We start from the raw sequence: 72,089 nt of genomic DNA, 5'->3' as shown, positions 1-72,089 counted from the left end.
TAGATTCAAGGAATGCAAGAAGATCTTACATCAATGGAAGGTTGCTTTTGGACTGATGTTCCTGGCCAAATTAAGAATTGATGCTAAGGATGGCCTTAAATTATTTACATGTCCCCAGCAAGCGATGTCCTTCATAAAGTTAATGGACTGACTAAGTTAATTTGTGGTACTCACGTTGCAGCCAAGTGGACCGACTCTTCACTCGACTGTCCTAGGAAACTAAGTGCCTTTTTGTTTCCTTCTTGTGCTGGTTCTGCTTAGTGGCTGGAGTTTGTTGAGTCTGCATGTTCTTTGTGCTTATGCTTTTTGTTGGTTGGAGTTTGAGTTGTGGTCTATTACTTGCAGGACATTGGAGTGATTGGGTCATTTGTTGCACACATCTAGCAGTCGAATGGGTCGGCTCACTGAACATTCGTTTGACTGCCTGAGGAATCTTAACAGACTTTTTTGCATTTTTTTGTGCCGATTCCGCTAGCGGCTGGAGTTTTTTTTGTGGAGGAACACACCTTCGGAACAGTTATGTGGATTAATCTACATGTCTTTGTGTTTATTCCGCCTATTGGCTGGAGTTTGTTTTATAGGTTATCTTCTGTTGTGTAATTCTGTCTCACAAAATTTATATTGGAACACTGGAAATCTGACTGCAATGTTGTCACGGGGGCTCTCGTAGGTGTACATGGACTGTTTGAGTTTAGAGGGATGGACGCCAGTTGGCGCTGTCATGCGCTGGGTTCTTTTTTCTGTTTGTTTGGTTCAGGGGAAGTTTGGGGTTTCATTGTTGCACTAATGTTGGAATGTGGTCTTTAAAATTGTATTTTTGACACACAATCTAATTTTTCTAATATGTAAAAATGTAAAATGTTAATATGAGTGGATTGCCTCTCTCTCCATGTGGAATGTTAATGGGTGAGGACACCCCATAAAAAGAAGGAAGTTTATTTCTCTTCTTAAACTTAAGAAATATGATGTAGTGGTTATTCAAGAAATGCATCTTTCCCTGCAGTAATCTGAAAAACTTGTGAAGATATGGCGTGGACATGTTTTCTTTCGTGCTGGCTCAAGTAAGAGCAGTGGAATCATTACACTGATAAGTAAGCATCTTCAATTCAAATGTCTGAAATAGATTAATCATAAATAAGAAGAATCATTACTGTTTTAGCAGAAATGTAGGGACAAATGTTGGTTTTGGCTAATATTTACACACCTAACACTGATGAGCAGGTCTTTTTATAGATCTTGAAGGGATGTTGGAAGCCACTGGCTTGTATTACAGAATACAAGCTTTAAAATGTAATTTGTAACGTATTCCATTAGATTACTGAAATTCAGTAATGTATTGTAAATGCTTTGGATTACTTCTTCAGCACTTTTTTCACTTGTTTTTATTTTAAAAACTCTGCCAGTACATTAAGAAAAAAATACACGTTAAAAATACTTTATCTGAAAAACCTTATGAAGAAAAATCTTATGTCTCTAAAACAAGATTTATGAAATTTAAATTTTTACAGGAAACCAATACAAAAATTATTATCAAGAATATTATTTTTGCCCTAATATCAAAGGTCTTACTAGAAAAAAACAAATTTATGATCTACATGAATTTTCATGTGTCTGTTAACATTTGCATGTAAAATGCCTAGAAATAGCATTTTAGCTTAGCACAAAGCTAACAATTTACACAAGGTTTATTTCTATTTCTTCTGCTCCAAACTTACTTTAAACTTCTCCGTCTGCTCATATGAATGTAACACATCATAAGAAAGTGTTTCACCGCTGTTCAAATGCACTTTGGATCAGATATATGTATAAATATTTTCCATCTGAAAGGACTAAATATTAAATGAAAGGAATCGGTTACCTAACATAACCTCGGTTCTCTCTAGATGAGGGAACGAGTATTGCGTAAGCTAGCTTACGCTACGGGAAAGATTAATCTTTTCTGAGATATTGAAGCCAAAAAATTATCCTTAATTTTGTATCATTTGTCAACGCAGTGCAGCAACTGCAGACCTTGAGCGGGCTAGCTAGCGAGCTCATTGGTTGCTCTGCGGCAACTGCTGCAGCCTATAGACGAACTTGGGCGAACTCGCGTCCAATGAGAGGCGTCTGCGCGCTTACTGCATCAAAGCCCACCAAAATGGGCGTGGCTAGAGTGCATATAAGCGTAGTTCGTAGGCTGGAACCCTGGTTTTCATTGAATGAAGCGAAAGTCGCTCGTGGCGCGAGCACGGCCGGCTACGCAATACTCGTTCCCTCATCTAGAGAGAACCGAGGTTACGTTAGGTAACCGATTCGTTCTCTTACGAGAGGTTCTCTCGTATTGCATTAGCTAGCTTACGCTACAGGAACCCATTGTCAACGCCGTGCGTGCCAAGCATCCACTGCATGAGCCCCGGGGGTGGGGGGACCCGGGGGAGCCCTTGTGAGTGGGGAAATAATATTTGGCCGGCAAGAGTGCGGGCCAGTGTGTGTGTAATACATAAGCACATAGTGGGAAGGGAACGACAGAGCCGCGGTGCCGGTCTGTGTGGAATGAGTCCCATCAGTGCAGCTCACCAGGGGAGCTGTAGCGTATTAAACTGCTAGTAGTTTTGCCTGCAGGGCGGGCACTTCCAGATTGTAAAATCTGACAAAGGTGGAGGGGGAAGCCCAGCCCGCTGCCACACATATGTTGTGAATGGAAATCCCGCTGGACCATGCCCACGATGAGGCCATGCCTCTAGTGGAGTGAGCCCTAATGCCCAACGGGCATGGCAGGTCTTTTGACACGTATGCGGCAGCAATAGCGTCCACTATCCATCTAGACAGTGTCTGTTTCGAGGCGGCGAGACCTTTGGTGCGCCCTCCGAACGAAACGAAAAGCTGCTCAGAGCGTCTGAAAGAGGCGGAGCGCGCAGTATACAATCTCAGTGCTCTGACTGGGCAAAGGAGATTGGCGTCGCGTTCGCTATCGGATGCTGGCAGCGCCGATAGGGAAATGACCTGTGCTCTGAAAGGAGTACCGATCACCTTGGGAACATAGCCGTGTCTAGGCTTTAAAAATGACCTTGGAGTCACTTGGTCCAAACTCAAGACACGCAGCGCTGACAGACAGCGCGTGAAGGTCTCCCACACGTTTGACTGATGACAGGGCAGTCAGAAAAACGGTTTTGAGTGAAAGGTATTTCAAATCCACGGATTGAAGCGGTTCGAAAGGGGGGGCTTTCATAGTTTCGAGAACTATAGACAGATCCCAGATAGGAACCGATGGGGGGGCGCGGGGGGTTCATCCTTCTAGCTCCCTTGAGGAAGCGGATGACCAGCTCATTTTTTCCCAGTGACTGGCCGTGCAGGGGTTCAGCGAACACCGCAACGGCCGCCACATACACTTTGAGCGTGGATGGGGATCTGCCCTTATCCAGCAGCTCTTGTAAAAACACGAGCAGCGACGACACCCCACATGTCCGTGAGTCCAGGTCTCTGTCGGTGCACTATTTTGACGCATAGAGTCTTCTCGTGGAAGGGGCTCTAGCGTGTATGATGGTGTTTATTACCCCTTCTGGCAGAGCGACGGGTAGTCGTTGATCACCCACGCGTGCAGCGCCCAGCGCTCTGGGTGGGGATGCCAGATCGTGCCGCGAGCTTGAGAGAGGAGCTCTGCTCTCACTGGGATGGGCCACGGCGCTGTCAGTGACAGCTGCGTAAGCTCCGGGAACCATGTCTGATTCTCCCAACGCGGGGCTATGAGGAGCACCGAGTGACGCGTTTCCCTGATCCTCTGCATTACCTGTGGCAATAGCGAGACGGGAGGGAAGGCGTAAAGCGGGCGGTTGGGCCAGTCCTGGGCCAGCGCGTCCTCGCTTTTCGAGAAAAATATTGGGCAGTGAGAGTTCTCTTCTGACGCAAGAGGTCTATCTCTGCTCTGCCGAATATGCGCCATAACTTCTGGACTGTTTGAGCATGCAGGGACCATTCCCCTGGAGGAATATTGTCTCTAGACAGTCTGTCTGGGCCGTCGTTCAGGTGGCCTGGCACGTGCGTCGCCCTCAGCGAGCGCAGGTGGCACTGGGACCAACTCAGTATGCGTTTCGTCAGATGGAAGAGGTTCCTGGATCTGACACCGCCCTGACGGTTTAGGTAGGATACCACAGATCTGTTGTCCGAACGGACCAGGACGTGGTGACCCTGAATGACCGTACTCGACCGCTATCATTTCCAGACAATTTATGTGAAGGAGCTTTTCCTGAACTGACCATAGGCCAAAAACCGGAGAGCCCTCGCAGACCGCGCCCCAACCCGTGTTGGACGCGTCTGTCGAGATGACTTTTCGGCGAGATACAGCTCCCATCGTCACTCCCCGCTGATACCATTCGGCCACTGTCCAGGGCTGCAGAGCTGAAATACAGGTCAGAGTCACCTTGATCGGCTGGCGGCCTGTGGCCCAAGCCCGGCGAGATGCGCGGGTGTTTAGCCAATGCTGAAGCGGGCGCATGCGCAGTAAACCCAGCTGAAGTACTGCTGCGGAGTACTGAAATTTTTTCAGAGGCGTGAGGCTGTTCATCTGAAAGGACGCGGCTAGTCGCTGAACACGGCGCGCGCGCTGTGTAGATAAGCGAGCCGTCATTGCCACGGAGTCTAGTTCTATTCCAAGGAAGGAAATTGCCTGACTGGGCTGTAGTGAGCTCTTGGTCCAATTGACTGCAAGACCCAAACTGTTCAGATGGCTGAGGAGAACTGTTCTGTGAGACAGAAGCTCCGTATGTGACTGTGCCATAATCAGCCAGTCATCCAAATAGTTCAGAATTCGCAAGCCCTGACTCCGCTGGGGTGCGAGCGCTGCATCCATGCACTTCGTGAAAGTACGGGGTGCTAAAGACAGGCCGAACGGAAGGACGGTGTATTGATAAACCTGGCCGTCGAAGGCGAATCTCAAGAATGGCCTGTGACGGGGATTTATCTGAATCTGAAAGTAGGCATCTTTCAGATCGAGAGAGATAAACCAGTCCCCCTGGCGCGTATGCGCGAGGAGTTTCCTGATTGTAAGCATTTTGAACGGTCTTTTTGCAAGCACCTTGTTCAAACCCCTGAGATCTAATATTGGTCTGAGGCCGCCGTCTTTCTTGGGAACAAGAAAATAACGGCTGTAAAACCCCGACTCGCTCAGCGAAGGCGGCACTTTCTCTATGGCCCTTTTGCACAGAAGGTTTGCTATTTCTGAACGAAGCATGCAGGCTGCTTCCGTGTTCACAATAGTTTCGAGCTGCGCTCTGTAGCGGGGAGGGCGGCAATCGAACTGTAGCAAATAGCCTTGTTTTATTGTGCTTAACACACATTTGGATATCCCTGGGATAGCTTCCCACGCTTTGAAGCGTAACGCTAGAGGGTGAATGGCCAAATCGCCCTGATTGCCGCACACAGCGCGCTGAACAGAATGTGTGAGCGCGCTTACTGTGCTTATGCATGACTGCTCGCAGACAGCAGGGACAGGCTGTTCTGTGAGTGACTTCCCTATTGAGGTGAATGGGGAAAGAGTCACATCTGTTAAGTGATGCGCGAGCATAGTCACGGGCACGGGACTTACATACAGAGAAGTGTTTGCTGGCCGTGTGACAGAGCGGGCAGAGAATGGGCGCGCGCATGTATTCGTGAGCGCGTTTATTGACTCTAACACTCGAGCGGGTTGTGTCCGCTTTATGTGAGTGGGCTCTGATCGGGACACAGGAAATGTAATGCTTGTGTGTAGAGGTGAACACTGGATTGTGGGCACATTTTCTACACATAAGGCTGGTCGTGTGACAGAGCGGCCAGAGAAGGGGCGCGCGCACGGATTCGTGGGCGTTTATTGACTCTAACACTCGAGCGGGCTGTGTCCGCTTTATGTGAGTCGGCTCTGATAGGAACACGGGAAGTGTAATGCTTGTGTGTAGGGGTGAACACTGGATTGTGGGCACATTTTCTACACATAAGGCATGTTTGCTCTTTACAAGATTTCTTTGGGTCGCCGTGAAAACGGCGTTTGAGTGCAGGCAAGCGGGCAGTATCACCGGCTTGTTGGCTGCTGAATCCACCACTGTAGTAACCTGAGAGAGGGGTACTGACAGGGGGCGAAGCTTTGATGGTGGTCCGGCCGCGGTGGGACTGAGCCGTCGTTTTTTCAACAAGGCTAGGAGGACTTCGGTTGCTCAGGTTTCAGCGCAACCTTAGACCGAGGCCCGCGGGGGGGCGGCGGTCTGCGGCGGCTGTCTGAGCGCGATCGAGGGCGGCCGCCCTGTCGACGCTGAGAAGTCTGACTTTGTTGAGCTGGGGGCTGTGAAGAGGCTCGTGCAGGAGGCTGGTCACGTGGGCGGCCTGCAGAGGAGCTAGCGCGACGCGGCAGGAAGAGTTTCATGGCTTGGGTGGCTTTCTGGACTTCTGAAAAGTGGTCAACAATGCCACTCACCGCGGAGCCGAAGAGACCGGTTGGAGAGAGCGGTGTGTTGAGGAACGTGGAGCGCTCTGCTTCTCCCATGTCGGCTAGCGTTAGCCACAGATGTCTCTCGGTCACAGTCAGCGAGGCCATGCACTTCCCTAGAGCTTGGGCTGCAGCTTTGGTGGCGCGAAGGGCGAGGTCCGTCACGCTTCTTAGATCTGTAACAGCCTCTGGGTGCCTGCCTTTCTCATCCCACTCCCGAAGAAGGTCCGCTTGGAGGATCTGTAAGACGGCCATGGAGTGCAGAGCAGATGCGGCTTGGCCGGCGGCGGAATAGGCGCAGCCAACATAGGCAGAAGTTGCTCTGCAGGCCTTAGACGGGAGCACTGGCTTAGACCGCCATCTCGCGGAGGGCAGGCAAAGGTGTGCTGCTACCGAATCCTCGACCGGGGGGATGGAGGAGTAGCCCTTGAGTGTGGAGTTCCGGCAGGAAGGGAGCGGCCCGGGCCGCGGGTGTTGCGCGGCGACGGCTCTGAAGAAAGCAGCCGTCGAGTCTGTTGGGAGCCTGCTCAGGGGGCGGTGACCACTCGAGCCCGAGGCGGTCGACGGCCTGTGTGAGGAGGCGTGTTAGTTCCCCTTCGACTCCGGCGCGGGTCCTGCTGGATTCCTGGGCCGAGGAGGAGGCGTGGGAGCCTGACCACTCCTCGCTGTCCGAAGCCATGATGGAACAGCCCTTATCCTCCGAGATGGCAGCAGTGCGGCCGCTGGGCGGCAACTGCGTGTCCCGGGGGGGCGGGGAGGGTGAGAGCGATGCTCGAGGGAGAGGCTCCGGCGAGGCAGTCGCTTCTATCACCGGTTCTGGCAGCCTTTGGGAGCGGCGCTTTTTCCTGCGCGGCGGAACGGAAGGCGGCGCGGCGGCTTCGGTTCTGAGCTCTTCGAGTCGAGCCCGCAGGGTCCACATCGGAAGCTCCTCGCAGAGGTCGCATCCGCCTTCAGCGAGGGCGAGCTCTGCATGCCCCAGTCCCAGGCAGAGTGCGCAGATGATGTGGCGGTCTCCGGCGCTGAGAGGGGCGCGGCATGAAGTGCAAGTGGTGCGAGGCTTCTTAAAAAAGACGCTCGTTACTCTTTTGTGAAGTTCGTTAAGAACTAGCTTGCTTTAAAAAAGGATACGTCGCCGAATGGCGTAGCTCGCAGGATGGCTGAAGGTGGCGGAGACGGCTGGCTTCTTCGAGCGCTGTCCAAGCTTGCTAGATGCCCCTCGAACGGCGACGCGGCTTCCAGTTCAGAGATGCGAAGAGCTTCGCTGAAGAGATGAAAATCAGGGTTCCAGCCTACGAACTACGCTTATATGCACTCTAGCCACGCCCATTTTGGCGGGCTTTGATGCAGTAAGCATGCGGACGCCTCTCATTGGACGTGAGTTCGCCCAAGTTCGTCTATAGGCTGCAGCAGTTGCCGCAGAGCAGCCAATGAGCTCACTAGCTAGCCCGCTCAAGGTCTGCAGTTGCTGCACTGCGTTGACAAATGATACAAAATTAAGGATAGTTTTTTGGCTTCAATATCTCAGAAAAGATTAATCTTTCCCGTAGCGTAAGCTAGCTTACGCAATATGAGAGAACCTCTTGTAAGAGAACTAATTATTCTAAGTATTCTCTTCAGTAATAATTTTTCGAATGTAACTGTATTCTAATTACCAATGTTTTAAATTGTAACAGTAGTGGAATACAGTTACTTATATTTAGTATTTTAAAAATGTAATCCCGTTTCATGTATTTCGTTACTCACCAATTCTGACTACATATACCAAGATAATTGTTCCTTGTGCTTAAATGGTGCTTGTTTAACATGAGACAATGCCAACATCCCCAGATGAAGGATGTCCGAAATCTGTTCATGCTACTCGCATTTATACCTAAAGAATATTCAGATTTACTGACCAAGAATTAAGTACTTCTTCAAATACAGTACATACTGTGACAGTATGTGGTTTTGGACACAGATGGTTTCACCACTGGACTCATGTGGATTACCTTTATGTTGCCTTTACATGCTTGTTGGACCTTCAAAATTCTGGCAACCATTCACTTTTGGATGAACTATCCCTTTCATATCTTACAGAATATTGTAATCTCTTTAAAGGATATAGATGTATTAAGATTAAGATATATTGGTAACACTTAACAATAACGTTCCATTCGTTAACGTTAGTTAATGCATAAGGTATCATGCACAAACAACTAACAATATTTTTTTTTCATCATTTATTAATTTTTGTTAATGTTAGTTAACGTCCTGAGATTTGAATGTGGATCAATGGAGGATTCAGTTTTCTGAGCCATCAAGCACCCACTAGAGGAAGACAATTTTGTGTCCCAAAGGAATCTATTTTCAATTTTGGTTATTTCTCACAAACAGTTATTGTATGAAAAACATGGAGAATAGCACGAGTCACTGAAGAAGAAAAAAACGTATATCTTTTATAAGAAGACTATATTTTCATGCCCAGGGGCACTAAGAAGTCTTAATACAAATCATTATGGCATTGATTGAAACGTTCAAAAACAGTAGCACACCACACGAAACTGCTCCTCCCAGTGATTCCTCTGGCTCTCGGCGACCGGCAACGACTCTTCTGTCCAAGGGCAGAGGGCCATGACTGCTCCTCTGGTGGATGGCAGCGGCGAGGACTCCGCGACAGCACATCCCTCCTCCCCCTCCGGGTTTCGGCCCCACTGTAACAGTTCAAGGATGGACGAGGAGGAGGCGGGAACTGGCTGAAGAGCAAACATAAAGGGTTAATGTCAAACACTTTAATTTGTGCAAAATTGAACTTATGATGTTATGCCATTCTACATAAATAATAGATAACTATGTTTTCTTTTATCCTGGCAAGTTTTGTGCCAGCTCAGCTCTTTGTTTCTGTTTTAAGGGGACTGTCATTGTTGGTGCCTTTTTGCAAGAATGATACTGAAGTTAAGTCATCTGACGATTGCTTGTAATATTGTCTTTTGGTCATTAAAGTAGTGATTATGTTTCCCTTTTAGTAGATGATATTTTAGATAGCAATGTACCATTTATGCTGCGATGGCTAATTGTAGTATTATGAGTAATCAAGTGTATACATTATCTTTTATTATTCATTCATGCCTTTTTTGCTGCTTGTGTTCTAGAATGCCATCAGATCCACAAATCTAATGTTAAATCTACAGTGATTAATATGTGTACAGGCATTGGTAAGTTAATTAATGCAAAGAGAGATGTCCCATGGTGCTTTGACTGATGCCCCATTGTGATAATCCTCCTACGATCCAGAAACGTATCCTTAGTACCCTAAAACATATTAGTGTTTTATTTGTATTTAGTATGTTAACACTCCACATTAATGTTCACTTTATTGACTATTTATAAAATGGTTCATTAATGACTGATAATAACTCATTTACAATAAGTGCATTATACATTTATTAATATGCATTTATAACAACATGAATAAAAAGGCTTGCCATATAGTAAGCATGTTATAAATGTTTAATAAAGATGCTTATTCATTCTTATTTTAATCAAAGCCATAAAATGCCATATTTTATGATTTTTCATGATGCAGACTAGACTATTATGAGATAAATAGGTGTTGTGTGTATATTACTGTAATGTCACTTTTGCTTGACACATCCTTATACGGTCATCTGCAAAGCTTAATTCTAGATTTTCAGATTAATCCAGAATTTATAGTATTGCATAATATCATTTAATAATTATATATCATCAAAAATGTTCCTCCTTTGATTGCCATAATGTATTTAGCTACTTTTGGGGTTAGAACTGAATGGGATTTAACTTGTGCGGTTATACCATACTACATAAATGATAGATAACTATGTTTTCTTTTATCCTGAAAAGATAGAAATTACCTTAAAACAAGATTCTACACACATATCACATATTTGACTCTGTTGAGCAACTTCAGAGAGCCTATTGCTTTTTAGACACCACTTTCACTAATTAATCATTTTACATACATTTACCATCTTTTAGAACATATCAAAAAATATTTTATTATTGTGTTTAGTATATCAACCTATGCTTATGACTATATAATCAACACATTCTCACACCCCAACTCGTCACATACGGACGCTCGGGCAGGACCCCTTGGCGTCACTTATTGACGCGATGGGTGTACCTTTGGCGTCATTTTACGACGCGTCCGGTTTTGAAACATAAAAAAACAGTTGGAGGGCCATTGTAGCCTATTCCTTTTTATTTTTATTGATTGCAGTCTCGACTCTCGACCCATTCGCGGCATGAGCTTACCCAAGACGTGAAATTTCAACGCTACACGCTCCGGTTCAGAGATACATAGAAGTCTATCGGACTACCCTGCGCGTTGAAAAATGACGCCAAAGGTATACCCGGCGCGTCAATAAGCGACGAAACTGCCCGAGCGGTTGGGGTGAGAATGTGTTGATATAATAGAGCAAATACTGTTTGCAGACATCCCAAGTCTCCCGGAAGTTCCGGGAGTCTCCCGCGTATTGATAGCGGCTCCCTGATGCCCGCAAATTAGTTAAAATCTCCCGGAATCAAGAGCGAGCGAGCAAGAGCGATTACACTGTGCTCCAAACCGTGTAGCGCTCACGGCAGAGAGGGAGAGAGCGAGAGACCTTGCGTGTGTGTGTGCATCAAGAAGTGCGTGTAAGACAGAGAGCATCCTGATTGGCCTGTTTCGGTAAGTCAACCAATCAATTGTCAGTGTGGGCGGGCTTTTATCTCTTCTCCCGAACCTAATTAATCAGTTCAGTGTATCTAGACACAGGAACGCCATGGCAGAGGGAGAGTGCCCCAAAAAGCGAAAATATAAGACACATTTTACGCCAGACTACACGAAAGTGTACCCCTGTCTAATAAGAGTGAAACATAATGACAGTCTTGCACGCTGTACAGTTTGTAACAGTGACTTCAGCATTGCCCATGGCGGATTAAATGATTGTAAAAGACATGTTGACAATGACATGTTTCATTTCATGTGCATATTATTCAGGCCGGCTAGTTACCTAGGCTACATGAAAACAATAAACTCCTTAGACCTGTTTAAAGTTGCAATGGAATATAAATAAAAGCAGTTTACATAAATAGTATAAGCAGTTTATATTAAAAGTAATCTACATAATTAACAAATAATTGCATAGGCCTATAGCCTAAAAAAAGGCCGGGGGGTCCAGGATACCTCCCTGAAATGACTTTTTGCAGGTTGGGATGCCTGTGTTTGATACATGATATGATCTATAAAAATATTTTATAAAGTATGACCCCCATATATATATTTTTTTCAAGGATCAAACACGATTAATTATACAAATTAGAAGTGTATACATATGAACTTATGTATGTAATTTGAATATATTATATTTTTATATTTGAGAAATTTGAATCCTAAAAAGCATAAACAATTATATTATTGTAAATTATAAAACAACAACACGTGTTGTTATAAAGTACTACTGTGTTCCATAGACGCGTTATGAAACGCAGAATTCACTAGAATAACTCTGGAACATTCCCCGTGGGTTCTTTAAAACTCAACCTTTTAACATACGTTATCCAATCAGAGACAGGAGCGCTGCTACTGCGGTAGGAAAAGTAACATGTACTACTTCCTATATCGCTTTCTCTCGGGTTGCCATGTATTACGATTGGATTCATAAATGTAGCCGTTCCTGCCAGAACTTTCTAGACGGCTTAAATATATTTTTGCCTCATAATCAGTTAGTATGAATAAATTATGTATTATTTAATATAAACAGAAATATTTTAATCTGTCACCACATCAAATTCCCTGTATGTGCATAATTGGCAATAAAGCTGATTCTGACAAATTAAGTTTAACATATATATATATATATATATATATATATATATATATATATATATATATATATATATATATATATATATATATATATTTTATGTAAAACAATTTCCGGATCAGCAATGAACAAGTACAAAAAGACAAAACACAATTATCAAGAAAAATCAAGACACAGCAGCATAACCAACAAATTGTAAACAAATAAGAATTATACAATAAAAGCACATTTAAATTAAATCAATAGAATAACATGACAGAGAAAACAACTCAAACATATACACACATAAACAAAGGAAAGCACCTAGTTACTTGGATCTTCCTTAAATAAGCCTCCATAATATTGAAGAAATCTTTGTTTAGTCAAATTATTTATAAGATTAAGAGTGATCTTAATTCCATAATAAAATGGGGAAAAGATAATAGGCAGTTTGCAAACTTCATAGAAATGAGGGCGCTATTTCCCTGCTGTTGTTTTTAATAACCAATTCTGCAGGTTGTCGGTCTCAATAAAGCTCATTTGGTAAATTTGGAGTTCAGAGTTTTGGGGAAAGGGGGCGTGGCTAATGGCTGAAATCGCTTACAGCATTTTTAAGCATACATTTGCATTTTAGAAAATAATTTCCCTGATCAACCATTGCACGGCTAAATTCTGTGGGCCAAATACAGTCATCTAAATGGGAATCCAAGCAATCGTGTATTTTGTGAAATGGACTTCTGGTGGAGCAATATAAACTTTTCCCTTGTGGATTTCACTTGAAGTTCAATTATGTTGAACATTGACAGGCGGATTTGCCGCGTTAGCCGGAAGTTGCTTGATTCGGCAGTGACTTCTGTGTGACCAGTGCTTCGTACACAGCTACACTAAAAATTCACAATGGGCAAGGACATAATTTTAATGGAGAGTTTCTTTCAAAAAGATTAGTTATAAAAAAAGAAATTTCTCAAATCATTCACTCACCCTCATGCCACCCCAGATGTGTATGACTTACTTTTTAGCTGTGTATGTCCATACAATACAGCACAGGCATCATAAATGTAATCCATATGACTCGTTCCATTATCAGCGTAAAGGCCATAAACAGCTTATGAATAACCCAATCGGCACAGGGTAGATTTTTGCCAATTATGCCGATTTTGCATGCCATGTAAACACCTTACCCGGTGTTCTTACCAGCTCATCCAATGTGTGCCCGTGTTGAGCGCATGCCTCTTCACTGTTTGACATCAAAAGTTGAGAATAATGTGTATATTTTTAAATGTCATGTTAATGCAGATTTCTTGCCTTTTAAGATTTTTTACATAAGCTGATTTTAGAGAGTAATCAGCATATTGGTCTGCATGTAAACAGGCTCAATATTTAAGTCATTTCTTTTTACTGTAAATTCTTCTCTCTGCCCAGTATTAGGTGATATGCAGAAAGAATGCCAGTCACCAAAAACAAAAGAAGAATGTGAAAGTGGAGATTTATAGTAAAATATTGTATGTACTTAAATATTGATCTGTTTCTCACCCACTATCATCTTGCTTCTAAAGATATGAATTTAACCACTGGAGTCATATGGACTACTTTTATGCTGCCTTTAAATGCTTGAATCCATCAAAGTTCTGGCCAACATTCACTTACATTGTATGAACCTACAGAGCTGAAATATTCTTCTAAAAATATTAGTTTGTGTTTACCAGAAGAAAGAAAGTCATTCACATCTGGGATGGCATGAGGGTGAGTAAATGATGAGATATTTGTGTTTTTGGATGAACTATCCCTTTGTAACTTCACTCACCCAGAGTATAAAGTGCAGCATTAAAAGGAGGCTTCTTAGCAATTCGTTTTTTGCTCGTTTCACATGTGCAAAGGTATGTGACCGCGCCTCTGCCTACAAAAACTTTATCCGGTGGGTTTAAGATCAAATACCTGGCAACCCAGCTCTCCGGACACATTGATAATAGCCAGAGAGGCGGGGCGACTCCAGTGTCGTTAGTAGCTTCTGGAACCTCATGCCCTCGAGATGGAGAAAGTAAGTAACACTTTCAGAGAATTAATGACAGAGAAATATATTTATAAAAAAAAAAAAGAACGAGCAGCTCCTTTTGGAACCGTCTTGCTAAGTAAGCCATGTGTAATGTTCAATATCCCTTTTCCTTGTAAAGACACGATTTATAAAAACCGTTACAATGGCTTGTAAGGGATTCTAAGCTAGCTGGCTAAAGGCGCGTTAGCAGTTGAATCGCGTTGTAACAAACAATCTCGGCAAATATGAATCATTATTAGCACAAATGTTATTAACGCATATTCATTGAATTGGGCGATCTGCAGCATTGGTTAGCATGCTAGCATAAGCTCATGTCAGATTTAGATACTTATGTGTCCTTGTGTGCATCTCAGATCTAGATACTTGTGAGTGTGCATGTCAGATCAAGATACTTGTGAGTGTGCATGTCAGATCTAGATACTTGTGTGTGTGTGTGTGTGTGTGTGTGTGTGTGTCAGATCTAGATACTTGTGTGTGTGTGTGTGTATATCAGATCTAGATACTTGTGTGCTTGTGTCAGATCTAGATACTTGTGTTTGCGTGCGTGAGCGTGTCAGATCTAGATGGCGTGCGCGTGCATGTCAGATCTAGATACTTGTGTGTGTGTGTGTGTGTGTCAGATCTAGATACTTGTGTGCTTGTGTCAGATCTAGATACTTGTGTTTGCGTGCGTGAGCGTGTCAGATCTAGATGCGTGTGCGTGCATGTCAGATCTAGATACTTGTGTGTGTGTGTGTGTGTCAGATCTAGATACTTGTGTGTGTGTCAGATCTAGATACTTGTGTGTGTGTCAGATCTAGATACTTGTGTGCTTGTGTCAGATCTAGATACTTGTGTGCTTGTGTCAGATCTAGATACTTGTGTGTGCTTGTGTCAGATCTAGATACTTGTGTGTGCTTGTGTCAGATCTAGATACTTGTGTGTGCGTGTCAGATCTAGATATTTGTGTGCGCATCAGATCTAGCTACGTGTGTGCGTGACAGATGTAGATACTTGTCTGTGTCCCTGTCAGATCTAGAATCTTGTGTGCGTCTGTCCAATCTAGATAATTTGTGCGTGCGTGCATGTCAGATCTAGATACTTGTGTGTGTGCGCATGTCAGATCTAGATACATTGTGTGTGCGTGCACGCATGTCAGATCTAGATACTTGTGTGTGCGTGCACGCATGTCAGATCTAGATACTTGTGTGTGCGTGCACGCATGTCAGATCTAGATACTTGTGTGCGTGCATGCGCATAGTCAGTTCTAGATAGTGTGTGTGTGTGTGTGTGTGTGCATGTGCATGTTAGATCTAGATACTAGTGTGTGTGCGCACGTGCATGTCAGATCTAGGTGTGTGTGTGTGTGTGTGCATGTCAGATCTAGATACGTGTGTGTCTGTGTGCATGCGTGCGTGCATGTCAGATCTAGATACTTTGGTGTGTCTGCATGCATGTCAGATCTAGATACGTGTGTGTGTGAGCACGTACATGTGAGATCTAGATGTGTGTGCGCATGTCAGATCTATATAATTGTGTGTGAGCATGTGTGCGTGCATGTCAGATCTAGATACATGTGTGTGTGTAGGGTGGAAAATGAATCTTTCAGGATTTTAAATCTCTCCCTGTGATTTCTCTTAACCGTTCTTTTTCTGATATAATGGGACAGATTTTGGATTTTACGATTTATTCCTGTCTTTTCCCAGGTATCGCAGCTGAAAGATCAGGGTAACAAGGCGCTGAGCACAGGGAATGTTGATGAAGCGGTTAGGTGCTACACGGAGGCCTTGACGTTAGATCCCTCCAATCACGTCCTCTTCAGCAACCGCTCTGCCGCCTACGCCAAGAAGGGCGACTATGACAATGCCCTGAAAGATGCCTGCCAAACCATAAAGATCAAGCCAGACTGGGGAAAGGTCAGTTGTTATTGCTGCTATTGTCTTTTTCAAATTTTTGCCACTTTAAGGTTTTACTTTTGATATGTAACCGAAGCTTGTTCAACATTTATGTAGTATTTAGCCATGGAACAGGATTCCCATGGTCATGGAAAAGTCAAGGAAATTCATAAAATCTCAGATGGTATACCCATGGTATTGTCTGTAGTGAATATACACTCACTGAGTGCTTTATTAGGAACACTATGGTTCTAATAAAGTGCCCAATGTGGTCTTCTGCTGTTGTAACCCATCCTCCTCAAGGTTGTGCATTCTGAGATGCTATTCTGCTCGCTACAATTGTATAAAGTGGCTATCTGAGTTACGGTAGCCTTTCTGTCAGCTCGAACCAATCTGACCATTCTCCGTTAACTTCTCTCATCAGCTAGACCTTTTCGGCTGCAGAACTGCTGCTCACTGGATGTATTTATGTTTTTTGTACCATTCTGAATAAACTCTAGAGACTGTTAACTGAACATTAACTAAAGTTCCTGGCCCGTATCTGCATGATTTTATGCATAGCACTACTGCCAAACAATTGGCTTATTGGATAATGACATGAGTAAGGTGGTGTACAGGTGTTTCTAGTTTATTTTGTTCTAAAGTATTCCATGAGCTAGATATTGCTCTTGTGTACTGTAAAAAAAAAAAATGCTCTGAAACCATAGTGATGTCCGCGAATTGTTCTTTTGAGTTGATTCCTTGCAATGTTATTAGCTCAATCAGTTTCCAAATTGGTCTAAATGATTTATTAAGGGACTACACTCATGCTCCATTTACTCCCATTTAATCACATCCGAACGCTGGAGATGGGAAACGCAAAATTCTTCAAAGAAATTTCGCACCACGCAGCGGAGATTGATTCAAGTCCGGCGAACTCATGCCTGCTAATCCAAATGACAAGAAGACGAATGACTAATAGAAGACCGAAATGTGTAAACGTCAATTTAAAGGATACGTATTTCAAAGCTGCATATTTTTATTGTTTCTGGAACGTTAGTAGGTGGTGTATTCTAACATTTTGAATGTAATTTTATTTGTGATTAATTAAAACCTGAAGCTCTCACGCCTGACACATCCTGGTCCATTGCGATGTCCGAAATAATAATAATAATAATAATAATAATAATATATTTTGTTTTGGCCTAGTTTGACCAGGGCTTTTGCAAATCAGTCTGAATCAAATTTATTTAAAAAATCCATATTGAGGAATAACAAATGACTGGAAAGGTCATGGAAAAGTAATGGAAATTAATTGGTCATAAAGGTTGTGAACCCTGATGGAAGGACATGCTTCATAGAGCCATAATCTTTATTTTACATTTGTTTTATTTTGTCCCTTTTGAAGGGTTATTCAAGAAAAGCTGCTGCTTTGGAGTTTCTTGGGCGACTTGAGGATGCTAAAGCGACCTATCAGGAGGGGTTACGTCAGGAGCCGTCCAATCAGCAGCTCAAGGAGGGACTTCAGAACATGGAAGCACGGTTAGCAGGTAAATAATGTTGTTTTTGTCAGCTAAGATTTTCAAAAAATGAATGGATGATCAAAAATATTATTGCAATTGGTAAAGGCCTGTTTGCATCCAGAACAAAATGTAAAAGAAATTTGATACAACCCTTTAGGGTCAGTCCATCTCAAGTGGTCCAATAATTGTAAAGCTGGATGCTTAACCGTTTAAAATGTACCTTTTTTTTTTATTTTTTATTAATTACCTCTATGTATTGGCATTGCACCAGTTTTTTATTTTACTTGGTTTAACCACGACGGCCATCTTTGTCTCATGGCACACAACAAATTTTGGTTATACAGCTGTTTACGGAAACCTCAATATCTCAGCTCAGGATGGTACTAGCTCCTTGGAACAAAAACTGATATCTAGAGCCCATTACAAGGTACATGTACATTTTGCACAATCTTCTTCCTTCGACTTAGAACTTAAGTCATAATTTAATGCTAACGATTGCTTAAACCAGGAACAAGCCTCATTTATTCATGCATTTGAGAAACCGATGTAAAATAAGCATAACAAATGCCAAAAATAAACAGTTTTACATGTTTACATGGACATATTTTATTAGAACCTGTGAGATTTCTTCACTCAGTCTCTTTGAAATGTTGTGGGAGCGTCCGGTGACAGTAGTCAATTCGGCAGGTGTCACTCTTCTGCGAACATTTTTCATGGAATCCCACACTTTGTCCTCAGTAGACATTTTGAATGATGTTCTTGGGCCTGGTGGGTGGAAGAATTTTACAAAAACATTGCAGTTTTCCATGCTGATGTCCTCAACCAATGGTGTGTCTTTAGTTTCTCAGCCAGTGAAACAGAGAATTCATCCCTAGGGAGAACGATAGTGATTATATCTGCTTTGTCAGTCACAACCCACTGCTTAAAGGTGATGTTATCAGGAAGCCTGTCATCTTTGTCTGACTCTTCAAGCCTCTGCAGTAAGGCCTCTATACCTGGACACTGGTCACACTTGTTAAGCATGCAGTCATAACTGTTTATGTCAGACTAGAAGTTCCAGCAGGTCCTTGTAGTCACTTTTAGCTTTGCTGACTCATCCATCAGCTTGATGTTCTGATGTTGTGTGCAGACACAGACAGTGTGAGTTCCAGATGCTCTTGCCAGCACACACCATTTTGGCCTCAGTTCACAAAATTTTCATCTCCCAATCTTTATCTCTGGGTGCTGATTTTTAAACTCCACATACAGTTCATTAAGGTTATTTAAATCTAAAAACTTCTGTTCATGAAAGTAGTAACATTTTAGGCCTCATTGACAAGCATAAGCTAATGTATGTCAATCATATGCATAATTACTGTAAAATACTGTTCATTTTTATTATTTGTTATGCTTATTACATCTGTTCATTTCTCAAAGTAGGCTTTTTCCCAGATTTCTACTAGGCCTAGCTCTGTCACCAGTGGAATCTCAAACTCAAAATACTTACAGCAGAATGCTACTATATAGGTTCCCATCTGGTCCCCCATCAGAGATATTCAACCCGAAGTTGAATATTTTCACTTTCTCACCCCCACAAAAAAATTTTAATAAGAGAAACCTGAAATGTTCTGCATGCACACTATTCTTATCTAGGTACCACCTTAAAAAATGAAGACTGAGACTCGAACCCTTCCCTTTAGAAATTGACCCTAAATGTGGAACGTTGACCAATCTTAAGCCATTAGGGTTTAAGTTCTAAGGAACAAGAATGTACATATACACATTTTGCACATTTACTTTGTAATGCGCTCTAGAGTTCCAAGGAGCTAGGATCATCCTGAGCCAAGACATTGAGGTTTCCGGAAACCGTTGTACAACCAAAATTTGTCGTGTGCCCTGACACAAAGATGGCCGTCGTGGTTAAACCAAGTAAAATAAAAATTAAAAACTGGTGGTTTTGCACTGCCAATACATAGAGGTAATCACTCAAAAAAGAAAAATAGGAAAATTCAAAATTGTCAAGAACCTGTATTGGACCACTTAGACTGACACTTTAATGCTGTGATATAGTGAAAGCATGATTGGCGAAGAATGACCATTGTAGAGGTGAACCGTTAGAAATAATCGTACAGCTGTTTAAACAAAATAATGTGCCTGGTAGATGTAGTATTCAAATATTTTAAGCACATTCCCATTTTGTCAGCAGTTGCTTTCCAGACAGAGTGCCAGCTCCACTCACTGTTTATTTGGAATACTGCATCAGACACATGACCCAGTAAAAAGGAAATGAAAACCCCTCACTTTGTCAAATATCTTTCCTGGTGTGAATAGTTCTATAGAATGCATCATTTCAAATTTTGTTTGTGGCAAAGATTCACTTGCATTGTGGTTACACCTCTGAACTTGGGGTACTTTGGGGGAAAATTACTGGCTAAATAAGTAACTTCATTCACACTCCTGCACTGGGTCAGGAAAACCTGAAAATGTGAACTCATTTTAGAAAAGTGATTTCCAGGTGTGGAAAATGTGTTATGGTCTGCTCTAAAATACACTGTCTGGCCAAAAAAAAAAAAGTTACATACTCTAATATTTTGTTGGACCGCCTTTACCTTTGATTACGGTGCACATTTGTCGTGGCATTGTTTCAACATCTTATTTAACTTCACAACTTTTATTTCCCTCCAGATTTCCATACATTTTTGGCCAAGATTTTGTATTGATGACAGGAGAGTCAAACCACTCCGTAATGTCTTTTCCAGCACATCCAAAATACTTTCAGTGGGATTAAGGTTAGAGATGTCCCGATCAGCTTTTTTGGCCCCCGATCAGATTTTCTTAAATGTTAAATATCTGCCGATACAGAGTCCAGATCCAAAAGTTGTATTTGTCTAGATAATATAACTGCAGACTGTTTTTTTTTTGTTTGTTTGTTTACAAAAATAACTACGTAAAAAAGATATTCAGCATCTCCTCGATAGCTTTAGTTTTAAGATGTCTTTAAGGGGGTTAATGGAAAGGAGGAGACGAGAACCGGCTTAACAATATAAATAATATTTAATTAAATAAAGACACACATACAGGGCAACTGCCGTAATTCTCTCTTGCGTGCCCCATCAGGCTGAGGGACTGGGTGCGCGTCGTTCTAGCCCAGCCGTGCCTTCCTCCTCCCGGTGTTTCCTCAGGCCAGGTAGCCCCCGGCATGACGGACATCCCCAAACATAGTCATCTTCATGGGGGTGGGACATGCCTTGTGCCCCATCTGCTGGCTGGTCATCCCCGCATTCCTCGACCTGGGAGGAGTTAGGAGGGGGAAAAAAAAGGTGAGGGAAAGGCCAACACGGAGTGACAGAGAGAGAGAGAGGAGAGAGAGAAGCGGCTCACTCACTGGTTCTCTGATGCGCCATCGCATGGTCCCCGATCACTCCTCCACACTCTCAGGCGGACAACAGCCGCTCCTCTCCGGGCAGACCGGAGTCAAACCTCCGACCTCCAGCTGACAGAATGCCCCTCTGCATTCCTGGCGACCTGTGGGGACACTCCTCCTTCCCTGGCAGCGGTCCTACTGCTCCTGGCAGTCGGGGAGTCGCTTCCCTCTTCCCCTCATGGACGGCGGTCTTCTCTCGACCCCTCCACGTTTCTGGGGGACGGCAGGGCACTCCTCCGCCCCTGGCAGCAGCTTCATCGCTCCAGGCGGTCAGGGAGTCCAGTCCCTACTTGCCCCACGGACAGCTGCCCCACGTCCGGGCGGTCAGGTACTGGACGGCAGTGTCGAGGACTCTGCGATGGGCATCTCTCCTCCTTCCCCGGTTTCGGCACCAGTGTAAGGGGGTTAATGGAAAGGAGGCGGCGAGAACCGGCTTAACAATATAAATAATATTTAATTAAATAAAAAGACAAACACCTACATGGCAGCTGCCCGTAATTCTTTCACTCTCTCGAACCTTTATCCCTCGTGATTGGGGACCAGGTGCGTGCCGTTCCAGCCCGGCCCCGCCCTCCTCCGCTCTACAATGTCGTATCCAATTGGTCATATTGAATGCTCTATTGCTACCGCCTCACGAAACGATCGTATTGCAGATATTGCAAGTGGATGTTGGATGGTTTTCGCTTTCTAGTTTAAAATATTTCCACATTGCTGAAATTTTAGCCACGGGGTTGCTAATACTAAGTTACTTGTCAGTTTACGTTCTGCTGCAAATTGTTCTCAGCTGACGTAAATGATCGGAGTAAGGTGATTGGGCTGACTGCCGATCTCCGATCAGTTAAAAAATGGCCATATCGGCTCCAATACTTGCGATCAGGATCGGGACATCCCTAGTTAAGGTCAGAAGTCTTTGGTGGCCAATTCATGTGTGAAAATGATTCCTTATGCTCCCGGAACCAATCTTTCACAATTTGAGCCTGTGGAATCTTTGCATTGTCGTCCTGGAATATGCATGTGCCATCCTGCGTCATTCAGTACATTCAGGTAGTCAGCTGAATTCACTTTATTGATGTATAACGTTGCTGAGCCTTGACCTGACCAACTGAAGCAACCCCAGAATATAACACTGCCTCCAGAAGCTTGTACAGTGGGCAATATGCATGACGGGTGCATCGCTTCTTTTTTAAATTTTTTTTTATTGTTTTTTTTATTGCATAACAAGAACAATATACAATATACACATACAGAGGATCACATCATATTATTATCTATTACATTCGTAATAGCATCAAAGAAACAATAGACAGTAAGAAAGGAAAAAGAGAAAAAAAACTATACAGGGGAAACATTACAAAAAGTTCCAAAAAGAAAGGGATTCAAAAATTCTATACATCCGTTTCGCTTTTTTATTTCTTGCATCTTTTAGGGCTTCAATATAATGGTTAAGCTCAATTTTTAATAATATAATGTTAGGTTTATTATTGGTCCATTTCTGTTTGTGAATATGGTCGGGTGCATCGCTTCATTCACTTCCCTTCTTACCCAAACGCATCAGACCACATGACCTTTTTCCATTGCCCCACAGTCCAATCTTCATGCTCCCTAGCAAATTGAAGTTGTTTTTCAGATTAGCCTCTCTAACAAGTGGCTTTCTTATGGCCATAGCTGTTTAGTCCCAATCCTGTAAAATCTCATCGGATTGTGCTTGTGGAAATACTCTTACTTTCACTATTAAACGGAGTTCTACTGTCGATGTTTTACGATGTTGCTTCTCCAAGCGTTTTTGTGATCTCTGATAACTCGCATTCAAGATTTTTTTCCGACCACATTTCTTCTGTGAAGCTGACGGTTCACCACTATCCTTTCAGATTTTAATAATGCGTTGGACAGTTCTTAACACAATTCCAGTGATTTCAATAATTTCCATACTTGTTTTCTTAGCTTGATGCAGGCCAAAAATGTGCCCCTTCTGAAACATGGTAACATCTTTTCCATGACCGCGGGATGCATCTTCAACATGGTTGTTTAAGAAATGAGAAGCTACACACTGTATCGGTTAGGGTTAAAAGAATTGTTGCCAGCTGAAACATGTTAATCACTACAATAATGATGCAATCATGAGCTCTTAAGTGTCTGCCTATTTAAATCCATACAGGAACTTTTTTTTTTTCTTTTGGCCTGGCAGTGTATTTGGGCACCTATAAATAGAATTTTGTCAGTTAATGAAAAATGAAACTTTGTCCGTAACATTAGTAAGCAGGAAGTTCTGAGGGTGCTTTTTCTTGTACCTTTTTATTGACTTGTGTTTTGGTTAGAGCAAAATATTATTGAAAGATTATTTGGATGAGTATGTTTAAAGCTGTAATATTACAACAGCACGGCTCATCTTCAAATATTCACTGTGATAACTTATGTTGTGTCATGTTCTTTTTAGAAAGGAAGATGATGAACCCATTTTCTATTCCCAACTTGTATGAGAAGCTGGAGGGTGACTCTCGAACCCGAGCGCTGCTTTCTGATCCCAGCTACAGGGAGCTGCTGGAGCAGCTCAGAAACAAACCGTCAGAGCTTGCCACGTAGGTGCTCTGTGTCAATTTCTGTTTGTCTTCCTCTAGGCCGGGTATATTTAGTTTTTCTGCATTCCATATAGGATAGTGGCCAGTAGGCCGTGCTGCTTTTCAAAAGTCTACTCTTTTGACTGCGAGCGAATTGGGGATGTGCCTGGGTGGTCAACTTCTCAACTAGTTGTCTATTATCTGACTAGTCAATTAGTGGGGTCGACTACTAACATTGATATTTTTAGTGGTGGTGGTTTTAATGGAAGACACAATTCTCCACCTTGCAAAAACACCTTAAAAGACACCGCAAGTAACATTCCTGTATTTGTTGGGTTTTGTGGAGAGATTCAAGTATTCAAACTTTATCTGAAATAAACACTAATCGGCCGAGGAAGGGGATAAATGCAGCGGAACGCTGCAGTTCGAGTGAGAGCCACATGCAGCTGCCATGTGTATTTTTGTTGGGTGTCTTTTTGTTTAAATTAAATATTATTTTGACTGTTCAGCCGTTTCCCGCCTCCTCCTTACCCAGCCTTAACCTTGTTACATTTGTGCCGAAGCTCGGGAAGGAGGAGGGATGTGCTGTCGTGGAGTCCTCGCCACTGCCATCCACCCAAAGAGCAGCCGCGGCCATCTGCCGGGGGACGGAGGAGTAACTGCCGACCGCCTGGACGTGGTGGATTGGCCGCCGTCCGCTAGGGGAGGAGGGGCTTGCTGCCTGCCGCCTGGAGCGATGGAGCCGCTGCCAGGGGTGGGTGAGTTCCCTACCGGCCACCAAACCGCAGAGTGGCGTTCCATCCACCAGGGGTCGGAGGACTGGCTCTGGTCTGCCCGGGGAGGGGCTGTCGTCCGCCAGAGGGTGGAGGAGTGATTGAGGACCAGGCGACGGCGTGTCTGGGAAACCGGCAAGCACTCTCTCTCACACACACTGTCGCTCCGCCTTGCCCTTTCCTGCTCTTCTTTTTTGTTTTGTTTTTCCCTCCCCTCGTCCCCCTCCCCAGCCCTAGAGAGTTGGGGAAAAGCCTGCCGGAGGGCGCAGCCAGAGGGACAACAGTAACCTTTATTTTTGAATCGTGTTAATATCTCCAGGTTTACGTAAAGGAACGCAAGGAAGAGGCATTTTTCGGATGTTAATTATTCGCTTTCTAATCAAAATAACTTATCAATGCTACGAATCGTTCTTTTTTGGACAAGGTCTCTTTACGTAGCATTGCATTCGCTAGCTCTATGCATTACCATGCTAGTCTGAATGCAATCCAATCTCTGGACATCATATTTTCAGAGCGGCAGTTCCAAGGAGGGCTGCCACCCATCCCGTAAAATACCTGCGAATTGTCCCGTATTTAAGCTGGTCCCTTGGTGGGTCATGGGTGACTGGCATTCAAAGAAAAGTGGGTCGCAGTGGGCAAAAGGTTGAGAAACCTTGATTTAGCCTTCAGGCTGCTTTGTGTAAGGGATAATTTACTGTCAGACGTCATTATCACAAAATAAACACAAAAAAAACTATTTGGGATGCTGTACATTTTTATTTTCCACAGTAGCCTTTATTACAAGGCTACTGTGCTTTTATTTTCTATGTCTGTTTTTTGACTTTGTGAGTGGCTCTGTTGTTATACCAATGCTAATTTCCTTCATTTATTGTTCTGAATGTTAGAAAACTGCAGGACCCTCGTGTGATGACCACTCTGTCAGTGCTGCTGGGGCTTGATCTGTCTGGTGTGGATGAAGAGGAGGAGCCGACTCCGCCCCCTCCCCTAAGCCCAAAGAGACAGCTCCACCCCCTCCCAAAGAGGAAGACCTGCCCGAGAACAAGAGAATGGTACTGATGGGTTCAGCATATATGGTTTTGCATGGATCTAGAGCTCTGTCTGAAGTGGCCTATCCTAACCCTGAGTGTATTCCTCCAGGCCTTAAAGGAGAAGGAGAAGGGAAACACGGCATATAAGCAGAAAGATTTTGCCACTGCACTGAAGCACTATGAAGAGGCTCTAAAGCATGACCCCACCAACATGACCTATTTGTCAAACCAAGCAGGTAAGTGTTATACAAATGCCGGAGTCATGGCACAGCAGATATAGGAATTATGCAGTAAGTTATGCAGTGATCTTATAATTTAGCCTCTACAAAGTAGCAGTAAAGCATATGCATAATGAAAAGCAAATGTACTCAAGCATGTCCAAACGTACAAGTCTGTCAGTACTGTAAGTATAGAAATCAAATAAGATTGAATCAATCAAAAGTATTTATTTTTCTCTTTCAGCTGTTTATTTTGAAAAGGGGGAGTTTGAGAAATGCAGAGATCTTTGTGAGAAGGCCATTGAGTTGGGTAGAGAGAATCGGGAAGACTACAGACAGATCGCCAAGTGAGTGCTTTTGGTGTGTGCGTGCACACTTGGAGCCATGACCCTAACACCCCACTGGTTGTTGTTTGAATTTAAGCACTGGTCACTTTAATACAATACCTTGCACTATAATTTCTATAGAGCTCTATACACATCTCCTTCTGTCTATCTGTCTGCAGGGCATATGCCAGGATTGGTAACTCCTACTTTAAGCAGGAAAATTACAAGGATGCTATCCAGTTCCTAAATAAGAGTCTAACAGAGCATCGCACACCTGATGTCCTCAAGAAATGCCAACAAGTCAGTGAGATTTACACTATTTTGTCAGTGACTCCAATGTATCCCTAAATAGCTTTCCTTTGGGGTTGGTGGAAATGACAAAACCTGTCAAGAAAATGTCTGGGTCATATTTTACCCCAAAATCTGAATAAATAAGAAATTCTATTTTGAGTATAAAGTATGGTTTAAGATGGGCTGCATAGTGAGTCTCAATTTCTCTCCAATTCAATCCCTTCAGATGGAATGGGTCACAAGACATTTTTTTGGAGAGCGTTTTCTAAAAGCTCAGTTTTCGCTAAACAAAAATGCCATCTTTGTGTGGACTGAAGGCAAAACCTTGGCTAAATTAATTGGTTTTAATGTCTCAAACTACTAACATCCGTATAATGGACGAGCTCTCTGCGGGCAACGACCGTGAGAGTTGTTGGTCGTAGCAATTTGTTTCATCGCTTTAGCAGGGACCTTTTTATGGATTTTTTACTTATTGACATATTATTGCTGTTCAAAGCGCAATATTTTTCAAAATTACTGAAACTGAGACTTCTTGTATGCCCTTCTTGCATAAGCGAGAGGCAGGAAATGTTATACATTTACTGTCAAAAAATGTTGACTTTTGTTTTAAATGTGTACTTTTCTGCTACCTTGCAGGCAGAGAAGCTTATGAAGGAACAGGAGAAACAGGCCTACGTGAACCCAGATTTAGCTTTGGAAGAGAAAAACAAGGGCAATGATGCCTTCCAGAAGGGTGTGTTTATGAAACTAATTCACTCACTGGCAGTTCAGATTTATTAGTATACAAAGTTTTGAAATTTAGATTGCTATTGAATCGTTCTGTGATTGTGTTTTGTAGGTGACTATCCTTTGGCCATGAAACATTACTCCGAGGCCATCAAGAGAAACCCATTTGATTCCAAGCTCTTCAGCAACAGAGCTGCATGCTACACCAAACTCCTGGAATTCCAGCTTGCCCTCAAGGTACAGTCACACATATACACTGCTGTTGAAACGTTTTGGGTCACTTGTCTGAAATGTTTCTCATGATCTTAAAAACCTTTTGATTTGAAGGCTTAAATGTTTCAAATGAGTTTTGTAGACAAAAATATAATTGCCAACATATTCATTTAATTACAAAACTAAAATTGTATTTAAAAAAAAAAGAAAAGAAGCCAATTAGTGCCAGGCATAGATGGGAACTCCTTAAATACTGTTTAAAAAGCATCCCAGGGTGACGCCTCAAGAAGTTGGTTGAGAACATGTCTGCAAATTCTAGGCAAAGGTTGACTACTTTGAAGATGCTAAAATATAACAGTTTTGATTTATTTTGGATTTGTATTGTCCCAATGTAATTCCCAGTTCTCTTTCCGTTATTACATAGTTTTATGACTTTACTATTATTCTAAAATGTGATGAAAAAAAATTTAAATAAGGAAGTGACCCTAAACTTTTGACCGATGTTTGGAATCATTGGCAATGTACACACTGCAAAGTTTTGGCTGTGACAACCACATTTAAATGTGGATGTAAATGGCCAAAATTGTGTGTGTGTGTGTGTGTGTGTACGGAATACATGAGTTACTCCTGAAATTGTGATGATTGGCTAGTGATAACCATAGCAACACTTCTATGACTACGTTTACATGCACTCAAAAATGTTTTTTGCAGAAAGCGGCTTTCTGAAACGTCATGTAAATGAGCGCTGATGTCCTTACGCCATTTAAGGGATAAAGATAAAGTTTAACATGCCTAAATTTCCCCTGGAGATATTTGGCCAGCCTATTGTGTCCATGTAAACACTTAGGCAGCGTTCTAGCAGGTTTTTCAAGGAGTGTGCATGTGCTAGAACAGACCGGATAACAAACCACATAGGATGGAGCCCTAGAGCAAGTCAACACAAAGGAAAGTATTCAGCATTCCTGGGATTACAGTGGGAAAAGCACATACACTATAAACTATACCCATTAAACTATACATACACCCAAATGTAAAATATTGATGGACCCTCACGTTCACATATATGCCCTTGTACATTAAGGGAACCACAGAGTTTTATGTAAGGGGAAACACACTGTTGCAGTGCAATTCTGCTGCATATTTGGATGGAAAGTTAAAGAAAGAAACATCACAACAACTACAATAAAAGAGAATCAAATGGTGAAGTCTTCCTCTGATACCATGTTTGTTATTTACACAAGAAAGTGCATTGTTGTGGTGAAAGCCTGACAAGCCACATGCATACCAAGTAAAGTGTACGCCGCCTGTACAGTGCATGTAAATGGGAATGCTATTTTCTTGCAATAAGTCGCTTTTTAGTGTCATCGTCAGTGTCTCGCACCTTTTGAACAAGACATGGATGGCAACCGTTTACCTGTTTGGAGTTCACTATTTTTTAACCATAGAAATGTAATCCACTTTGTGATGAACTCACAAGAATCAAAGTCGTTATTTACTGAAAAATCTTTTTTCAAATCTCATTTGCGCATGCATTCAGTTAAAATGTGCCACGTCGAGATCCGTTGTGCCAGGTTATAGGTTCTCGCATGTTACGTCACCAGTCATCATTGATGTCAAAACTAATGTGATGCATCTTGAAGTGTTGAGTTCAGACTCATTAGTAAATCACTTTGACATATTAATCAAAAGAACTGGGAAATTGTTTGCAACTTGTTTATTCATTGTTTCTTGCAACCGGCAAAAACAATGGAAAAAATTGTGAAAGTCATCTATTATTTCGCAACACTCAGTCTTTGTCTTTTCATGTTCAATTAAGGTCATATGCGCTTAACTCTGCCGAAATGGTTTGGGGTGGTAGATTGAGTAATATGGGTTCCGAAAACACCAGTGCAATAACCATACTTTTTCTGTTTCTCAGGATTGTGAGGATTGCATCAAACTAGACCCTAACTTTAGTAAGTGCTATACCTTTTGTTTCCTCAACTTCCCTGTGACAACAAACGTTTTCGCACAGCTTTTTCATCTGTATACTGTCATTTTGTTTAGTTAAGGGTTACACACGCAAGGGTGCAGCACTGGAGGCCATGAAGGACTTCTCAAAAGCAATGGATGTCTACCAGAAAGCTCTAGAGCTTGACTCCAACTCCAAGGTATGCAAGAGTTGCTGTGTTGGGGGACAGTACTATCTCTGGCAGTTTTAGGAGGGAGGATTGTGCTGTGCAGGAAGACCCCAGACACCTAATTTTCTCCACCTCTGTTTTTCCCATCCCGTCCTGCAGGAGGCAACCGAGGGTTTGCAGCGCTGCATGATTAGCCAGGCGATGCGTAACGACAGTCCTGAGGATGTGAAGCGGAGGGCCATGTCTGATCCAGAGGTGCAGCAGATCATGAGTGATCCAGCCATGCGGATGATCTTGGAGCAGATGCAGAAAGACCCACAAGCCCTCAGCGAGTAAGCAAACTACATATTTTTTCAAATTTTATGTAATTTCGAAATATTATATGGAATTTAAAAAGGTGAATTTTTGGGGCCTGGGTAGCTCAGCAAGTATTGACACTGACTTCCACCCCCCTGGAGTCGTGAGTTCGAATCCATGGTGTGCTGAGAGACTCCAGCCAGGTCTCCTAAGCAACCAAATTGGCCCAGTTCCTAGGTAGGGTAGAGTCACATGGGTAACCTCCTCGTTGTTGCGATTTGAGTGGATCTCGATCTCAATGGGGCGTGTGGTAAGTTGGATCGTGGAGAGTAGCATTAGCCACCACATGTTGTAAGTCTCTGTAGTGTCATGCACATCAAGCCACGTGATCAGATGTGCGGATTAACGGTCTCAGAAGCGGAGGCAACTGAGACTTATCCTCCGCTACCCAGATTGAGGTGAGTAACCGCGGCACCACGAGGACCTAGTAAGTAGTGGGAATTGGCCATTCCAAAATTGGAGAGAAAAGGGGATCAAATACAAAATAATAATAGGGTGAATTTGACACAGGTCCAGGTCACCCCAAAATAAAAGAAATAATTATTATTTTAAATATTTTCCCACAAATCGTCAATAAAAGTAAAACGCCTGGACGTGTTAGGGTAAAGCGTTTTTTTTTTTTAATTTTTATTCCCATTTTTCTCAATGATTCTAATTACTGCAGTTGTGTAACTTACAAAACAATAAATCAAAATTAACCTATACAACTCGGGGTCATTTTTGGGCTGCCACCTGCAGTTTTTCTCAAATTTTAAATCTCACCATCAATGCGTACTGTGGACTAATTGCTAATTTTTTTATACTAATTATAAAAAATATAAATAATACTGTATACGTTTACAAATCTGATGATGAATACAATTATATAATAATAATAATAATAAAATCTGTTGTCCTAACTTTGTAAGCATGTAATTCTGGTTCTGTTCACTCAGTCTCCCTTTTGTTTTATTCCACTAGATGGCAAAAACAATTTTTCCCCTCTATCACCTACCATTGCAAAATTCTGATCTGGAGCTCTTGCGCATTTTAGCCCTTGTATATGTGCTCGTCCATAGACATTCAGGCAAATTTTCAGTTCATGCACCACCGCCATTGTTTTATTGAATATTTCGGCCTCTGAGAGGACTAGAAGCTCAATCTAGGTGTCGTTAAAGTCCCCCTCAGTAGTCAATAACAAACATTTCTGATGAATTGTTTAGCATGCTTTGCCTGCTGGACTGCATATTTTCTTCTGACCATTTAAGATATAACATTGGATTAGGCCTTTTGTGTAACATAATATTTGGAGACTTGAACATTTTCAGCGTAAACTTTTTCCGCGACAGCGCCCCCTTTTGGACCCTCCGGTGAGACCGCAGAGTTGGAGAGGTTAAAGGCAGTAAAAACTAATAATACCGTCATTTATAAATACTTTTTTTACATTTATTTTTTTATAATATACAAATTAAATTGAATTACAATAAGAATTGCATGAAAAAAATTGGTTTTAGTGTCATTTTAAAGTCACAATGCAAAAAAATATATATATTTCTTTACAAAATATCAGGGCTGTCAATCGATTAAACAGTTTCATTGAATTAATTACAAGACATGCTGATTAATTAGTCTAATTATTTTCAATTAATCGCATGCATCAATATTTGCTGTGAAAGGTCCCAAATGAAGATATGTATTTTATTAGTGATGTTTGTTCAGGCACGCTGACTGCCCCCCGCTGATGCGGCTTGTAAAAACACAGTTACATGTACTTCGAGCTTGGTATATATAGATAGATAGATAGATAGATAGATAGATAGATAGATATACTGTATTTTATTGTTATTTTTTTTAAATCTTGGCTCACATATTCCTTTTCTTTGTTTATCCAGTCATCTAAAGAACCCCGTCATCGCTCAGAAAATTCAGAAACTGATAGATATTGGGCTAATAGCCATTCGGTGATCTGAGGAACCAGAAGCTGGACAATATTCATCAACAGAACAACAACAACAGAAGACTGCGAAGGAAGTGGCGGCATTCCAATGAATTATTTATTTTTTTTCATCAAATTGAACATGCGCCCCATCTATTCTCCTCCCATTGTTCCATAAAGAAATGTCAGTGTTTGTTTGTGTAATGCCTTAATTGGATTTATTAAAGTTGTGATGCAATTGGTCGTCACTAAGCTCTGCATTACTGCCATTTTGTCCAGGTCGCTAGCTTTTAGATGTTTCATTGTCATTAAATAAAAGATATTCATGAGAGCATCTAGCCTTAGTGACACTAGTACATTACAAGAGAATTGGATTTGAGCCTTGATATTGAAGAGAATTTTATTTTTTTTGGAGGGGGCAGGATTTTTATCTCAGTATTTGGCATAATTACCTCTAAATATAATTTAAGTTAATGATTGCAGATCCATCATTCTAAAGTCTTTTTATTATTATTTTATATGTCCGTTTTGGATTTTGCTGTGTTGGAGAAATGGGTAGGAGCAGTCTCTGATATGACCGTTGACTCCTCAACAGTACTTAGTTTTCACATTGTAGGCCTGCTAAAGATCTGTCCATTTCTGAATCTAAATGCATCACTATTATTATATAATGCACTTCTGTGGGGTGGGGTTTAATAGTTGAGAGGGTTCGTTCAAGTAAAATTGCCTTCCACCTGTTCGGCTTCAGTTTATAGTTTGCGATTGTGTAACTGACTGCGAGTACAGCATCATATTGAAATGCAACATCAGTTAAATAAAGTTCTGGATCCATGTGTTGTGTTGAGTCTGTGTAACTTACATTTTTCAAAGACCAAAGGGTTTTTCACAGTACATTTTTTTAATTATACTACATTTTGCCCAAAAAATGGGGCTTTACTATTTAGTAGAACAAGTTAAGCATGTGCTTTAATTCTGAAGGAAACCACAGAATCACTGATTGCCTAATTGCACGTTGTGTATGTAGCCTTCAATGACCAGCTGAAGACCTTTTTGGCAACTATATATACATACTACATACACATGGATTAATCCAAATACAAGGAAAAATATTGAGATGAAAAGTACATTTCTCAGTTGTTTCAAAGTTTTCACTGAATTATATTTGGATAGGATGCATGAGTACAGATATGATGCTGCTGGAATTTGAGAATCAGATCTGTTATTAAAATAAATGATTCAAATGCCTTGTGTGCATGTAAGCAGGAGAGAGAGAATATTGGCTAAAAAGGATTTTAGATGGCCAGATGCATATTTTAAATATTTCTTGGGATAGATTTAATATTACAAATACATTTATTGAAAATACGTTATTTTATAGGCTATTGAATACTATGTTTGATATTTTATCTATGCTAAGAATTCCACCACATGGGGGATTTTTATTTTTTTTATATATTTTCAATTATTTTGGTTGAGGCAAGTCCCTTATTTTGAGCTTGTTTTTCCAGACCTAGACACTTGTTTCTCTTGTGTGATCTGGCAACACTGCAACCGGTATATTAGCACAGAGTACATTTATTTTCAAATAGAACGTTGTTTTAACGGTTATTTTATTTAAACTAGTTACCAACTGAAAAGGAACGTTCAGAATGTTTGAACCGGACGGGGGAAATCGTGAAAATCCAGTCACAGGTTCAAGACAGTCTGGACTAGGTGGTTTCCTAACTTTAGGTCCTTAAAAGAGCTTGTGTTCTTCAGTGTTTTGGGGGAAATACATTGATGAGGAAGCATGCCAGGAAATTGCAAAAGTCCAGTAACAGGTTAAAGATGGTCATGGGTGTGAGAGAGGAAGTCTGACCTAGGTGGTTCTCTCAATTTTTGGCTGTTTTTTTCTAGCATGGTAGATTAGACCTTTCTGGTCTAAGATGGTCTACCAGCTCAGCCAGGTCCCCACCAGCTGGCAGTCCAGCTAGCCTACCTCCTAAACCAGCTTGGTCCAGCTAATGACCAACATGGACCTGCAAGAAACAATGTTCTAAAAGGTACCACTTTAAAGGTGCACTAAGTAATTTATTATGGTGTGTCGGTCAATATGGCAGTTGTCTTGGACTTCTGGACATCAAAGACAGTATAGGAAGGTCACTGGTATATTTATGAATGGGAGAAATTGTAATGGTGAATATGGCAGCTTTGAAAATTAAAAGAGCAAATAGCCTTTTAGATAAAGACATCACATTTTTCAACACAGATGCACATTAGATGGACATGCTTTATTTTTGCATGACCTGAGCTAAAGAACAGTATTTATGATGCCATTGAACAATGGATTAACTTCAATTGTGCGTGCCTCACTATAACCTAAATTTTTGCTTAAAAAAAGTTAATCCACCTTAGTTGTGGTAATCAACATTATGCCACTCATTCTGTCGAGTCTCAACTGAGCTTAACTTGTATTGAACCTGTTATATTTCTTAAAAGGGACTTTGCTTACAGTGACCCCATTCACATGTACTTAAGAAAACTGTTTAAAAAAGCAGCATTCTGAAACATAATATAAATGCAAATAACATTTTCCTTAAGCTGATTTAAGGACTTACACATAAGCGTGGTACTTACAGGTGTTTGAAGAGTGTGCATATGCATGGAACAGACTGGTGAACAAACACAGACAGGTGAACAAACATCTTAGGTTGGAGCCCAACAAGTCAACACAGCAGAAATCATTTATTATTTCTGGGAGTACAGTGGGAAAAGGGAAATTCACACACACACTATATAAAACTATTCCAATTTATAAACTTCAGTTTAAAATATCGACTACTGCCCCTCACATCCGCATATACACGTATGCACTCAAGTACATTGGGAGAATCCCAGAGTTTGACGGATGAGGGAAACCCCACTATTGCAGCGCAATTCCACTACAGGTCATGATGGAAAGTTAAGCAAACAAAAACAGCAACAACTCTGCAAAATCTGGTATTAAAGCAATAAAATAGCAAAATCGTCGTCAGGTGCCATGTTACAAAAGCGTTGTGGGGAAATTACAGTGTTGTGAAGAAAGCTGCTTTGACCAAGCCGCATGAATAGGGTGGCCTTACAAAAATGGGATCACTTCATTTGATTGCTCATATCTTTAAAATGCGTAAAGGCATTTGTATGAATTTTGGCGTATTTCTACGACTTTTTGTAAACAACAAAATGTGCGTCACTGTGATGCCATCATTAGCAACATCTTGCTACAAGTAAATAAAAAAATCGTTTAGCTAAGTTTTTAATTATATCATATAAAGGCAATAGTTTTCCACTACAGATGTTGTTGTAGAAATTCTGTATTCAGTCTGCTGTGATTGATTTAATCCATGAGTTTAGGTGTACAATAACAGAGCGGTTACTAAAATTAAGCAAGTACTTTAGTATTTGGCTGGTCATTTGTTCCTAGCATGGGAGGCCCTCTTATGTTATATTAAACAGTTTTTATAAGGTTACGGATACGAGTCTTCTAAATATTTGCATGCTGCATTATCATTTACATGCTACTTTAAAGCATTTTTGTCTGAATATACAGCTACTTTTGAATGGCCGAATGGAGAAAAATGGTTTTTGAGTCCAGATTGTGCATTTATGTATCTATAACGTAAATGCACAATAGACAGCCAAACATTGACCCCTTGAATACTTGGTGGTCTTCAGTGCTGGGTAGTAACATATTACATGTAATATGGATTATGTAATGTGATTACAAAAAAATCTGATTATAGTTACTTTTGTGGATTACATATTAATCAGGCAATTGCAGTACATTGTTCTTAATTAATTGATCCCTATAATTCTATTCTTTTTAAATATAAAAAATGTGTAATTCTAAAAGAGCCTACAGTTTACAGTATATACAGTACATTCTATAAAGCTGGCTGATTTCAAACAACTTGATTTTGGCCAAGGGTGTAACACTTACTGACTGTTTTGCGGGGATCTCGCTCTCTTCAGTTGGAGATAAGACACACTTGCCGGTTCAGAGTGGTGGAGGGATGACAGTAGGGGGAGATGGGGTGTGGAATTGCATACACAGTCCTGATACGAGCCATCAGATAATAATTACACTGAAGATGGAGCGATAATCCACACATACTGTAAATGCCGAAATGAGTGCATCAGTGGGGTAAAGTTTCCTTTTGTAATTGGCTTCAAAACTTTTAAATTCACAAATATAACTGGTCTTATATGTTACTACACATACATAGTGTTTGTATGGCCAAAATTACCAGAGTAAGACAATTTTAAATAATGATCTGTTTCTCATACAGCTATCAAATCACTTCTAACGATATGGATTTAACCACTGGAGTCGTATGGATTACTTTTATGCTGCCTTGATGCTTTTAATTTATATGAGAGAAGTTTTATTTTTGGGTGAACTATCCCTTTAAAGCAATCACATTAGATTACCATAAAATGTAATCCAAGAGATTATGTTGCTAAATACAATTTTAGTCGTGTAATTTGTAATCAGTGCCAGAGAACAATTCAGAAGTAATCTACCCAGCACTAGTGGTCTTATACTGACCCCTGTTGGCATGAATGCGTTAAGTTTTTGTTTAAGAACTCAACTGAATTGAAAGACAAAGATGGCCGTGTCTCAAAATGGCAGCCATGAAGATGGGCAACCCACCTCAGTTAGAAAAAAACTGTGATGTCTATGTCACTGATAGGACTGGTGTCTCATTTGTGTTTACATAATTTTAAAGTGTTATTGGTTCTTTAGGTGTAAAACCTAAAGAAAGGTGTAAATGACTGAACATTTAAAGTGAGCCAGTATAAAATCTTTGATCTGGCAATCTTGTTGATGTGAGACATCTGATCTGTATGACAGTGATACAAAATCCACCCAGCAGAGAGCACTACATATTTACCTGTATACTAGTAATTTGAAACAGATGGGTATGTTGCAGTTACTGCAGTAATCTTGAGTAAAATCTAATTTATTAAGATGTATTGAGCTAGCAGTCACTGACAACCATGTGATGAGCAAAATTAACAATATTTTGTTAAATTCTGACACATTTCGATCAATATGAATAAAGTATGTACAAAAGGGAGATACAAATCTCTATCATTATGCATGGTTTTGTTTTCAGTTTAGGGGAGCATCACCGATCTCCATCACAGGAAGAGGAAGAGAAACCTATTTATTGTCAACTGGACACTTAAGAACTGTTTAAAAAACAGAACAGCCATTCTCTCTCAGCTACGGAGCGAAACCTCAATGGGGAAAGAAAGAAAGAAAGAATGAAAGAGAGGGAAGAGGAAGTGACAACACATGGTCTCACAAGTTCTTGAGACAGAAAGTGCCAGAAACCAAGGGCGTAGCCTGTAAATCGCTTGACGAATTTTGGAACCACAACCATAGAAGGTAAGAAATGCAGAAAAAAGTGAAAGAAAGTTGAAAGGAAGGGTGGGATGCTCAGTGTGATGGTTGAGGGTGAGCATTAAAAGGAGGATTGGGTGTGTATGGGCCTTCAGGCCTTGTGAGGATACCGTGGACAGACTCTTTGTCTGAGTCACCTGCTGATTTTTTAACTTCATTATTGATTAATCTCACAAATGAAGAGAGGTCTTGGTGTAATTTGAATTTGTTGGTGTAACACAGATTTGTAATTTGTCAGTGGCTTACTCGTAAGATTGTTTTTTTGCAGATATTTCCAGTGTGAGTATATTGAAACAAGGCAAACGGCATTGATCGAATTACTACTTGCACAGCATGCCTCTTTAACTATTTATCAACTGAAGTTAGTGAGAGATTGATTATTTTGAAAATCACATCATCTATCTATCTGTCTGTCTGTCTGTCTGTCTGTCTGTCTGTCTGCCTATCTGTCTGTCTGTCTGTCTGTCTGTCTGTCTGTCTGTCTGTCTAGTATATAACTATCATATTCACAGTACACAAAGCCTACAAATTCTTAAGTTCTATAAAGCTTTTTAAACTAGTTTAAACTTTCATGTAAGGCTTTGTCAAGCCAACATAAATGTTTTGTCTTGAAAAAATGTCCTGGTCTAGTTTTTTAACATTATGCTATATTTATGCAATGTTTAATGATCTCATATTATTGTAATTGAAAGACTACATATTTGTTTTATTTTTTGTATTATTATTAAATTGTCCCTCAGAAGGACTGTTTATGTAAGTTAAATGCAAAAAGCAAAAGCAAAACATGGGCATTGTCAGAGACTTCTGCTATTCATTTTTGACAAAAGCAATAGTTTTAAATTGCACTCCCTTCTTACTGCATATTACATGTTTATTCTCCTCTGGAGTTTATACTCTGAACTCTGAACACAAGTTAAGTCGATAAAATGGCTATAGATCTATAGAAAAATGGAGTGGAAATATGACATTCTATGCCATCTCTATTCAAAACAGAATGGCAGCGTGGGACCTGACAATCACTGTAGAGGAACTGGGGCCAGAGGCCCCACCTCTTAAAATCAGTGTCACTTCAGATCTGCATATTGGCGGGGTCATCCTCAAAGTTGTGGAAAAGACACGTGAGTTTCTGATGCTTGACTGTGATTTTAATTTTGTTTATTTATTTATTTATTTATTTGCACTGACTTAAATAGTGTTAGCACTATCACTGTTCACATTAAAGTATCATAATTGCACTCCATTCAACTTGCACGCACATTCAAAGCAGGCACATTCACATTACATTTAAGCATTTGGCCAGAGCTACATACAGTGCATTCAAGATTTGGGTTGCCAAATTTCCCTCATTTGAAGGGATATCACGTGTTTTGGATTGTCCCGTATTTTAGTGGTGAACTTCCGGTCTGACGGCGAAACGCAACAAAAACATCCCGTATTGAAGGCATCATGTCCCGCACTTAAAATGCTCAAGCGTCCCACTTGGTGAAAAGTTTGCAACACTTTAATAGGGGTGGGAGAAACAAAATGTAGATGCTATTTTCACCCTGCTGATAATAATGATAGATGCTGTTTGCACCCCGGGGCAGATACTATTTACACATCTAATTAAATACTAACAGTACAGGGGCATCACTGCAGTGTGTTTATTGAGTCCCACAGACACCCTACACAAACCCCTACTCCTAAACCTAACCTTAACCTTCCCTTACAAATATTAACAATGATTTTACAACCGTAACCATAGTATCACCATGGTAATTTGTAGTAAAATCATAGTAACCACAAACGGAAACATGCCAGAGACAGAGTGAGATACTAGAAAAGATTATTGTCAGACACTACATGATGAAACGATACAGCATAGATCAATCTATTGATCTCATAAATGTATGTAAATTGTGCGTAATTACCCCAAAATAAATGACTGGAAATACAGTAGGCCTATATGAATTATGTGTTCATTTGCAGGGTCTCTTCACACCAAAGTTTTCTTCCACTTTTCGTGTATTCACTAGGGAATGCTTGCACAAAGCCAGTCCTATACTACATATTGGTTCATCTGATTGGCTTTGGAGAAATGAGAGATTTTGTTCCTGCACATGTCACAGTCTATTCCCCTCATGTCTTCCAAGGACTCTTATTTTGAAGTTTTCCCCTGGACTACATCTCCCATAGATCACTTCCGTTTGTTTCTTATCATCCTCACCTGTCTTCCATTCTCTCATTTAGCTCCTATTGAAAAAATATCCTCTAGTTTTGCCCATTCCTTTGTCAGTCCTTGAAGTGTTACGTTGTGTAGATAAACTGTTACACTGCGTAGATAAAATGTTACTAGGTTGGTTATGTTTTGTAAATTAAAATGCACACTTGAATTATCCATGTACCCCAATGGCCTTGTTGACTAGCACCCCATCACTTGCACTCTTATGTCACCAAAGTCTGGGTGTAGGGTACCATTTTGGACAGGGCCTAGCTGTGCCATGTTAGAAAGAAAATCACATGGGTTTAGAATACCATGAGGATGAATAAATCATGACACAATTGTAATTGTTAGGTGATCTTTCCCTATTTTCTTTTGTGTAGAATTAAAGAAGGATTGGTCCGATCACGCTCTGTGGTGGGAACAGAAGCAGCAGTGGTTGTTGAAGCCGTCCTGGACGCTGGATAAATGTGGGATTCATGCAGATGCCCGACTCTGCCTCACGCCCCAGCACAAGCCCCTGCGGCTGGGTTTGCCCAATGGCACCACAATACTGCTGAGAGCCTGCTTTTCCAGCCCTGTGTTCCGTACTGTCATGGGCATCTGCAAACTTCTGAGTGAGTGATGAGAATGATAGACAAGACTATTTAGTTTTATAAGGCCAGAAACATGCTTTATGCAAGTAAGCAAACTCAGACATGAATGCATTGCAAACAATGTGTAGTAGTAAGATATAGAGTTGCCTTCAAATGTCGGTGCCATAAAAATTTGAGTTTTGTGGCTTTTTGTCCATGACTTTAGTCCATGGCTTTAAGGCCATCTATGTGATAGTGTACTTCTTAAAGTTGACCAAAAATATCTTTAAGTAGATACACACATTTAAAATGTACAGTCTCTTTCTTGCAGGAAAATGGACCAAAAATGTTGCTGACTTATTTTGCACTCTTAAGCAATTTTTTTTTGTCATATTCTGAATGAGAACATTTCCTTCCTCTCAAACCATCTGTCTCTGATTAGCCATTAGCATGTAGCAAATATGGTTCATACAATATGGACTGCAGCAGCTTCCTGTTTCAGAAGGAAATACATCAACACAGGAAATATAACTGAGCTTATCAAGCTATTTTATGGGGTCTAAGAACCAGATGTTTTATTATTCAGATGGCTAGCTATAAACATGTCAACAATTTTACTTCAACTAACTTGCTCAGATTATCTTCAAACTGTTTCAACACCAAGACATTGGCTGTTTCAAGAACTGTGCGTTCTTCCACTGCCAAAGTTCGATTCCAATCCTCAAGAATGCAAGAAACGAGAATGTAGGAAATTACCCAGATGTGTCCTTGAAATCAAGAACTCGTTACTACGGGGCAAAACGAAGGACATTCATCGTTTCGTTTTTTTCCTCAAGAGTTTCCCGCTGTAAGCTCATGAGAGTAAAACAGTAATAAACATAGAGAAAACTTTACAGACTTTTTTTTACAAACCTCACTGGTTTGGTTTACAAATCTCACTGGTGAGATGATTACCAGTGTGAATGCCAGTAGTTCTCTCAATGGATTCAAATGAGCTGTGATTGTTAATTGCACAACAGGAAGATCGCAGCACATCTCAAAGCTCACAATACATAGATGTGTTCTGCATCCTGTTCTTCTGAGTTCATTCTTCCAAGATAGCTTGGTAAGACTAGTCTTCATAAGAACACAAGTCCATTCTTTGCATTCTGAGAATTGAGGAACACCCTGTAGTTGACCTGAATGGGAAAAGTAACCTTAGAAGATCACTGTTTAAGCTAATTCTTGCTATAGCACCTCATGTGGCGGTTCTGAGAATACAGCATACTTGAATGGAGTTTGTTTTGCACCCAAATCACTATGGAGACCATCCAATTAACTTCAGGAATGTTCGGCGTCAGGCATTGCATCCATGGCAGCTTTTCTAAACCATTGGAAAACATGTTTTGACTTTTTTTCAAACAGTTTTTAAAAAATTCAGATGACTAAACGGAGATATTTCAGTGTGTGAAAATGATTGCACGTTACACTTGGATATGACTGATTTTGATATCTTTCCTTTAGATATTCGCCATCCGGAGGAACTCTCCCTCCTTTGGCCAGTGGAAGCGAAGAAGAAAAAGAAAGATAAAGGTGTCGAGGAAGAGGTGTATGACATCACATGCGCACCACTTCCTTCAGGTGAGAAATACCTGCACATTTGTAGTCCAAACCAATACACATGAATTAAAAATATAAACACTTTTGCTCACTCAACTGAACATAGGAGATATTAAAATACACTGTTTGTCCGTGTATAAATTCCTTATAGTCTGTAGTTTGTTATAGTGCTAGCACCTGAGATTATTTCAAACAGGTAGATTTCAGATGTATCAACACAGTAAAAGGTCATGTAAAGCAGGTCTATTGTTAAAATGTAACTGTGTGCCACACATTTTTTATATTTGCCCATTTGTGCCATTTCAGCCACAATGCTGAAGCTTAGCAGTGGGATGCCTGCTTTCTTTGCTGAGTCACCTGAATCTGAGGCTGTGTACAAGACGCTGTCCGTCAGTCAGCCTGCACCAGCACCAGAAACCATTGCGAAGATGTACAGGTCGACAACTATAGTGGAGAAAGCACAAGTTAACGGCAGGTAAGCAAATGTGCTAATAGCAGTGATGGAAGAGTGCAGTGTATGGGCCACTAAATTCACTTTAGGGTGAAAAAGTGAGGCATTTTTACAACCACATTTGAAATATCCGTCACATTTTTTCATTTTTGCTGGTATTTTGCCCTGAGCCCTGGTTAATATCTGACCCTGCCGTGAGAATGCAGTAAAATGTATTTTGATTATGCTGGAAAGTCGCATGTGATGTAATCTCTTCTCAGGTGGTTGGACTCGTCCCGTTCACTTCTGAAACAAGGGATCAAAGAAAATGACAAAGTCCTTCTGCGTTTCAAATACTTCACCTTTCATGACATCACACCACAGGTAGTCATCATTGTATATTGCTCATAATAGCTGGCCATAGCATTTTGGGTAACATTTTACAGTAAGGTTCTAATCATTAGTTAATGCATTAGACACAAACTAACAATTAAACATATATTATTATTAATATTTGTTAATGTTAGTTAATAAAAATACAGTTGTTTAATGTTAGTTCATGTTAGCTCATAGCGCATTAACTAATGTTAACTTATACAATGTTTGATTTTAAAAATGTATTACTGTATGTTGAGATTAACCAAGGATAATAAAATGGTAAAAGTATTGTTTATTCATGTTGTTAGTTTATTCAATTAATAATGTTAACCAATGGAACCTTATTGAAAAGTGTTAACGCACTTTGTTATTATTGAGTATTTTAGCTGTACATACTGATTGTTGCCAAAGATTCTCACAAATCAGCGTAAACATTGTTAATAATGGCCTTAATTATCAATTAGCATCACACCACATTATTTACAGGCAATATTTTTGTATGTTGTACAAAAATATCCCCAGATAACTGATTATTTTCCCATAACAGAGTTGATTATTTATACACTCACCTAAAGGATTATTAGGAACACCATACTAATACTGTGTTTGACCCCCTTTCGCCTTCAGAACTGCCTTAATTCTACGTGGCATTGATTCAACAAGGTGCTGAAAGCATTCTTTAGAAATGTTGGCCCATATTGATAGGATAGCATCTTGCAGTTGATGGAGATTTGTGGGATGCACATCCAGGGCACAAAGCTCCCGTTCCACCACATCCCAAAGATGCTCTATTGGGTTGAAATCTGGTGACTGTGGGGGCCATTTTAGTACAGTGAACTCATTGTCATGTTCAAGAAACCAATTTGAAATGATTCGAGCTTTGTGACATGGTGCATTATCCTGCTGGAAGTAGCCATCAGAGGATGGGTACATGGTGGCCACAAAGGGATGGACATGGTCAGAAACAATGCTCAGGTAGGCTGTGGCATTTAAACGATGCCCAATTGACACTAAGGGGCCTAAAGTGTGCCAAGAAAACATCCCCCACACCATTACACCACCACCACCAGCCTGCACAGTGGTAACAAGGCATGATGGATCCATGTTCTCATTCTGTTTACGTCAAATTCTGACTCTACCATCTGAATGTCTCAACAGAAATCGAGACTCATCAGACCAGGCAACATTTTTCCAGTCTTCAACTGTCCAATTTTGGTGAGCTCTTGCAAATTGTAGCCTCTTTTTCCTATTTGTAGTGGAGATGAGTGGTACCCGGTGGGGTCTTCTGCTGTTATAGCCCATCCGCCTCAAGGTTGTGCGTGTTTTGGCTTCACAAATGCTTTGCTGCATACCTCGGTTGTAACAAGTGGTTATTTCAGGCAATGTTGCTCTTCTATCAGCTTGAATCAGTCGGCCCATTCTCCTCTGACCTCTAGCATCAACAAGGCATTTTCAGCCCACAGGACTGCCGCATACTGGATGTTTTTCCTTTTCACACCATTCTTTGTAAACCCTAGAAATGGTTGTGCGTGAAAATCCCAGTAACTGAGCAGATTGTGAAATACTCAGACCGGCCCGTCTGGCACCAACAACCATGCCACGCTCAAAATGGCTTTAATCATCTTTCTTTCCCATTCTGACATTCAGTTTGGAGTTCAGGAGATTGTCTTGACCAGGACCACACCCCTAAATGCATTGAAGCAACTGCCATGTGATTGGTTGATTAGATAATTGCATTAATTAGAAATTGAACAGGTGTTCCTAATAATCCTTTAGGTGAGTGTATATATATATATATATATATATATATATAGTGTAGGGATGTTCAAGGGAAGGAGGTTTGCTTTACCTCATAATACCTTGCCACTTGGCGAGTAATTTGGAGCTCGATGTGGGGAGTAATACGAGTACTTTATCTCCCGGTGCAAATTCCCGCATCCGAGCTCCCCTGTTATACAGTTGGCTCTGTCGTTCTTGAGCTTGACCTGTGTTAGTGGAGTTTTGCTCTAAGATCAAGAACGTACTGAATTTCAATTTGATGTCCCTCATCACAAGCTTCACAGATGACATCAAGCACCCCGCATGGGCGCCGCCCATACAGCAGCTCGAATGGGGAAAACACCATGGAGGCTTGCGGGACCTCTCATACTGCAAGTAACGGGGTCGAGCCATTTATCCCAATTTCTAGCATCCTCGTGCACAAACTTACGAATCATGTTCTTAAGGGTTTTATTAAATTGCTCCATCAGGCCATCTGTTTGCGGATGGTAAAAAATAAATGTCTACGTACTGTTCACTCTAATCGCCTGATGAGGTCCATGCCAATTCTTTCGAAGAGGACCTCGATCAGTGGAAAGGGGTGTGATGGCGCTTTTGGGATGGCCGGTGGATTCACCAGCTGACATTCACGGCATGCCGCACACCACCTGCGTACATCGCCACCAAAGCCCGGCCAATAAAACCGGCTATTAAGTGGTTCAGTGTCTCCCTTTCCCCTAGGTGCTCCGCCATTGGATTATAGTGAGCCACCTAGAACACCATTTCCTGGCGGCTCTGTGGTATTAAGAGCTTGGTTGTATCTTCCTTTGTCCTGCATCACTCTATACAACTGCTCATTTATAATAGAAAATTAGGGAGATGAAAGTGTGACACTCGGCCGGAGTTGTTGACCATCAATCACTCTCACTTGGTTGAAGGAGTGCCTGAGGGTTTCGTCTCGTGACTGCTCCAGAGGGAAATCCCCTGAGGATGGGAGGGGCCACAGCCTCCCCCGCCTCCCTGCCAGAGCATCGCACACTTCACATCTCATCTCATCGCTTTTGTGCAGGACCCATCCGTGCATATTCCCTTTAATATATTTCTGAATTCAGGCCAATTAGTCCCCTAAATCAGCGGATGTGTGAGGCAGGAACTCACCATGGCCTCGACTCTATGTTTTGTCCCCCAAAATGTAATCAACAGGGTCACTGTAGGGTATTTGCGAAAATCCCCATGCACACACTTCACCCTCACCGTTTTAGCTGTGCCCAATGCCATGTAGCATTGGTGGACAATGGTTTGATTACAACCTGTGTCCACCAATGCTTGGTGAGTACCCCCATTGATCCTTACCACTGTCCCCAGCTCCATGACTGGGCATTGATCCCGGAAGTGCCCTGGATCCTTGCAACTCCAGCAGGCTGGCAAAGACGCCACACCCGCACCTGTGTCGGTTGTCTCCTGGCCGAGGTGGCTCTGAATTGTCACTGGTTTCGGCACCAGTGTTGGGATATTCAAGGGAAGGAGGGCCCAGGACACTGGTTCTCTCCTTCAAGGTCAAACTTTTATTCTCTCACAAACACGGGATCCACGGCCACACAGTAAATTAGTTTCACAATTAAGCTTCACAATTGAGTTTTAGGCAGTCGGTACAACAGTCAGCTGCATTGTGGCTCGCTCTCTCTCTCCCGTCTGGCTGTGGCATGGCCGTTTATATGCTGCTCTCCCCATCCTCACTGGAATTAGAGACAGGTGTTAGACATAATTTAGCTCAAGTGTAAGCACCCTTACCGCTTTCTCTCTCTCGACCACACCCCCGCTGCCACAATTAGATAAAAAAGAAATACAGATATAGACTATAAAGAATATTGCTTCTGTATGTGCTCAAAAAGACTATGCTTATGTCAGTCAAATATGATGTCAAAAAGATTTGCAATTAAACATCAGAATATGGGGTTGAACAGAAAGTTGTTAGAAAACAAACTGTTTTATTCAAAAATGTATTTTGTATTACACACAATAGAGTTAAAACTATCAAATAATATGACTTTCACTATCTGTCATTTTCCCCCCTCTGTTATTCATATCACATACCACACACGTAGATGTCAGTCCTTTGGTCTTTTTTCTCCTTATAAAAATACATGAAAGAGAAACATGTGTATCTCTCCATCAGATTGATGTGGTGCGTCTGACACAGCTGTACGAGCAAGCAAGATGGGCCATTCTGCTGGAGGAGATTGAATGCACAGAGGAGGAGATGATGGTCTTTGCTGCTTTACAGGTAAAGTGAAGGAGAGCATTTATCTGCTTCTCATACACATGAACAATAATCTAATCACAACTAAGCTATGTATGAATGGTTCTGTACAATCTTTGTGTGTGTGATCAAACCAGTACCACATTGGGAAAGTGTCGCTGACGGAGCAGTTTGTGGCATCATGTCCTGCTATGGACGATTTAGATTCGGCTCTTCAGTGTCTGGAGGTGAAGATGGACAGAGAGAGCAGTGCTGATGACATGCTGGTTAGTTTCAAAGCACAAACATGTCCTTTACTTTAACAAATATTCACAGGATAAATTATTAGAGCATCAAGCCAATCACAAACCAATCACATGCTATCATATTATATTCCTGCAAAACAGTTTTTGTTTTTGCTGGTTTCTTCCAGTGTAAATATCTTGACTTCAGAACTAGGGCTTTGAAATCAGCATTAAAAAACACTGCTTGAGAAAACAACTGAGATATAGCCCTTGAGGCAACATACCCATGCAACAATAAGTCTACCCTGGTCTACCCTATGCATTAGAAATGAATGAGTTAATATATTTGCTGCTAAAATTATTCATTTTGCTTGACATTCATGCATTCACTTAAGGCCCCTATATACTTCCAGAGACGTTCTTCTTCATTCAGGGGTAAAAAGATGTTTGAACAGCCGAGTAATGGTATACTGTTTGTGAACATTCAGACATCCACCACAAACCTTCATTAATGTGACATTAAAATGTGTTATCAATGACTCGTTCTTTATTCCTCATTCTATAATTAAAATTCATATGAGTTCAGTAAAAGAAGCTGTTTTAACCACTCGATCAGGATTTAAAGTAACATACAGTACACTACCATTCAAAAGTATAGGGTCACTTACTCTTTATTTTATTTTCACATTTTAGAATAATAGTAAAGTCATCACAACTATGGAATAATAGAAATGGAAATATGGGAATCATGTTGTGACTATGGTAGGTGGAGCTTCAGGCCATACCTACCGATTATGTGGACCAATGGTAGTAAGGTGTTAAGCAGCTGGTTAGTTTTCCTAAAAGTGTGCCTACGCTAGCTGTTACAAACCGAACAACCGAAACAAACTAAAAAACACCAGATATTTTGGCCAGATTTTGTTCTAAATTACGTCATATATATTTGTTCTTCAATCTTCAAATGGAGTATATCAGGGCCTTTGCACATGCCAACTTTCAGTTACACATAAGGTTCATCTAAAATTAACCGTCAACCTCTGTAACATTTATTGTGTGTACACAGCAAACTATGACAGCACCAGAACTGCACGACTACCTGAAAATATTCAGGTAAGATACAAACTCCAGTCCCCCTATCATATACACTGTGACAAGGTCTCTGACTCTCTTCTCTAGGAGGAAGGGAGGGCCGGGTAAATGTTCAACACTCCCACATCACACGATTCAGGCTGGGGTGCCATCTGGCCTGTAAATCAACCCCCACCCCCCAATTCTAGAGAGGAAATCCGCCACAGCCATCTGTGCCCCGGTAGACCTCCTCAAACGGAAAAGTCTGGAGAGCTTTATATCAACGGGTGATCCACGTGTGGGCATCCTTCGTGCGATGGAGCCACTGGAGTGGGAACAGAGGGTGAAAGCATAGCCTGACAGATAGTACCGGAGGGGGAGGACCGCCCACTTGATCTGCCTGTTACCCAAGTGGATACCGTACTCCCACCCACCCAACTGCACACTTTTTTGGGTTTGCTTGAGTCCCGCCATCTCAACGACAGGACAATCATTACTGTAAATAATAATGTAATCCTGATAGGCAGCGGCGTAAGCAGCGTGTGGTCAGAAAATTTGGTCCATGAGCCCCTGAAATGTAGCCGGGGCCCCAAACAAACTGAACGGAAGCATTACTAATTGGTGTAATCAGAAAGGTGTGTAAAGTGCCGTCTTTTCACGAGACATGTGAGTTAAGGGGATCTACCTATATCCCTTCGTTAAATCCAGTGTTGAATAAAAGAGAGCCTCGCCTAACCTATCGAGCAGCTCATCAATCCGAGGCATGGGGTATGCACCAAATTTAGATACCGCATTGACTTCATACAAATCCACACAGAACTGGACCACGCCTTTACTCTTAGGAACCAAAACAACCGGCTGGCCCAGTAACTGTGGGATGCTTCTATTACCCACAAATCCATCATGGTTTTACGACTACATACCACTACCCCTGGGGTCGATTCGATATGGTGCTCTATGAGATTCGTAGGACTGGGAAGAGACGAGAACACGTTAGTGAATTCTTCTTGCAACCTCTGTGATTTGGGATGTTGAGAGGTGGTCTCCACAAGTGACTCGATTGGTGACTTTTAAGTTCACCTCTGGTCAGAGCTCCTCACTCTACGGAACCACTGGAATCAAAGTCACAGGGACCACCTCTCTCCACAGTTTTATGAGGTTGAGTTGGTTAATCCGACGTGCTCCGCTTCTGTGTGATCTCAAAGGGTCCTTGCCACATGGCGAGTAATTTAGAGGTCGATGTGGGCAGCAATACAAGGAATTTATCTCCTGGTGTAAATTCCCATAATCAAGTACCCAATTTTACATCCAGCTTTGACATTCTTGAGACTGGACCAAATTCTCCAGTGTGTGGAGTTTTGCTCTCAGGTCAAGAATGTATTGAATTTCATTTTTGCAGTTTGAAGGTCCCTCCTCCCAGTTTTCCCATAGGACATCGGGCACGCCGAGCAGTCGACGCCCATACAGTAATTAAAATGGTGACAACCACATGGAGGCTTGCGAGACCTCTCGTACTGCAAATAATAGTGGCTCAAGCCACTTGTCCCAATTTCGAGTGTCTTCGTGCATGAACTTATGAATCATATTCTTTAGGGTCTGATAAAATCTTTCGACCAATGCCAACCAGTGGGTATGGTAAATGCTGGTCTGATCTATTTAATCCCCAATAATTCGTACAGTTCTCATAGTGTACGTGACAAACTTATTGCCCTGATCAGTGACCTCTGGTTGAGCTTGAAGGATAACCTGGAATTGCTGCTCCTGTTCCTGGTGCAGCTTAAGCATTGCGTTTGGTGGATACCGGTGAGGGTCCTGATCAGATCAGCGAAGGTTGAGGTCTCCATGATGACATGGTAACTTCCTTCAAATTCCCGGGTTTCGGCACCACTGCGACATGGTCTCTGACTTTCTCAAGAAGTAAGCGAGGGCCTCAGTGTAACATAAACGGGTTTGCTTTTCAGCTTAAAAAACACACACACACACACTAGAACTCGGCTGCGTGTGTCTCTCTCCCTCCTCCGGTGCTCTGAACTCCCTTTGTATCCTTCTCCAGCTCCCACTGTATCACAGAACAGCTGTTAGAGATAATTTCCCACAGGTGTCAATCCATACCGTTCTTCCTTTCCCGACCTCACTCTCCAAAGATGTTGCTCAGCCACACTCACATCACCACATACACACTTAATGTTTGTGTTATTTTAGTTAATGTTATTAATGTTTCTCCTGTGGTTTTATTTTCTCTCAGGCCAAAGAGGCTCACCCTGAAAGGATATAAACAATTCTGGTTTACTTTTAAGGATACAACCCTCTCCTACTACAAGAGTAAAGAAGAGAGCTGTAAAGAGCCGATTCAACAGATGAACCTTAAAGGTGATCTCTCACACATGTATACAAACACATGTAAACACATGACCTGCACAGACACATAATGACTTTCTCATCATCACAGGTTGTGAGGTGGCCCCCGATGTGAGTGTTGCCGGGCAGAAGTTTTGTATCAGGCTGCTGATCCCGGGGCCGGAGGGAATGAATGAGGTCTACCTGCGCTGTGAGCAGGTAAGTCAATGATCCACTGTGTAGAACAGCTTGACTGTAGGGCTGCTAATAACAACTATTTTGACAATTGATTCATCTGAGTATTTTCCAATTTATCGAATACACCCCATCTTTCTCAGATCTCTCCTTTCAAACAATGCGCAAATTTAGTTGCTTATATATTGCTTATTTTATATGGACCCTTTTCACACATCTGCGTGCACGAAGAGGAAGTCATCTTTGTTGGCTGAACTTGGTGGTAAATGGGGACCACAACAAGTTTAATTTTGGCTTACCCGTTTACTCCAACAGCAAAGTAAAAAATCAGTAATTACGCTTTCACAGCTTTGCAAAAGAAGATAATATATAGTTCTGGATAACAGCTGTGTCAGAAGCCTCATCGCAGCTATGCTAACTGATTTTTTAAAACTTATTCCAGGGTAATATAATACAAGTACAGTATTATAAATTTATACTTAATATTTGGAAATTGGAATTATAAAAGTTACATTTACGTTGTTAAAAAACACGTTATAACAGGTCTGTGAAAAGGGCCCATTAGGACAAGCTATTTTGCATTATCGTTATTGTGTTACAGATGCTAGATGAATCACAAAGAATGGAACAGAAATAAGGTGTCTTGTGGTGCGTTTTTAAAAGTTGAACTTTTAATGTGACACGGCCTCTTAAAAACGTAGCACTCATGCGCGAAATGCTGTAACATTAACTCCATCTAGTGCATGTATACATAAAAAAAACTTTTAAAAACAACAGCGCAGATGGACGCAAAAATGCCTTTGGAGTGAACAGACCCCAACTTCCTCTTAAAACCTCTCAAGCACATTAAACAGCACCTGCACTTGTACTGCGGTACTTGACATTGCAACTTGGCCATATGAAGCAATCTGCTTATGATCATCTTTGAAGCATTTAAAGGTGGGGTATGTGATTTGCAAAACGGCCGGCAGATTTTGAAAATACACAACTCATAAGGTCCTACCTTCCCTCCTCCAACGCTGGCCCTGACTCCACCCATTCGAAAAACATGGACGCGCAATCATGCACGAGCGAAAACTCAGATGCGCGAGAGCGAGCCAGGCTAGCATAGGTTGGAGTTTCTGCATGACGTCACCATTTACCTGCTAAGACCGTCAACATGGCACAACATTCAGCGTTAAGTTGCACCAGATATTATTAACATTCAACAGTCACATAAATCATTAGTATTGTTAGAAAATTGATGTTTTTGAAATGTAAATATATATTGTATAAATATAAAATATATAAAAATATATTGGACGTCCTGGTTGTCACCGAAGTTTATGGCTAAATATAGGGCTGACCGATATAACGTTATCAGATGAGATTGTTATGCGCATCTCGTCAGTAAAGCACATAACATAAAGTGCATTCATTGATTAGTAAATCGCCATCAGCTGCTTTCAGATGGAGCGGCGTATACTACACAGAGCCGTAGTTCACTAACAAGCTGGGCCGTGATAATGAAGGGTAAATTGCCCAGCTTGTCAGTGATGAACTACAGCTCTGTGTAGTAAATGCCGCCCATCTGAAAGCAGCTGATGACTAACGGACACGCGGCCAGGGTGGTGGGGGAGGGGGCATGGTACGACCGTTTGATTGACACATTTTCTGTCCAATGATTCTAGATGGTCTTGAAAATGATCGGCTGGAGTTTTTCGAGTCCTGCCCGTTCCACAGATGATTAAATTGCTTAATTTTCATTTCAGTGCTTCTAATTTACGGCCAGTAAGTGGGTTAGGAATAGGATTTCAAGTTATTTTGAAAAAATGGTCAAAAAAGAAAATCACATACCCCACCTTTAATATAAAGATTGTCCTTGCCTGGCTAAACCTTTTTCTTCTGCAGTTCCCTCTGTGACCTCCACTCTTTTTCAAATATGTTTTGTTCATATAAATATGATACAGGGCCAGAGTTGGTCATAAACAACCTACCTTTGTCCATTAATCTTAATACCTGCTAATCTTAAGCAAGGTCATGGAAAGGGATGTTACACCCCCACCCATCCCTTAATAATCATGAAAATGCCACTATATAACTATAACACTAGACGGGGCAGGAAAATGTATGCTGTTATACACTCACTGAGGTCTTTATTAGGAACAATATGGTCCTTATAAAGTGCCAGATGTGGTCTTTTGCTGTTGTAGCCCATCCACATGAAGGTTTTACGTGTTGTGCATTCTGAGATGCTATTCTGCTCACTACAATAGTACAGAGTGGTTATCTGAGTTACGGTAGCCTTTCTGTCAGCTCGAACCAATCTGACCATTCTCCGTTGACCTCTCTCATCAACAAGACATCCACAGAACTGCCGCACACTTTGTTTTATTTATGTTTTTTTTGGCACGATTCTGAGAAAACTTTATGATACTGTTGTGTGTGAAAATCCCTGGAGATTTTACATAAATACTCAAACCAGCCCGTCTGGCACCAACAATCATGCAATGATACATTTTTTCCCAATTCTGATGGTTGATGTGATCATCAACTGAAGCTCCTAGCTCGCATCTGATTAGCTGATAACCGCATGACTAAGTAGGTGTACAGGTGTTCCAAATAAAGTGTTAAGTGAGTTTATTTCAGTCTGTCACTATTCATGTGTGTCACAGTACTATAACAAACACATAAAAAGATCTGTCTTATTCTGTAGGAACAGCAGTACAGTCAATGGATGGCAGCATGTCGCTTGGCCTCGAAAGGCAAGACTTTAGTAGACAGCTCATTCTCCAGTGAGGTGCAGAGTATCCAGTCATTCCTGGCCATGCAGAAAACCACACCTAGTAATAAAACAGCTCAGACTGATGACAGCATTAATACACACAGTCTTGTCTCTCCACGATACCAGAAGAAGTACAAACCCAAGCAGGTACCGCAGTCTGAATGGTAACTGGTCAATTACTGGATTACTACTATTTAGTTTGAAATCTCATCTTTTAGTTTGGTTTTTCTTTTATTTTTCTCTCTCTTTTTCATTGATCAGCTCTCACCGAGGATCCTGGAAGCCTATCAGAATGTAGCTCAGCTCTCATTAACAGATGCTATTCAGAGGTTTCTTCAGATCTGGCAGGCTCTGCCTGATTTTGGGCTCTCTTATATTGTGGTCAGGTGAGTTTAGAAAGCAGACTCAACTTCATGCCATTCAAAACCCATATACTGTTTTTCTCCCATGGAATACAAAAGCAGAGATTTTGAGGAATGTTCATGCTGCATTTGTCCATACAATGACAGTTCAGAGTGACCACATCTGTCCAGCTCCTAAAATGAATTAAATACACCACAAAAGTACCATAAAAGTAGTCCATATGCCTATTGGCTAAATTCCAAGTCTTAAGAATCCATAAAATAGTTTTTTATTTTTATTTAAATCATTATTCACTGAAGATCTTAACTTCAGTTATCAATGGAAGCGCAGCGTAGTTCTAGCGGGAAGACGAGCAGCTGTACATCATCACATCCTTAGCTGGGTAATTCCTAGCCAATTGCACGTAAGCTATTGCTTTATATGTCTGCTCACAATCTATCACATCGCTGTTTCAGTGTGCTAAACACAGGCAACCTCCACCACCCCACCACCACCAGTTGAGCCCTGTCCCGCACGGGGGTAGGCTCCTCGCCCCTGCCTCCTATCTCCGGCAGGACATGACGGTTCCGGGCACAACTCCCTCAGACTGCCGGACGGGGCCTATGCCAAAGAGAGAGACATTGCTTTCTGTTTTACATTTATCAAATAAATGGCATCTTAAACTTCACTCAAGCCTGCGTGTCTTCCCGATAGAACTATTATTATTGCATAATTACGGCTAGGGATTTGCACAACTTGGTTAAACTAATTTGTGACATGAATGATACCTTGAATGGTGTGGCTTGCTTTTCAGAATGATCAGAACTACAGTTTTTACCTGGTAAAAAAAAAAATTATTGAAAGAAAATTCCCATAGACTTGCATTAAAGGATGGACCCAAACCATATCTAGGGACCAGAATATCATAGAGACTTGGGGGTGGACCCTTTGAACTTTGGCAGTAAGCAACCACCTGACAGCTACCCAGAACACCCTAGAAATACCCTAGGAACCACCCAGAACACATTAGCACCATAGCAACCATAACACAATACTTAAGCAACATTTTCTTCAGAAAATGTAAAAATGTTGTTTTGTTTGAAGTTCGAATCCAGGGTGTGCTGAGTGACTCCAGCCTGGTCTCCTAAGCAACCAACTTGGCCCATTTGCTTGGGAGGGTAGAGTCACATGGTGTAACCTCCTTGTGGTCACGATTAGTGATTCTTGCTCTCAATGGGGTGCGTGGTAAATTGTGTATTGATCGCGGAGAGTAGCATGAGTCTCCACATGCTGTGAGTCTCCGCAGTGTCGCACAACGAGCCACGTGATAAGATGCTCGGATTGACGGTTTCAGAGGTGGAGATTTGTCCTCCACCACCCGGATTGAAGTGAGAAACCATGCCACCACAAGGACCTACTAAGTAGAGGGAATTGGGCATTCCAAATTGGGAGAAAAGGGGATAAAAAAAAAGAAATCACACACTTCACTTTTAACTATATTGAAAACAATATATATTTTGATTATGTACATCCATGAGCAAAACATTATTATGTCCTGATCATTGATTATTATTGACAGCTATTAAAGTAACTGACACATTAAAACTGATCAAAAATGATATATACAAAAACAATTTCTGTCCACATGAATGCAGGTTTAAGGGTTGCCGCAAGGATGAGGTGCTTGGCATCGCCAATAATCGTTTAATTCGAATTGACCTGGGTGTGGGAGACGTAGTGAAAACCTGGAGATATAACACCATGAGGCAATGGAATGTCAACTGGGACATCAAACAGGTAATCTGTCTATAGCATTTACTATCTTAATCTATTTCTCCATACCAATGAGATTTGACACTTTTTGTGTACAAAAGCTTCTTCAAAGGCCCCATATTGCAAGACAATAAATCCCTCCCATATTTGTGCCAGGTTGCTATTGAGTTTGATGGGAACATAAATATCGCCTTTAGCTGTGTGACAGCAGATTGTAAGATTGTCCATGAGTACATCGGCGGGTACATCTTCATGTCCACAAGAAGTCGAGACCAGAGTGACACCCTGAATGAAGAGCTGTTCCACAAACTGACAGGCGGCCATGAAGCTTTGTGAGAAGAAAGAAAGTTTGTACTCCTATGGACTGCCTCAAAAATAACGTTAATGAAATGAGATCTGTTAAAGAGAAAAAGAGAGAGAGAGAAAGAGAGAGAGAGAGAGAGAGCGAGAGAGAGATGGTATTTAAAGACTATGTGAAATAGTTGAATGAATGGAATTTTCCTTCCTGTGTTGATGTATTTGTAATTGAAGGAGGTTGTGCGTTATATTTTGGAGGGATTTTCCTTTTTTTTTATAGCCAGTAACTTTCAGTCACAGTGCAGCAAAATCATGATTTGCTCCTTATTATTGCTTCTAAGCATTAGGACAAAAATGTGTATACTCCCCTACATACAAGATGAGCAACAGTTTTAGTCTGTTTTGCCAGATTAGAAAGACTGTAAATCTTGAATCTGCAAATTAGTTGCTTTTTTGTCAACATGAATGAGTACACTAGCTTAAAAATGGTATAAAAGGGAACATTTGGATTTCGTGGGGTCTTAAATATTCTAGAAAGTGTCAATACACATTTAAGATATGACCAGATGACGTTTATGTGCTTCATCTGAAAAACAACACTATTGTCTTGTGTCAGGATTGTAAGACTCTTAAATGCTGATGTTTTTAAATATGTGATATTCAGTAGTGTGTGGAATGTCTCTTTCTTTCCCTTTAGCTTTAATAGTTCTCATTTTAGGTTATTTTCAGTGTTAACACCAACACAAATACATTTACAATGTTTTTTCCCAATCATCTTGTAGTTATTAAATTTCACTTTCAAAACTTGTAAGGATTTTTCTTCTTTTTTTTAAAGTTTAATTTCTGGTGCATCCATTCTCACTTTATTTGTGCAAAGGCAGACAGACAGAATAGACAGGCAGACAGACAGACAGACAGAGAGACAGATAGACAGACAGATATACAGACAGACAGACTGATAGATAGACAGACAGATGATAGACAGACAGATATACAGACAGACAGACTGATAGATAGATAGACAGACAGACAGATAGATGATAGACAGATAGATAGATGATAGATATATAGATGATATACAGACAGACAGATAGATAGATGATAGATAGACAGACAGATAGATAGATAGATAGATAGATAGATAGATAGATAGATAGATAGACAGACAGATAGATAGATAGATGATAGATATACAGACAGATAGATGATAGACAGAGAGACAGACAGAGATAGATGACAGACAGACAGATAGATGATAGACAGATAGATATATAGATGATAGATAGACAGACAGACAGATATACAGACAGACAGATAGATAGATGACAGATAGACAGACTGATAGATAGATAGACAGACAGATAGATGATAGATAGACAGACAGACAGATATACAGACAGACAGATAGATTATAGACAGATAGATGATAGACAGACAGACAGAGATAGATGACAGACAGACAGACAGATAGATAGATAGATGATAGATAGACAGACAGATAGATAGATAGACAGACAGACAGATAGATGATAGACAGATAGATAGATAGATAGATAGATAGATAGATAGATATATAGATGATAGATAGACAGACAGATAGATAGATGACAGATAGACAGACAGACAGACTGATAGATAGATAGATGTTAGACAGACAGACAGATATATAGATAGACAGATAGATGATAGATAGACAGACAGACAGATAGACAGACAGATAGATAGATAGATAGATAGATAAACAGACAGATAGATAGATGACGGAAAGGCTTTTATATTTTGTGGTGCAAAGTAGTGCAGTGCAATTCTTCTCAAAGTGCATGATTTTTCAGTCTTGTACTAATATAGTATCATTGAAAGACTATAGTGTTAAATGCAGTGTAGCCCATGTAGGTTGTGACGTTCAAGTTTGCAGCTCAATGGATGTATTGTGGCAACATAATTTAGCACAGGAAACCACAAGTTTCACAAGCATTGTGTACTGCAGATGCAGAGCTGCCTTTCCTGCTCCATCCTGTGCACTAAAATAAGTGTAATGCATCAAGTGAAGCACACTCTGAAGGTGCTCAGTCCACTGCAGGCATTTAGTTATGTACTTAGATTTTAAAGATATCACATGAACTTCATCGATGTTGTCAGTGCCAGTGCCACTTCTGAAGCTGAGTTCATCTGACTGCACTATAGTTTGGCCATAGGAATAATACACTCTAACTTGAATAAACAAAGATTAACAGTACATTTATAATGTAACAAATAATTAATTACAAATTAAACATATATACATAAAAGGGTCATCCAAATTCTCTGCAAATCATTGTGTATATATATATTACATTTACAACTCCATTTAACAACACTGTTAAATCAACACATTTAATGTATTGAGGACAGAGCCTTCCTTTACTTTTATTATGAATGCCTAAATATGCATGTAACAGAGCCTGTTGTATATGTAACAGTACAGATACCAACTTCTTTGAACAGCCCTTAGAGAGTTAACGCACCCTCATATCGTTTCGAAACTCATATGAATTTCTTTTTTCTGTGGAACACAAGATGAGGAATTTTGAAGAATGTGAACACTGCTCTTTAACATACCATGAAATTAAATGGGGACTGTGTAGTTAAGCTTTCAAATTGAAATGGGGACCTACACAATATTAGGCAGGTGGTTTTAATGTTGTAGCTGATCGTTGTGTGTATATATATTATGACCATTCACAGGTGAAGCAAATGACGCTGATTATCTCCTAACAAGGCCACATGTCAAGGTCTGGGATTAGATGGTAAGCAAACAATCAGTTCTCATAGTCAACATGTTGAATGCATGAGAAATGGGCAGGAGTAAAGACATCAGCAACTTTGACAAGGGCCAAATTGTTATGGCCAGACGACTGGATAAGAGCATCTCTGAAACCGCAAGGCTTGCCTTCCCTCATCCTTCCTACATTTCGGCACCAATGTAAAAGGTTAAGATGGGCAAGGAGGATGCGGGAACTGGCTGAAAAATCAACGTACGTTTTAATAACATGAACCCAAATCAACTTAAACACAAAAACATATATACAAACAGCGGCCGCATGTGGCTCTTTCACTCGAACTGGTGCCTCCGGCTCGTCTTTATCCCCCTCCTGGCTGATTAGCCCAATTCAGGGGCGGGTGTGTGTCCTCATGGCCCAGCCCCGCCCTCCTCCTTGTCACAATGGTAGATGTGTCATGGTACATGTTCGAAAAACGAGAGAGCAAAATTTACTGTTTCCTTTTTATATTAGGCTAAAATATGCAAAGTAGCCTTTGATTGAAAATGGTTTCTTGCTGGTCGAAGATAGACTACCTTCAATAGATCCTTCTCTATGTAGATCAGATTGATTATTGTAACCCGGACACACACACACACAAGATAAGACAGTCACAATGTAAGTCAAAAAAACTGCTTTTATTGAAACAATAAAAGCAGGCAACAGTACAAAGTAGTCGAGGGGAGCGAGGGTCAAAGCCGGGGTAAACAGGATCGAGATGTGGGTAACTAACAAAGGGAGTAGACAGGGGTACTAGGGGAACGAGGAGCTGGCAAGCTAAGGGGGTAATCAAGAGGAGTTCAAGAGGAGGGCAAAACTAGACGAGACTAGCGGGGGGCAAAGATGCGGGAAACTAAACACAATAACCAACACCCGTGCAGCGAAAGGGTGGTGATATATATAGTGATGAGTGCAGGTGTAAACAATGAACAGGTGATGAGACGGGTGCAGGTGAAACTAATGTGCAGGAGTGCAGATGACGCGAGTGCAGGTGGTCATAATGTTCTGGGGATTGGAAGCGCGTGAGAAAATCGAGGAAGGGAGATTGCCTACGAGCATGTGAGCGAGTAGGAGCAAAGTGGGCGTGAGGGCTCGAGCGAGCAAAAAGAGCGTGAAAAGCTCGAGGGGGCGGAGTGAGGGAGTGTGCGTGTGTGTGCTAGACGATGCGGGGAGAAGCAGAGGAGCGGGGTTCGTGACAGTACTCCCCCCTCTGAATAGGACGGCTCCTGACGGCCGCGGGAGGCGGTGCAGGATGATCAGGGGACAGACAAAGGGAAGTGAGACAGTCCATGGCCAGTTCAAGGTACTGGGTCCGGGGGTCTGGAAGGTGACCACCGGACAGGAACAGGGTCAGGAGGCCAGGGAAGAGGCCACAGGACAGGGAGAGCGTCAGGGGGCCACCGGACAGGGTCAGGGGGCCAGGGAAGAGCCGTGAAAGGCAGAGCCGTGGAGGACTTGGGAGACGGAGCCTTGGAAGACGGAGCCGTGAGAGACTCGGCAGGCGGGGTACTGAGAGGCTGAGGCGGCGCCATGGGGAGCCCAAGAGACAGGGCAGAGGGAGGTGGTGCCGCAGGAGGCTCTAGAGGCGGAGGCCTGGAAGGCTCCGGAGGTGGAGCCGAAGGAGGCTTTAGGGGCGAAGGCCTGGAAGGCTCAGGAGGCGGAGCCAATGGCGGTGGCGCCGTGGGCGGCTCCAGCGAGGTAGGCCTGGAAGGCTCTGGAGGTGGAGCCGAAGGAGGCTTTAGGGGCGAAGGCGTGGAAGGCTGAGGAGGTGGAGCCGATGACGGTGGCGCCGTGGGAGGCTCTAGCGAGGTAGGCCTGGAAGGCTCTGTAGTCTCGGGGGGTTGAGCCGTAGCAGGCTCGAGGGGCGGCGCTCTAGAAAGCTCTGGAGTCTTTGGGATCAGAGCCGTGAGAGGCTCGGGAGGTGGAGCCGTGGGAGGCTCTGGAGGAGGAGCCGTAGGAGGCCCGAGAGGCGGAGCCGTAGAAAGCTCTGGAGTCTTTGGGAGCAGAGCCGTGAGAGGCTCGGGAGGGGGAGCCGTAGGAGGCCCAAGAGGCGGAGCCGTAGAAAGCTCTGGAGTCTTTGGGAGCAGAGCCGTGGGAGGCTCTGGAGGGGGAGCCGTAGGAGGCCCGGGAGGCGGAGCCGTAGGAGGCTCGGGAGGTGGAGCCGTAGGAGGCTCGAGAGGCAGAGCCGTAGGAGGCTCGGGAGGCGGAGCCGTAGAAAGCTCTGGAGTCTTTGGGAGCAGAGCCGTGAGAGGCTCGGGAGGTGGAGCCGTGGGAGGCTCTGGAGGGGGAGCCGTAGGAGGCCCAGGAGGCGGAGCCGTAGGAGGCTCGGGAGGCAGAGCCGTAGGAGGCTCGAGAGGCGGAGCCGTAGGAGGCTCGAGAGGCGGAGCCGTAGGAAGCTCTGGAGTCTCTGGGAGTAGAGCCGTGAGAGGCTCGGGGAAAAAGGTCGTGGAAGACTCGAGAGGCTCTAGAGGTGGAGCCCTGGAAGGCTCGAGAGGCTCGAGGGGGGGAGCCATGAAAGACTCGAGAGACGAAGCCCTGAGAGGCTTGGAAGGGGGTGGAGCCCTGAAAGACTAGAGAGGAGAAGCCCTGAGAGACTCGAGAGGGAAGCCCTGAGAGGCTTGAGAGGGGGAGGAGCCCTGAGAGACTCGAGAGGCGAAGCCGTGAGAGGCTTGAGGGGTGGAGCCATGAAAGACTCGAGGGACGGAGCCCTAAGAGGCTCGAGGGGAGGAGGAGCCCTGAAAGACTCGAGAGGGGAAGCCCTGAGAGGCTTGAGAGGGGGAGGAGCCCTGAGAGACTCGAGAGGCAAAGCCGTGAGAGGCTTGAGGGGTGGAGCCATGAAAGACTCGTGAGGCGAAGCCGTGAGAGGCTTGAGGGGTGGAGCCATGAAAGACTCGTGAGGAGAAGCCCTGGGAGGCTTGAGGGGTGGAGCCGTGAAAGACTCGAGGGACGGAGCCCTGAGAGGCTCGAGGGGAGGAGGAGCCCGCGAGGGCTCTGAGGGGCGAGCAGAGGCTGGCAGGTCCATGGAAGACTCTGGGGGCGGAGCAGAACCCGGCAGAGCCGTGGAAAAATCTGGGGGCGGAGCAGAACCCGGCAGAGCCGTGGAAGACTCTGGGGGCGGAGCAGAACCCGGCAGAGCCATGGAAGACTCTGGGGGCGGAGCAGAACCCGGCAGAGCCGTGGAAGACTCTGGGGGAACCTCTGCGGTCTTGAGCACAAGACGAGACTGGGGAGAAGGGGCCCTCTTCTTCCTTCTCTGACGTCTTCGGCCAACAGGGGATGTGGCCATGGGGGCGGTCGAGGCTACAGGCGCTGGCTGGCTGACCGTGGCCGACATGGGTGCTGGCTCGTTGGCCGTGGCGAGCATGGGCGCTGGCTTGTTGGCCGTGGCGGGCATGGGCGCTGGCTCGTTGGCCGTGGCGGGAATGGGCGCTGACTCGTTGGCCGTGGCGGGCATGGGCGCTGGCTCGTGGGCCGTGGGCGCTGGCTCGTTGGCCGTGGCAGGCATGGGCGTTGACTCACTGGCCGTGCCAGGCTTCGAGGCTGGGACCGTGACAGGCTTCGGAACTAGGGCCGTGTCCAGCTTCGGGACTGGGGCCGTGACAGGCTTCGGGATGGGGGCCGTGGTAGGCCTCGAGATGGGGGCCGTGGTGTGGAGCGCTGGTTCAGTATCTGCCTCCCCTACAGTAAACGAGGAACCAACGCACAGCAGGGCGAGGTCAATAAACTGAGCCAGGTTGAGAGAGCAGCGACCACCAGGCATGTATGATGAGGCTGGCTCATTCAGTCCATATTGAAAAATGTCTTTCAGAACCACCTCATCAAAATTCACCTGGTTGGCCAGGGCACAAAAATCAATAACATAAACCTCCAAGGGCTGACTCCCCTGACGCAACCCCAAGAGTCGGGCCGCTGGCTCCTTAATGTCGAGGGCGGGGTTATGAGTTACACAACCGCTGCCTCGCATAAAAACCCCTTGGTCAGCGTCCGAAGGGCCAAAAAACCTCTCCGGGGGTGGAGAGTTCACGGCGCTCAAATATGCATGGGAAGCATAAACGGGCTCAGGGGCAGACACAGGTGATGCAGGGTGACAAAAATCAAAAATCGCACGTACCTGCTGGCCCTGGGCTGTGAGCGCGCGATCATGCTTCCACACAGTAGCTCCTCGCGCTGAATGTGACGTGTTCCTCCGCTCTAGTGAGCCGCGCGAATCCTCAGCGCGATGCATTGTGACTGTCTTCGGTGAGGTTGGTTATTCTGTAACCCGGACACACACACACACAAGATGAGACAGTCACAATGTAAGTCAAAAAACTGCTTTTATTGAAACAATAAAAGCAGGCAACAGTACAAACGGGCAAATCCAGTGAAGAGTTGTCGAGGGAAGCGTAGGGTCAAAAGCCGGGGAATCAAAGAGAGTAAAGGGGGCAAATCCGGGAGAGTAGTCGAGGGGAGCGAGGGTCAAAGCCGGGGTAAACAGGATCGAGAGGCGGGTAACTAACAAAGGGAGTAGACAGGGGTACTAGGGGAACGAGGAGCTGGCAAGCTAAGGGGGTAATCAAGAGGAGGGCAAAACTAGACGAGACTAGCGGGGGGCAAAGATGCGGGAAACTAAACACAATAACCAACACCCGTGCAGCGAAAGGGTGGTGATATATATAGTGACGAGTGCAGATGTAAACAATGAACAGGTGATGAGACGAGTGCAGGTGAAACTAATGTGCAGGAGTGCAGATGACGCGAGTGCAGGTGGTCATAATGTTCTGGGGATTGGAAGCGCGTGAGAAACTCGAGGAAGGGAGATTGCCTACGAGCATGTGAGCGAGTAGGAGCAAAGTGGGCGTGAGGGCTCGAGCGAGCAAAAAGAGCGTGAAAAGCTCGAGGGGGCGGAGTGAGGGAGTGTGCGTGTGTGTGCTAGACGATGCGGGGAGAAGCAGAGGAGCGGGGTTCGTGACAATTATGGCTGGTAGACCACCTTGGACCATCAATAAGCCTGATACAATGTTCCATAAACCCACCTTTGAGAGGAAACATGCACATTTAAAATATCAGAAAATCTGATTGAAGGTTTTAACTGTATGCATCTCTGTGTAATTTTTCCTTTTATCGCTTCAAAGCTTTGTCTGAAATTCTCAGTGTCAAAGAGATTCCTGGAAGAAAACTCTATTATGTCCACTATATTAACTGTGAGTATTAACCATTCACCTAACACATCAATACATGGGGCAGTTACTTTAATTTCTTTCCAGCAGAACATAATTAGTCTTTTAATGTGTGATTTCATTTGATGTACGTTTGTTCAATCTTTCATTGCAAAGTACAACTCAAAAACTCAAATAAGTTTTTTGTCTGTCAATATGTCTATAAGCGACTAGATGTATGGGTTACTCTAGACCAGCTGGATATTGAAGAAGCTTCAGTTTCCCAAGGAGGCCAAGACCCCTACGAAGAATGGTCTTCCTCTGTCTTCCCCCAGCTCTCCAGAAAGAGATGTGGTAAGAGAACTGGATATTTGATAAATGGTTTTACCAAGACATATGCTATCATTTCAAATCTGCTGACAGTGTTTGGGTTTCCCTTATGATATAATGTGTGACACTCCTACCTCAGTGGTTGACCTTCAATTTGAAGAGTTGTGTCATACACAGTTGTTTTCGTGATGTGTGATCCTTTACATCCTCTCTTCCTTTCTATTCAAATTCAGAGGTAGAGTCTAAATCTCAACGTTCAGTCTGCTTCAGCTCAAAACCCTCCCCGCAGGTTAGTTTTACCCTACTGATGATGTGTTTTTGTAATAGTAATCCTGCTCAGTACGAGAGGAACCGCAGGTTCAGACATTTGGTGCGTGTGCTTGGCTTAGGAGCCACTGGTGCGAAGCTACCATCTGTGGGATTATGACTGAACGCCTCTTAAGTCAGAATCCCCCCTAAACGTAATGATACCGCAGCACCGCGGGACTCCGATTGGCCCGGGATAACCGGCCCGCGAGGGCCCGGCGAGGAGAGCCGTTCAAGACGATCTTAGGGCACGGTGGAATGAGTGCCGCCCCTCACCCATCACGCACTGAAAGTTTGTGGAGAACCTGGTGCTAAATGACTTGTAGATGACAATATAATTGGAATATACGAAGAAAAAAAAGCTTCATGACGATAACTAAGCTATTTCATTATAGTGTTTACAATTAAAGTGTTGTATTTTATTATTTGAAATTAAGTCCAATCATAACATGATGCATAAACACAGTACATAACATGCCTCTTTCCTGGTGATGAATCTGCTGAAAAAGCTTTGTGCTTTCCCAGTGATAACTTACCAAATTGTAGGTTGGGATGAAACAAGGAGGCCAGCGGATCAACTGTGCTTGTTGTCATGTTGTACTTTAACACGCTATCGCAGTGCATGCAGAAAACATAATGTCAATTTAGGCTGTAGAAAAATGCTCCAACACTGATTACACTGAGCGTGCTTTATCTTCATCTGTGTATCATCTTCTGTGTTGCAGACAAGGCATGACATGCAGGGCACCCTTTAGTGGTAGATGGCTGTATATACATTGGCGTCTACTGGCATGATTACTGAAAGCGTTTGATCTAATATGAATTAATATAAGCGTAATCAATCAAATTGTTAATAACAATTTATCAATTAATCATTAACATCTCTAGTTTGAACACATTGTCTTGCTATTAACCATATCTAGAACCAGTGTTCGCTAAGTTACTTAAAATAGTAATCCACTACAAATTACTAGGGATGGAATGATATATTGAATTTCAAAATATTGCTAACCAAAAAAATGATGAAACATATCGTGGAATAACTCAATATTTCGAAATTTGCAACATTATTTTCGGTCCATGTGATCCTAGATAAAATGACCCATCAAACATCATTATCTCTCTATCACTTGATTTTACCACTACTGCACTTTTTTCTACACAGTTAACAGGATTCACTCAAGGTCCTTAAAATGCTTGAGGTGCTTGAACTTAACTATTAGAAATGTAAGTACTGGAATACCTGGAAAATCACCTTGTTTTGATGAAAAGTGCTTGAGATTAAAATGGATAGTTTCCTCTGTGTAAAGTATGACCATCAAAAATTCTGTTCTTTACAGTCAGATAAAAAGTTCATTTTAATCTCACACAGCATGGACGTGCTAAAGAAACCAAGAGATTCTCGTTGATGTTTGCTGAACCAGAACACAATGAGATGCACATTAAACCCATGGAAGCGTAAGCCTTAATTCTTTCACGGAGACTCGCCCGGTTCAAGTCATCGGTTCATTCATAATTTCAATCACTGTTCACCTCTTGCTTTAAAGGTCTGCCAGCAGCCAACCACTCTATTGCCTTCAGGTGTCAATGTGGCAACTGCATCCTCCCCACCACCAGCAAGTCTTCGTCTGAAGGGGGCTAGGCTCCTCGCCCCTACTGTCTTTCCCGACAGGATTTGACAGTTCACTCAAATTTTCCCATACCGTCAGATGGGGGCTTACACCAAAGAGTCTTTACTTTAGTATTTTATTGTCCATCAGTAAATTGTTGTTCCCTTTATACTATGCTGTTCCAAGTCTTTCTTTAGGAATTAAAGTGACCAACCTTTTTAGCATTTCTTAAACAATTGAATGTAAACTCAACATAATTTCTTGGACATTGGACACATAATTTCAAACAGTGACATCTCATTATTACATACAATTTCATAATATAATATTAATTAATATAATGTAGAATTCTTTTTTTATATTTATCATAATGATAACAAACTAAATGATTAATTATTACTTTCACATACTTTTTTCAGGACAGGTTCAGTTCAGTTCTATTGCTTGTTATGCACCTTGAATGTACCTCACTATTTTTTGAAAGCATATTTGTTTGTGATCTTTTCTCATAGAGAAACCATTATTATTTAAACTTTGAGCATTTATAGTATTGTGTATCAAATAACTTTATTTTTGTAAATTTTTTTAATTTAGGGTATTATTATATAGAATCGATATTATGTTGTATTGTGAACCTGATATCGTAAATTGAACTGAATTGTGAGATAACCGTATGGTCCCATCCCAACAAATGACTAATTATTTATCTTAAATTGTAATCAGATTACTTTACTATTTACTTCATTGAAGGAAACATTATTAATAACTTTACATTTAATTTACTTTCTAAAGATTTTTACACTCAACAAATTCAAAATAATTTGTATTTCTTTCTTGTTCATTGTTACCATGGAGCTATAAAATACTGGAGAGAGCTAACCGTTAGCATCCCCATTCACTTCTATGACTGTGCTCAGCTAGCGCAGTGTTCCCAGAAAGTAAGCGAAATGGAGGCTGCCATCTTTGCTAAAGGGCAAAAAAAAAAAAAAAAAAGGCTCAAGGGCACTTAATTCCGGGATCAGATGTCACGTGACTTATCACTCGTCAATGGGAATAGATAGTGAACATTTTAAATTAATTTCACGCTTTTAAGAGCCCTTCAAAATCAATTCGTCACCGGAGGATGAAATGCTATAATGTAATTAAATATTTTATATTGAAATTGTTCTTTGAAAAGTTTTTATTTCGTCATAAACACAGCTGCTTTTAAATTACTGTCTATGGATTAACATGCTGTTCGATAGGAGGCTTGGACTGTAATAGGTGATGATTTGTTATTTCTAGCTTTCCTCAATGGGGTGTCGATCAGAACACACTGGATTCAATCAGTTCCATGCAAAGGAGGTTTATTGTTGACAGTTTGGCCTTGCACAAAACAGCAGTACACAGGTTGCTTAAAGTATTTAGCTGTGTGTATTTGTGGTATATATTTATTGACGCACTTCGCACACACAGTCTTGCTTGTACAGTCCCGCTCTGTGCTGATGATGACTGAACGTAAGTAGCGCATGCGCACATGACTCGGCCTTTCCAACACAGCCGCCCCCAAATTTAGTTACAAATTTGCTCCATTGAAAGGCCGACACTATATGGACTACCGTTAGTCACTAGTGTGGCTTTCATCCCCTTCATCTCGGATCTCTGGAAGAACAATCAGTCGAGTGATGGGTCTTGTGTAGACTTTGTCCTTAATCTGCACCTCAACCGTTCGAACTTGATTATCAGCCCCAGGAAAAACATTAGATACTCTTCCGATCTGCCAGAATGAACGGGGTAACTGAGGGTCAACAAGCATGACAACTGTCCCGGGTTTAATGTTCACTGATGGATTCTGCCACTTTCCCCTGGCCTGCATGTCAGGTAAGTAATACTTTATGAAGGCCGTCCAGAATCTGTCAGACAATACTTGTGAATGCCTCCATCTACGTCTTCCTAGGAGCTCAGACACTGGATAGATGACTTGGGGTAGGGACCCATCTGGCCGCCCCATTAGAAAACAGTTTGGGGTGATCGGATCTGCATCAGCAATGTCTGCTGAAACGTAACCAAGAGGTTTGGAGTTGAGGATGGCCTCGATCTCTATGAGGACAGTTCGAAGCACTTCTTCAGTTACTGATTCTGAGCCCAGGGTTGTATAAAGTGCGGCCTTTACTGAACGAATCTCGCGTTCCCACACCCCTCCAAAGTGTGGAGCAGCTGGAGGATTGAAATGAAAGCTAATTTGCTGCTTCGCTGGCCGCTGTTGCAGATCACCACTGAGCCGACTGAAGGCCTCTTTAAGCTCTCTCTCACCACCTCGAAAGTTGGTGCCTTGGTCCGAATATAGCTCTGCAGGTTTCCCACGGCGACCAATAAACCGAAGTAGTGCCATGAGAAAGGCATCACTATCTATAGATGTCAGCACCTCAAGGTGCACTGCCCGGGTGGTCAAGCACTTAAATAAAAGTCCCCACTGCTTCTCCATCCGACGACCTATTTTGACCAGAAGAGGCCCAAAGCAGTCAATTCCGGTTGAATGAAAAGCAGGCTTGAACAACCGAAGTCGTGGTGGAGGGACATCAACCATTTTCTGTGAGGCTGGCTTCGACCTCCATTTACAGCATTCAAGACATGTTCGCTGGTGCCTTCTCACTGCCTCTCTCCCTTTCAGTATCCACACATTTCGACGGAGCTCCGCAAACACTCGCTCCGGTCCTGGATGGCAAAGGCGAGCATCATATTCCTTTATGAGTAGCTGGGTGTTAGGGTGACTGGAATCCAACACGATAGGGTGTACTGTGCTTGGGTCTAATCCTTCCACCCGCCTTAATCGTCCTCCAACTCAGTATTACCTCACTGGTTCTGTCGAACTCTGGGGAGAGACAAAGTAAGCGGCTGCTAGAACGAACAGGCTTACCATTTTTCAACAGATGGTAGTCTTCATGAAAACTATCCATCTGGACCTGTCTCTTCGCGGTCAGTTCTGCCTTCTGGTAAGCACTGACTGGAGGGGAGCCACTTTGTTCTGCCGCCCCATGCAACTCCTGTGCTACTGCTTCGACCAAGTCTTTCCAGCTACTAAACTTACTACCATCTGCTGTCACTGGTGCTGAGTTAATCACGCCACAGAAGGCACTTCGCTTTAATTCCGTAGCATCATCAGGCACTAAGCTGCGCATAACTGGAGGTTGGAGGAGGAATTTTGGCCCTTGCATCCACCGATTGGGTTCAATAAGGTCCTTCAGGCTCTTACCACGGGTAAGATCATCTGCAGGGTTCCTGACAGAGTCAATGTGATTCCACCCTTTAAGGTCCATCAATTCTTGAATCTCTGCCACCCTAGTGCCCACAAACACCTTGAAGCGGCAGGATTCGGAATGTAACCAGTGGAGGACAGTTGTTGAATCCGTCCAGAAAGTGACCTTCTGGATCTTCTGGAGCTCATTTTCAGCCAGCTTGGCCAACTGCGCTCCTATTAGAGCAGCACACAGCTCCAGTCTAGGAATTGAGCACTGCTTACGTGGGGCAACACGTGATCGGGCCATGAGGAATGAAAGGTGTACCTTCCCGCATGAATCTTCTGCGCGAAGGTAAGCGACTGCCCCATAAGCCTTCTCAGAAGCATCGGTGAAGATATGGATTTCCCGAGTGACCTCTGAGTTGTCCATGCTGGATGAAATGTAGCACCTAGGGAGTACTACAAGAGGTAAGTACTGAAGCTCAGCTTCCCACACCTTCCATGCCTGCTGAAGGTCATCGGGAAGTTGTGGATCATCCCAGTTCCTGTTCTTAATCCAGAGCTGTTGAACAATCACCTTGGCTCGTGTGGTGAAAGGAAGAATGACACCAAGGGGGTCATGCTGACTTGCTAACACACGATATATGTTCCGCATCGTCAGAGCACTGTAAGTAACGGGTCTATGCTTAAATCCTAGGTGGTCCGACTCACAGTGCCAATTCAGTCCCAAGGTGGATTCACGTGGGTCTTCTTTATTATGTGATAGCCACAGCTCTAGCTTGGGAGATCTGGCCTCTGGTGGCAAGTGACTGACAACTTCTTGTGCGTTGCTGGCCCATTGACGGATATCAAACCCTCCGGACGCTAGCAGCTTACGAAGTTTGTCTAGTAACTGCCGTGCCTCTTGAGCCGATGGGAAGCTCTGTAAACAGTTATCCACATAAAAACAGCGTTCCACGGAATGTCTCACATCTTCATCCGCTGTGCTGTGCGATGAGACATGTCTTTGGAGGGCGAAGGATGCACAGCAGGGACTGCACATGGTTCGAACGGCAGCACCTGCCATTCATAGATGTCAGGGGATCGCCCGTCTCATGCCACGCCAAAGAAAGCGCAAGAGGGCTTGTCCTCAGGTAAGAGCAGAACTTGGTGGAACATCCCACGTATATCACCGCTGATAGCCACACAATGCTCCCTGAAACGAAGTAGAACACCTAGCAGAGAAGGGCTCAAAGTTGGACCAGGCATCAAGGAATCATTAAGGTTCAGTCCTTTATATTGGTGAGAGCAATTGAACACAATACGATCCTTATCATTGTGACTGACTAAGTGGTGCGGGATATACCAGGTCTCCCCTGTCATAATGCTTGCAGCAGCTGAGAGTTTGGTAACTGCTCCATTCAGTTCTAGCTTTTCAATTTCAGCATTGTACACGGCTGCTTTCTCTGGATTTTGGGTTAGTCGTCGTTCCATACTCCGGAGACTTGGAACCACAGCCTCTTTCGGAGCACAAAATGCGGGTGAATCCTTTCTGCGCAGCAAGGGTGTCGCGTAGCGTAAGATTCCATTCACCTCCATACGCATTGTCCTAGTCTCTAAGAGGTTAATGGCCTCCTGGTCCTCCCTGGACCTTGTCACCTGCTTTTCACAACGGAAAGGCAAAACATCAAGTTGCCATAGCCTTTCAACATCTCTTTTGAGTTCTAGTTCCGCAGGGGTGAGAGACAGGAAAAGGCACTGCTGTGGCTGCAACTTGGTCTCCAAAATCTTGGCTGGTCCCTGCAGTGTCCATCCTAGCCTTGTCTTTATGGCTGCCGGACCACCAAGTGGACCAATTCGGACAGGTGCAATTGGTGTGATTAGATGGGTGTTATCGGCTCCGATGAGAAGTAAAGGACTCACTCTTTCAAAGGCCTGCAGGGGGAGATCTTTAAGATGCTTGTACTTCTCCAGCAAACTGACAGGATAGGAGTAATCGGCCAGACCAAGACGTTTCGCAGTGAATGCTGCATTGATCTTAAAGGTCTTCTGTGGTTGAGTGGCAGGAGATATGTGGAAGGTAACCGTGGTACCACTGATGGTCTGCACATCTTGGCGGATGGTCCGCAAGGCTATGTTTTCGGCTTGACCTCGTATACCGAGCTCATGGGCGGCATCGGGAAGTAGAATAGTGCGCTCGGACCCATCATCCATGACAGCATAGGTGTCGATCGTCTTGCCTCCATAGTGCAGCAAGACCCGGATGAACTTAAGGAGAACACGCCTGCAGTCAGTGGGTCTGTCCAAGTACAGTGTCTCAGTGGTTGAACTAACAAGGCAGGAACCTTCTCTGGTACTCTTTGTGTTGACCTCATGCAAGATTTGTAAGTGCTTCCCTTTGCAGATGCTACAAGGCTTCTTGAGTGTGCACTGGGCTGCTTGGTGTACACGACCACAGCGCCAACAACGATGATTGGTCTGGATCCATTCAATCATTTGCCGTTTATCTAAGGACTTAAAAGTGGGACATTGACTAAGGTAATGGTCCTCGTTATCGCAGTAAGGACAAAAAGCTCTAGGTGGGAGTTTAGGTTTCTCCACTTTAACTGGTTTAACTTGAGACGGTGCTGAGGGTATCTTTGTGGCAATGTCGTCCGCTCCATGAAGGATGGTAGCTGAATGAGCAGTAGGTTTGGTTTCTCTCCAGCGTTCTGGTCTCTGGCTCTTGTAACTGATCTGTGACTCACTGCTTTGACACCAGGCCTCATACTGAAGCCACTCGGAAAATTCACGAAGGTTATACACAGACCCAGGACGGTGGTACATCTGTCTTCGGAATCCTGATCTCATTTCAACAGGTAACTTACTCACCAGTCTCTCTACATGTGACCCACATCGAAGCTCGGCTTCACCTTCATCTCCAAGAGTTTCCAACATACCCACCAAAGCCCTAATCTGTAGAGCGAATTTGTCAAAGGCCTCAGTATCTCCTCGTCGGATATCTGGGGAATCCATCACTTTGGCAATCTTCTTGAGTGCCAACTTGTGAGGCTGGCCAAACCTTTCATTCAGAGCAGCCATGGTAGCAGAGTATGGAAATGGGGAATTGAGATAGGAATCTGCCACTAGACGAGCTTTGTCTAGCTTCAAATGATCCAGCAAGATTTGGTACCGGAACAGCTCTGTGGCATCTGATGGTAGAAGGTTCTTAAGAGCAATCTTTAAACGAGTAAACTCACTGGGGTCCTTAGTGTAAAAGTTGGGTATGGTTGGCACTGGACCTCGGTAGGTGGTTTCTTGTCTTACAGGATTCAGGTTAGAGGTGTAAGGATCGCTGCGTACTAACTGTGGCCTTGTGGGTTGCTGGGACTGAGAACGCACCTGTGTAGGGTAATCTAAAGTCTCTCTAGGGGACTTGTACAATGTCCTGGAATGCCAGTGGGGGACAGGAGTATCTGCCTTGAGGCCTGGCATAGGAAGAGCTATTCTCTGATA

The 72,089-nt window shown here is 42.7% G+C and overlaps 2 protein-coding genes across 4 annotated transcripts; both read left to right on the top strand.

Moving 5' to 3' along the window:
- The first annotated feature begins 14,194 nt into the window (after positions 1 to 14,194).
- Positions 14,195 to 32,421, top strand: LOC127626248 (stress-induced-phosphoprotein 1-like). The gene is given in 15 exon segments (XM_052101915.1): positions 14,195 to 14,272; positions 15,973 to 16,182; positions 17,549 to 17,690; positions 23,501 to 23,642; positions 25,279 to 25,394; positions 25,397 to 25,443; positions 25,532 to 25,658; positions 25,885 to 25,987; positions 26,146 to 26,266; positions 26,894 to 26,990; positions 27,096 to 27,220; positions 29,115 to 29,151; positions 29,243 to 29,346; positions 29,476 to 29,648; positions 31,545 to 32,421. Coding segments are annotated over 15 exon segments (1,626 nt in total). The 5' UTR covers positions 14,195 to 14,263; the 3' UTR covers positions 31,618 to 32,421.
- Positions 32,422 to 33,528: 1,107 nt separating this feature from the next.
- On the top strand, positions 33,529 to 56,039 carry LOC127626635 (fermitin family homolog 3-like). 3 transcript variants are annotated; one of them, XM_052102574.1, is made up of 16 exons: positions 33,529 to 33,630; positions 36,727 to 37,001; positions 38,010 to 38,134; positions 39,600 to 39,833; positions 41,295 to 41,411; positions 41,697 to 41,865; positions 42,102 to 42,204; positions 46,133 to 46,240; positions 46,354 to 46,482; positions 47,504 to 47,550; positions 49,754 to 49,878; positions 49,958 to 50,064; positions 52,736 to 52,951; positions 53,066 to 53,190; positions 54,802 to 54,943; positions 55,076 to 56,039. In XM_052102574.1, exons 3-16 carry the CDS (start codon positions 38,011 to 38,013, stop codon positions 55,253 to 55,255), a joined length of 1,926 nt encoding a protein of 641 aa, XP_051958534.1. In that variant the 5' UTR covers positions 33,529 to 33,630; positions 36,727 to 37,001; position 38,010; the 3' UTR covers positions 55,256 to 56,039. The 3 variants fall into 3 exon arrangements, with proteins under 3 accessions (XP_051958534.1, XP_051958545.1, XP_051958554.1); XM_052102585.1 differs by lacking the exons at positions 33,529 to 33,630; positions 36,727 to 37,001 and adding an exon at positions 37,027 to 37,070; XM_052102594.1 differs by lacking the exons at positions 33,529 to 33,630; positions 36,727 to 37,001 and adding an exon at positions 37,357 to 37,377.
- The last annotated feature ends 16,050 nt before the right edge of the window (positions 56,040 to 72,089 follow it).

Source organism: Xyrauchen texanus, chromosome 3 (genome assembly GCF_025860055.1).
Source record: "Xyrauchen texanus isolate HMW12.3.18 chromosome 3, RBS_HiC_50CHRs, whole genome shotgun sequence".
NCBI lineage: Eukaryota > Metazoa > Chordata > Actinopteri > Cypriniformes > Catostomidae > Xyrauchen > Xyrauchen texanus.
The sequence above is the reverse complement of the archived record's forward strand: the minus strand, read 5'-3'. Positions and strand labels throughout refer to the sequence as shown.

Bases quoted from the DNA above. Each gene is read 5' to 3' on its own strand.
- LOC127626635 (XM_052102574.1), top strand. From the start codon at position 38,011: ATGGCAGCGTGGGACCTGACAATCACTGTAGAGGAACTGGGGCCAGAG. The intron at 41,412-41,696 runs GTGAGAAATACC...GTGCCATTTCAG, and splicing joins ATGCGCACCACTTCCTTCAG to CCACAATGCTGAAGCTTAGC. The intron at 42,205-46,132 runs GTAGTCATCATT...TCTCTCCATCAG, and splicing joins TTCATGACATCACACCACAG to ATTGATGTGGTGCGTCTGAC.